The sequence below is a fragment of the Acomys minous genome, assembly GCF_964271855.1.
Source record: "Acomys minous genome assembly, chromosome: 12".
Taxonomy (NCBI): Eukaryota; Metazoa; Chordata; class Mammalia; order Rodentia; family Muridae; genus Acomys; species Acomys minous.
In genome coordinates this window covers 23568372-23638745 of record NC_140493.1, presented here as the reverse complement: position 1 = coordinate 23638745, position 70374 = coordinate 23568372, and the positions used below count along the sequence as shown (strand labels likewise).

Sequence of the window (70374 nt, the reverse complement as noted above, 5' to 3'; positions counted from 1 at the left end):
TACCCAAGCTCCAGAACACAGGCAGTGTTGGGGGCAGGAAAGAACCATGCAATTTGAGGGACACAGGCAAACCCTCATTATTTATTTGAAGTCTAATGGAGGCACGTTTCAGCTGTCCTGGGTTTTATTTGTTTTCTTTTTTCTTTTTTTGCTTGGTTTTTTGGTTTTTCAAGACAAGGGTTCTCTGTGCAGCCTTAGCTCTCCTGGACCAGGCTAGCCTCAAACTCATAGAGATCTGCCTGCCTCTGATGCCCCAAGTGCTAGGATTACAAGTGTGAGCCACTGAGCCGGGTTCTTTCATTGGCTTTTTTCCCCCCATTGGTTTTCTAGCCTGACCATCCTATGACTGTATCTTGGGTTTGCGTGAAGCCGGTTCTGGTCCCCCTAGCTCCGGGTGTCCAGACTTCAGTGGCTGGGTAGTGAAGAAGTTAGAGAGACAGCCACATGCCGGGGTTGGTCTACAGCCCTGAGCAACTACGATTTATTTCCTGGCCCAGCAATACTTCGGGATTTTTCACTCTGGCCTGGGAATCCACGATGCAATCCAGGCTGCCTTTGAACCAGTGGCCAGCTGCCTCAACCTCCCCAAGTGGTGGAATTACAGGCATGCACCACAATGCCTGAGTTCCGCAGTGCTGGGGATCAAACCTAGGGCTTTGTACATGTTAGGTAAGCACTCTGCTGACTGAACTCCATCCCCATACCAGAACTGTGATGTTTTAAGATCCTGTATAGGGCTGGAGAGTTGGCTCAGAGGTTAAGAGCACTGTCTGTTTTCCCAAAGGTCCTGAGTTCAATTCCCAGCAATCACATGGTGGTTCACAACCATCTATAATGAGATCTGGTGCCCTCTTCTGGTGTGCAGGTGTACATGCAGGCAAAGCACTGTGTACGTAATAAACAAATAAATCTTTAAAAAAAAAAAAAAGATCCTGTACAAATCCATGGTTGACACTAGGTGGCAGGGAGTTTGGTCACGGAGTCAGGAAAGCCCAGAGTGCCTCCTTGCCAAGCTAAGCCTCGATGACGGAGGCCCCCACCGCCCGTAAATCCTAGTATCGGCCCACCCCACCCCTACCTTCCCCCACCCACCCCCAGAGACCAACAGGCGCTGGAAGAGGAGGAAGGGACAGACCGTGCGGTTTTTTGATAGCACCTCAGAGGCGTGGATGGGCCGGTTCAGGCTGGGCTTGCCCACGTAGACATCACCATCCTGCGGGAATGTTCTCAGAAGCTGTAGCAGCGCCCTGGGGTTGACGTAGTTGTCGTCATCCACATGGCAGAACCAGCTGTGGGGACGGGGGCCACAGTGAACTCGTGGAAATGCTGTGTTCCTAGGTCCCCACAGTCAACAGCTAAAAGCTATGAGTCAGGTAGCAGCTGTTGGGGACTTCCCCACCCCACCCCCTCAAGCCTCAGGGCCCGCGGGGAAATGATGTGATCCGCCCCACGTGAAGAGCGAAACTTGGAGTCAGTCCTATCTTTTAGGTACTGGGTCAAAAACTTCCATAGACCTACTTCATGATTTATTCTTCTTACACATTGAAACATAGTAAAAAAATAAATAAATAAAAAATTGGAGTGTGGTTACCATGTGACAATTATTACAACAGAAACTCCCTAGCAAGGGGGCAAAGCTTCCCAGTAAGGAGGAATTCTATTGGTTGATAAACAGAGCTCTGGGATAGAGCCTAGAGGAAGGAGCCGGATAAGCGAAAGGCTGGATTCTGTTGGTGGAGGATGAAAATCACGTGGGTTCTCTTTCCTAGGCATTGGTTCTAGTCACTGAGAAACAAAGCCCAGGCACTAGAGCCTAAACAACGCTCGAAATACTGGGGGATTCAGGTGGAGCCTGGCTCCTAATAGAACAGCAAAGGGTCCCCTGGTTAATTGACCACTTTCGCTGGTAGTCCACGTGTCCTTCCGCTAAAGAAAATAAGCGCCCATGATTGTCAATCCTGATTTCTCCAACGCTTACTCTAAACCAGTGGTTCTCAAACTTCCTAATCCTGGGACCCTTTAATCCAGTTCCTCGTGTTGTGGTGACCTCCCTGCAACCACAAAATTACTTTCCTTGCGACTTCACAACTGTAATGTTGCGACTGTTACGAATGGTTATATAAGTGTCGGGTAAGCAGGATACGTGATATGCAAACCTTGGGAAAGGGGTGTGTTTAAAGGGGTCGCGACCCACAGATGGAGAACCTGTGCTCTAAGCTGTGCTTCCTATGGGCAGCTACAATGTAAACCCCGTGTTTAGGACCAGGGAGGATACTATGTACCCTCGAGGGAAGAGATAGCTACTGAATATACAAAGACAAAGACTTCAAAGCCACACTACTCCAGGTAGTATACCTCCCTGCTTGGGAGCAGGTGAGTCCCTAGGAGGACCTAGGACCCCCTCACTGGGCCCAGGTCCCTCCCTTTTGTCGGGGGAAGGGGTTCTGGGGTATGCATGTGTGTATGCATGCAGAGGCCAGAGGTCAACTCTGGGTGGTGTTCCATCCACCTTGCTTTTTGAGGCAGGGTCTCTCACTGGGACCATTGGCATAGGATATTAGCTAGCCAGCAAGCCCCAGGAACCTGCCTGTCTCCACCTCCTAGCCCCAGGGCTAGACGCATGAGCACATGGCTTTGGAGTAAGTATTGGGTATTGAACTCAGGTCCTTGGGTTTTCATAGCTAGTATCTTACCCACTGACCCATATCCCCAGGCCCACCACTCCACTTTTTTGGCCCAACCTTCAATTCAAACTCAGGAGGCAAAGGACCCCTGTCAGAAATACAATGGACAGATAGAACTAACTTCCAAAAGCTGTCCTCTAACCTTCACACAATGCCATGGCACACATATACCCACACGTGTATACAGACACATAAATAAATAAATGTAATTTTAAAAATAAGCCAGACATGGTGTCTCATGCCTTTAGTTCCAGCATTTGGGAGGCAGAGGCAGGCAGATCTCTGTGGGTTAAAGGTTAGCCTGGTCTACGCAGTACTACCAGGGCATTTGGAGCTACATAACAAAATCCCATCTGGGGTGGGGGAAGGGGGGATTGTTAAAGAGATGGCCTGAGGCAAAAGCCATTCCTGCCCCTGTGACATAACAACACTCACTCACCTGAGCCCACTGGCCAAGAAAGCATCGAACTCTGCAGCCATCTTGCAGGACAGAGCAGGATGGCTGTGTTCAGCGGAACAGTTGGTGACCACAAGGTGGGAGCCTGGAAGTGAGAAGCAGTCAGGGGACCGACCCAGCTCCTCTCACATAACACTGACCCCTAGGAACATAGCATGAGACCGGCCCTCGGAGAGCCTGGAGAGCTCACCCTCTCTCAAGGAAACTGAGGCAGCAGATTGAATGGGGGCCCACGTGTTCAGAACCTCATCCAGTGGCCTCTTATACACCTACTCTGTTCCGAGGCACAAGGTAGTCCCAATGCCAAAGGCCCTAACACAGGCACCCAGCTTTTCCTGCCAACAGTGGAGGAACACCACCCCAGCCAAGCCAAGCAGTTACCTAGTCTCTCCTGGAGGCTCTCATCTGGGCTGTCAGTAAAGACAAACGTCTGTGGAGAGAGAAAGAGGCATCAAGACAGGTTGACGGAGGGAAGCCCCCAATCCACAGCCCACCAAAGCCATGCCCCAGATTAAGCCACACCCAGGGGGACATGGACACTGCAGACTTCTGTCCTGACACACTCTCCTCATACACACATACAGCTAAGCTTTCAAGGACACACAACTCCAGGGTGCAGGAGCCTAGCTGCATCTGCGTTCTGGGGCCGCACACTCTAAGCTGACTCTTCCACACACAGTGTCACAGCCACACTTGGCCACTGTGCTGGTTACTTTTTGTCAACTTGACACAGGCTAGAGCCATCTGGTTAGGGGAACCTCAAATGGGAATATGCCTCCATCAGAATGGCCTGTAGGCAAGATTGTAAGGAATATATTTATTAAAAAAATTGAGGGCCTGGAGAGATGGCTCAGAGGTTCAGAGCACTGTCTGCTCTTCCAGAGGTCCTGAGTTCAATTCCCAGCAACCACACGGTGGCTCACAACCATCTGTACTGGGATCTGGTGCCCTCTTCTGGCATATAGACATACATGCAGTCAGAATACTGTTTTAAAAAAATAAATGAATAAATAAATAAATAAATCTTTTTTAAAAATTGATGTGGGGCCCAGTGTGGTGACACATGCCTGTAATCCCAGTACTTGAGGAGGCAGAGGCAGGCTGATCTCTGTGAGTTCAAGATTAGCCTGGTCTACAAAGCCGTGTCCAGGACAGCTACACAGAGAAACTCTGTCTCCAAAAACAAACAAAAAGAAATTGATGTGGGAGCGCCCAGCCCACTGTGAGTGGTGCCACCTCTAGGCAGATGGTCCTGGGTGTTATAAGAAAACAGGCTGAGCAGGCCGTGGGGAGCAAGCCAGTGAGCAGCACCCCTCCATGGCCTCTGCCTCAGCTCCCGCCTCCAGGTCCCTGTCTTGAGTTCCTGCCCTGACTTCCTTCATGAAGGACTGTAAACTGCAAGCTAAAATCAACACTTTTCTCCCACACTGCTCTTGGTCATTGTGTTCACTGTAGCATAGAAAGCAAAGACCCTCCAACTCTAATCCATAGGAGTGTGCAAACTGTAGGCCTTCCCCCACCCGAACCCTCAGATGCCACACCAAACCCTCATACAACTGCAGAAGCCCCTAAGCACCTCAGAAACCTCCCACACTACCATAATCCTGTTTTCTCAGATTGAGCGGGCACTGAAGGGTCACTTACACCTTTTCCCCACTGACTTTCTTTCTTTCTTTTTTTTTTTGGTTGTTGTTGTTGTTATGAGACAATGTTTTTCTGTGTAGTCTTGGCTGTCCTAGACTCGCTTTGTAGACCAGGCTGGTCTCAAACTCACAGCGATCTGCCTGCCGCTGCCTCCTGAGTGCTGAGATTAAAGGCGTGCACCACCATGCTTGGCTTTCTTTCTTTCTTTTTTGAGACAGGGTTTTTCTGTGTAGCACTGGCTATCCTGCGCTTGCTTTGTAGATGGGGCTGGCCTCAAACTCACAAGATCTACCTGCCTCTGCCTCTGGAGTGCTGGGATTACAGGTGTGTGCCTCCACGCCCAGCCCCCACTGACTTTCTAAAGATGGGGCTGAGCTGGGATTCCAACTCACAAACCTGGGCCGTTTCTTATTTTATTTGTTGAAACAAGATCTCACACTATAGATCAAGCTAGCCTGGAACCCCAAACTGGCTTGGAACTGGTGGCAACTCCCCTGCATTGGATTTTTGTGTGTTGGGATTATAGGTGTGATCTGACTTGACTGGGACATTTCTTGCCACCCCCAGGTGGATAAGGATCAGTCTCTTAATCATCCAAATACCAACTCCAAGCCAGGCAGCTTCAAACCCTCCAGAATCTGGCTGTGGGCAAGAGAGAGTCACAGCAGGAAGGCAACATGTCACCCCCACCCAGAGCTGGCACAGGACGTGCAGAATTCCCCAAATGCCTATGGTGGTTTGAATAGGAACAGCCCCCATAGATTCATGTGTTTAAATGCTTGACCCTTAGGGAGAGGCACTATTAGGAGGTACAGCCTTATTGGAGGAAGTGTGTCACTGTGGAGGCGGGCTTTGAGGTCTTATATGCTCAAGCTATGCCCAGTGTGACACGCAGTCTCCTGCTGCTGCCTGAGGATCAAGACGCAGAACTCTTGGCTCCTCTAGCACCATGTCTGCCTGCACGCTGCCGTGCTCCCCACCATGACAATAATGGACTAAACCTCTGAAACTGTAAGCCAGCCCTAATTCAATGTTTTTCTTTATAAGGGCTGCCTTGGTCATGTTCTCTTCATTTGGTCATGTGGTATGTCCACAGCAATAAAACCCTAAGACACAGCCGAAACGGCATACATCTCAAAGGTGTTCCCAGAACATCTTGGTAGTGTCCCTGACCCTTGGGCTGCTCTGCCATCCTTTGGAACCATGTTGAACCACTTCTAAGGGAGGGCTGAGGAAACAATGTCCCCCGTGCTCAAGGCCTCTGGAAACCCCATGCCCCACTGGACCCACACCTGTGTGAACCTCCTCTGTCATCCTTCCAAGACCACGGCTTCAGCCACAATGATCCTTGCTCATCCACAATATCTTCACACTACAAGCTAGCCAGCCCTCCCAAACCAAAACAGCCCGACCTGAGCCTCAGTTTACCCATCTGTAAAATAGGAGAGAACAACAGCTATATGAGTAAAATGATTTTCACCTAAGGTAAGGAAGAGAGGACAGAAAGGAAGGGTTGACAGGGAAGAAAGAGTATAGAGGGGAGCCGGGGGTGGTGGCGCACGCCTTTAATCCCAGCACTCGGGAAACAGAGGCAGGTGGATCGCTGTGAGTTCGAGGCCAGCCTGGTCTTCAAAGTGAGTCCAGGACAGGCAAGGCTAACACAGAGAAACCCTGTCTCAAAAAAACAAAAAACAACAAAACAAAAACAAAAGCAAAAAAGAGGATATAGCAGGCTGTACTTATATCTCACTAGGAACTGAGGTATAGAAGGCAGGAAGCCAGGGGTGGGGCATGAAGGAACCAGACCTCTCTCCCAAGGCCCAGACCACAAGCTCACTTCAGAGTCACTGTCGTTTCTCCCATAGACTGTTACAAGACTCTGCCTTGGTCCTCAGACCTACTCTTCTCTCAGGACCAGGTAGATAGAGAGCACCTGTGCCCACTTGTTAACACCATCCCTATCTCCCTTAGGATAAGTGTGGTCTGGACTGGAGAGATGGATTAGCAATTAAAGAGTACTGGCTGCTCATCCAGAGGACCCATGTTCAGTTGCCAGCACCCACATGGTGACTCAGCTTTGGTAACTCCCATCCCAGAGAGAATATAATGCCCTCTTCTGGCCTCCATGGGTATTGTATGCACATAGCGCACAGATATACAGTCCAGCAAAAACACCCATACACATAAACACTTTTTTAAAAAAGGTTAAGTGTGGTCAAAGAAGAGACACCTGACCCTTTCCACAAGATAGGACTGTAACTCAGCCCTCCCTGCCCCACCCCTGAGGCATCTCTACTCAGATTTCTTTCAGTTACCCCAACACATTAGATATACCCTCTGCATACACTGAGCTCTTTAAACCTCAAACGGCCAACTCTAGCACCTTCCCTGACACGTGTCAGCCACTCCAGAGGGCCCCAGTGCTCTTCTTCCATCCCACTTTCTCCTCAGCCCCTCCCACCAGAAGATAGCATCCTGTCTGTCCCCAGTGTCCCAGCACCTGGTTCTCTCAGGGAAAGTGGCCAGTGTATTTCTTCTGAGCCCTCTTCCTGGGGTCTGTTTCTGTTAGTCACCCTGAAGTAGCAAGCCCTGGATGTTCTAGGGAGGAGCAAGTGGCCTCGGCCTGGTGTCTTCCTCTTTACCCCTCCCCCACACACAAGGCATTACCACCTGGAGCCTGGAGCACCTCTCCTCACCTACTGCTGGGCCTCCTGTTAGGCCCCAGCCTCTCGAATCCCTGTCACCATAACTCCCGACCCCCACTCAGGGAACAGGGAGCATTAAGACTAAGCCCCTAAAAATACAAGCAAGGGCCAGCACCTGGCCTGTGGCATAGCACTTACCCAGCATGCCCAGCCCTTAAGTTCAATCTCAAACCCTGGCATAGGCAGAAAGACCACCCCCCTACACACACACACACCCCCGCAAAAAAAGGCAGCGCTAGAGCTCACTGATAGAGCACCTGCTCTTGCCCGTGTGAGGCCCTAAATTCCATGACCAGCCTCAAAATTGTGAGCCCCCTACCCTCCCTCTCCCACACAGCTGGGTCCGAGCCTTGGCGTCACCATGTCTCTCTTCTTTTTCCCTTGCACCCCATGTGGTCTGTCCACCCTCCACACTCTCCTGGCCTCTGTCTTTCTCTGCTCCAGAGGCCAGTGCTGGCCCAGCCCTTCTCCTGCGTCCCCAGGCTGTCTGCCATCGCCTCTTGCTCCATTCTGCCCTCACCCCACTTGCCTGTTTGCCACACGGCTCCCAGAGCGAGCTAGCCAACAAGTCAGGCCTTTCTTGCCTGACTGCCTGGCAATTGTTTGCCACCAAATGGCCGTGGGGTAACAGAAGTCACTCAAGTCCAGAGCAGGGGACAGACTAATGAGGATGTCACTGAAGTGGAGTAGGAGGTGAAGCAGCCCTAAAACCATTAAGCCCTATGGTTTTAGCTCTTGGGAGAGCAGGGTGGGTTCAAGCAGCAGGCTGCATTTGATTTACTTAAGCTAGAGACCCAGACAATAGTTACAGCTTCAGACGCTGGGAAACAAAGAGAGGGCCAGCCTGCTGGGGCAGGGAAGGGAGTGGCTGGGGAACCATCTGCTACTGTGGTGAAGGGGAGAGTTGGGCTGAGGCCGGCTCCCCCCCCCCCCCCCCCCGCCCAGCCTCCCCCACCCAGGAGGGGACTAGAGGGGAAAAGGCCCCTTCAAGCTCAAAGCACACAAAACAGCCTTCCCCGCCCACCCCCTCTGCCAGACAAAGGCCTTACATGAGTCTATCCCAGCACACTAGGCCACCTGTCACCCATCACCTTTAACCAGCCGGGTGCCTAGCGCTACAGTTAACCAACTAGGGCTGTTTCCAGACACACACTTGTATTGTGCAGATGTGGAAACTGAGGGCCCATAGGCAAGGTCGTGGAAAGAAAGGAGCCCAGGAGTAAGGAAGGGACCTCCCTGCCTCCCTCCTTCCCTCTGCACCTCACCATCCTTCCAGAACTTTTTCCTTAGTTAGGGTTCCAACGCCACTGCTATCTCCATCTTGCCTCGCTGTGGATAGGAAGTCAGTACCTACCACACAGGCGGTTGGCAGGGTTAAGGGGCTGGATGTCTGACTTCAGCCCCTTAGAGAAGCTGCCGGTACCCCCTTGACCTGAGTGCCTGATCAAGAGAACCCACTGGCCTCTCCTGCCAACCTTGCTCTGCCAGGCACCAACACCTCTCCTGGTGGCATAGGACCAGGGGCACTCCAGTAACCCAGACAGCTCTGATTTGGGGACATGGCACAAAAGATAGGGGCCCAGTTGAGAAGCAGAAGGGAGCCGCCCCGCCCCACCCCCCCACCCCTGTGTTTTGCCCCACAGGCACTGGCCAGCCTTTCTGGCCTTAGTTTCCTCATTCAGGGTAAGGGCACTATCACTGTGAGCAAGACAGGAAAGCGCCAGGGACCACGTGAGGTCTTGCTCCCTGGTACACACAGATGCAGCTCCATAAACAGGAAGGTCTGTGCGGAGGTCCGGCCCTGCTGGCTTCCGAAGAGGAACTATGCTCTCTTCAAGACAAAAACAAAACAAAACAAAACAAAATAATAACTATAAGGGGCTGTGAGGGTGCAGGGATCTCTACTGGGAAAGAACTCGTGTCTGTGCTGGATACTGTACCAGGAAACGGGGGTGGGGGGCGGGGGGCAAACATCCTCTTCAGGTAGTGCCACCTCTCCCTCACTGAACCACCTCCTCTCCTTGGCCTCCCCTCCAAGGGCTCAGTCACTTCCGCCCACAGAGCCAGCAGCCACATCAAGAACAGAGTGTGTGTGTGTACAAGTGCATGCAATCGCTTCTGCCTCTTGAGGTGGTCCCCAATGCCCTCCATCCCTGGCTTTGGTTGATGGGGTCTTGACTATGGGGGAGAAAGGCTCTTCTTTCAGGAACCACACTTAATAGCCACGCTTTCTTATTATTGTGTTTAGCATACCTAGCTCCGTGTGTGAGCACATGTATACACACACACACACACACACACACACACACACAGGTATTCCATATGCCTGGCAGATCTCCCCCTCTTGACCTCCTGCTCACTCAGCCTCGCCCACTGCCTCCCAATGGCAGCACAGGAAACCGGGAGGCTAGACACTGCCCTCACATCCTGGGCAGCACAGTGGAGCAGGAACTGAGAGGAAGCCCCCCCACCTCCATCAGGCCCCACCTCAATGTCTCCCCAGCATCCACACCACACCCCTGCCGCACACAGCCTCATCTATGCTCACAGCCGAGGTAGCCAACTACTTAGGCCTGGTGCCTCTCCGCTAGAGCTTCCTCCCAACTCTTCACACTATGACCCTGAGGCAAGCTGGGGCCAAGAATCTAGGAAACAAGGGGCCCCACACTAAATCCACCAGATGTAGACCTGTGAGTCTGAGGAAACCCTGGAGTGTGGGCATAGAGAAGGGAGGAGTGGTGAGATCCCCAGAAGGCTTCTCCCCAGACCACCAGGAAGACCCCCCTGTGAGCCCCTCAGTCGGAAGCTCTCTCAGGCCTCAAAGTGGCCTGCCTGTCACCTGTTGCCTGGTCCTGGAGACCCACGTGTCAAGTAGCAGGTCCAGGCGGGAGCGATGGAAGGCCCAGGTAGTCTTGACTGCAATGAAGATGTCCCTCAGCTGCAGCTCCAGGGGCCCTGGGTTCGGTTGGTTCAGCCTCAGCGTGCCCAGCATCATCCGCAGCGAACTTGACTGGTATCTTAGAGACAGGAGCCCCACACACAGGAGGGTAAAGAGGGCTCCTGCCAGGCCCCTAAAGGCCCGGCAGTACATTGGTACCGGGAACCCCCAGATAGTTCAGCCCCCAACTCCCCAATCAGTCTGGGGTTAGGAGGCTGGTCAGGCGGGGGCCCTGGTATAGGCAAAAGTCTAGCAGGCATCGGGGACAGGCACTGACCAGAAAGAAGGAAGCTGGGTCTCTAGACCCAGAGGCTGAGCCACTACAGTCCCGCCAGCCGGCAGAGGCCACCAGCCTGCCACCTGCTACTCAGCCCTCCTTCCAGGCTGGTCCGCTTAGCTCCTGACCCCGCCCCTGCCTCAGCCCGAGGGGCGGGGCTAGGCCTGGGAAGCCCCAGAGGCAGCAGCAGGGAGCCACCCACAGAAGGGGCACCGGGCCCTGCCAGCTGCTGAAGCCACACAAACCCTCCACGAGGTAAGAAGAAGCCGCTCCAGCCTTCCTAGGCGCCACAGCCCTGGCTCTGGCTCTTACAAAACCCATTATTTCACAGAGTCCTGGTCGATCAAGCCTTGGGTCCTGGCTCATTTTCCCTCCTGCTTGCCCTCCCCACCACCCACCATCCCTCAGGCCTATACCTACCACAGGACCATGCCCACTGTACCACACTCCCTAGAGATCTTGCTTTCTTTGCATCTTTATACAAACATTATTTCCACCATGAGGTTTTCCCAGTCTACTTTATTTAAACAGCCCTCCTTTCTAGCCCCCAAGCCTGGACCCATCTAGACTTTCTGTCACCCAGCTGCCACGGTGTAGTTTTACATATTTATTGTCTTACTAGTGACACTACCAGGACAGGGGGGGGGGGGGGGGCGGGGTTTCTTCTCTTTTGTTGACTATCCAGAGCCCAGTATGGTGGCTGGCACATACTAGGCACTCCATCAATACTTGTTAATTATGCTAATTAACCACGGAAAGTGCTTGGGGGCTGTGGATGGATCTAGGCCTGCTAAGACCCATGATGCACTAGGACTTTGAGGCATCAGCCCCACCACAACCCCCTCACTGCCCACCTCCTCAGAACAGTGCCACCAGGGTAAAGCCAAGGCTTGGTACTGGGTTCAGACCCCAGACAGGGCCACTCCCTGGCTGTGTGGCATTAGGTCAAGATACCGCTATCATCTTATCTTATGCGGAGAAGGCTTGCGAGGCGGTTCAGCAGGTAAGGGTGCTTGCCATCATGCCTGAGGACCCAAGCTCAACTCCCAGGTTGATGCCCACTCCTTGCAAGTTGTCCTCTGGCCTCCACAGGTGTGGGTCACCACAGCAAACTCCTTAAAGAAAGGGCTCTCAGGGCAGGTGAGAAGGCTCAGCAGGTATCTTGCTGACCAGCTGACAGGCCGAGTTCGATTCCCCAGGACCCACACAACGGACGGAGAGAACCGACTCCTGAGTTATACACACGCTGTGCATTCTTGCTCCCGTGCGCACACATAATAAACGGTTTTTTAAAAGTAAAATCCTCATCGCCAAAGGGCACCTCATCCAGTCGGTCAGGAGTGCCCCACCCCTGGAGGTGACTGACCATCCTCACTTGGGGGGCAGGGGTGCTCCCAGGAATATCCATACACCCCGAATTTGCTCTAGGTCGCTCCCTGAGTCACTCATGTCCTGCTGGCTTCAGCGACCTGCACCCGAGGGCACTCTGTTGATGGGGAAGGCAGGGCTGAGGGGCCCCCCACCTGGCACTGGGGCAAGTAAGGTGATGCCAGCACAGATGGCAGGCGTCTCTGGGAGGAGACAAGGGAAATGTGACCCTGTCCCCTATGAACTGAGCAAGCTGGCAGACACCTGGAAGGTGGAATCTGCCAGTGCTGGGGATGGGGACAGAGGAGAGCTGTGGAGCAGGGGCCCCAGGCCAGGGATGGAAGCAGGCATACATAAGGCCACCAACTTCTATGACAAACTTTAATGACTCATTATACGCAGCATGAGTGAAGGGGCCTGGGAGTTAGTTACCCACAAGCCCACCATTCGGATGGCCTAGCAGCACCGCCACTCTGCCTCCTAGAGGCAGGTGGGGAACAGAAAGCCAGCCAGGAGAACATGTCCCGGTATGCTGGGCAGAGCTCACATGTGTTAGTGCCCAGTGTCACAACGATGGTGTGATGTTTACACAGGAGAGATGATACACCCGAGCAGCCACAAGGGTGCGAGCTGACCAGGGCAGCCACGCTATCTGCATGACAGCACACATGAGAAATGCCAGTGAACTGTGGGAGGGTCACATGGTGCTGGGCAGAGCAGGCTGAGGACCCCAGAGACCTTGTGCACCCAGGTGGAGGGGCAGAACTGGAGCTCCATGGGGATAAGAGTGTGCAAAGTTGAACAGCGGTGTGAGAACTCTATTCCAGGGTGAGTGTGTAAGGAGAGGGCCCAGACGCACACGTAAGAACCACAAACAGAAACATGGGGGCATGGGAGCTAGTGAGGAAACCCAGAGCAGCAAGTCGGGGACAGGTGCAAGATCTGCCCCGGGGGCTCCCGCAAGTCTGTGCAGAGCCAATGACAGACTCTGGTGAGAGCCCAGAACCGAGGTCCCACATTGGAGTGTCCATGGGGAACAAAGAAGGCCCCAACCAAGGAAGGCCTGACTCCACTATAGACACAGGGTTTTGTCAGCTGGCACCCTCTCCCGCATAGGTGGCAGCCAAGGCATAAACAGAGTGTCCAGGCATCTGATGGAGGAAGCCAGACATCTGATGGAGGAAGCCAGGCAGCTGATGGAGGAGGCCAGGCATCTGATGGAGGAGGCCAGGCATTTGATGGAGGAGGCCAGGCATCTGATGGAGGAGGCCAGACATCTGATGGAGGAGGCCAGGCATTTGATGGAGGAGGCCAGGCATCTGATGGAGGAGGCCAGGCATCTGATGGAGGAAGCCAGGCATCTGATGGAGGAGGCCAAGCATCTGATGGAGGAGGTCTGGATAGTGGCTGGAAAAGGACTAGGTACAGGAGGGGTCCTCAGGCCTCACTGCTGCTGCCACTGCCTCCTCGGCTGCTGCCTCGCTCCACCCACACAAGGCGAGCCTGTTCCTGCAAGATACGGCCACGCACCACCTTGGCCAGCTCTTCTGCATGGCCCCATGCATGGGCAGGCACTTGCACCCAGGAACACGGCAGTCCCCAGAGCCACTGTTCTGAGCTCCGGCACTGACGGAGCAGCTCTGAATCCCGCCAGCCTGGCCGGCCCAGCAGGCCCCTGGAGAAGAGGGAGGTTATCAGAGCAGGCTGCGCACACATACGCACACACACATACATGTGCTATACACATGACACATGCACATGATACACATTATATGTATAGACATACATGACAGACAATACACATAACACACACCAATACATACTGATATACAATACACACATACAACACATGATACAACAAAAGCACGATATACATATGAAACATGATACATATATAATACATACTATGTATTGTATGAGGCATGCCTGATGTGCATAACAGAGACAAGATACACTTACAGTGCATGATATACAAACACATGATTGATACATGCATATCTATGAGACACATGGTATAAATGCCTATGATACATACATACACATGATATACAAAATATGGACCTAACCCTCTCTAAAGATACAAACTCATAATTCATACACACAATACAAACACACAGACAGGCAGCAGATGCAGAGACAGAGGCTTCCCCAGGGGGCGCCCACACATGGCCACCACTCACCTGATCTCACGGACGTTCTTTTCTGTCACCTCCACGTGGATGACTATGGGATAGACCTCACTGTGTACCAACTCCCGCACGCCCCGTGCACCCAGCTCCAAAAGACAGTGCTTCTTCTCGGAGGAACAGACAGACAGCTTACTCCTGGGCCTAACTCCCCCGCTGCCCCCATCCTGTCACCACCTCCCACGGGAAAAGTCCTGCTTCATGAGCAAAGAACCAAAGACTGGAGAACAAGGCTCATGAGTGACCTGGAGGAAGATCAGGTCCCAATTTCCCCACCAGCCACCTCCCTGTGGCTCTAGCCAGCAAGCAGGATAACAGAAGTTCAGAAATGAGGATGCTCAGGTAAGAAATACCAGCCCAAGGCGGGCATAGTGGTGCACCCCTTTAGTCCCAGCACACGGGAGGCAGAGGTAGGTGGATCTCTGTAAGTTTGAGGCCAGCCTGGTCTACAAAGTGAGTCCAGGACAGCCAAGGCTACACAGAGAAACTCTGTCTTGAAAAACAAGAAAAAGAAGGAGGAGGAGGAGGAGGAAGAAGAGGAAGAGGAGGAGGAGGAGGAGGAGGAGGAGGAGGAGGAGGAGGAGGAAGAAGAAGAAGAAGAAGAAGAAGAAGAAGAAGAAGAAGAAGAAGAAGAAGAAGAAGAAGAAGAAGAAGAAGAAGAAAGGAAGAAAGGAAGAAGAAGAAAATACCAGCCCACTCCTCAGGTGATTCCCAAGAGTTATTTTATGGTCCTGACCCAACTACCCCAGGGAGGTGGTGAGAAGCCCATCAGGACACCCAGATGCTGGCTCTGGGTCCCAAATGGCACCTACCTTCCCAACAGATTCCTGGATGGCACGGATCCTGCTGCCCAGCCCAGGAGTGGCAGGCCAGGCCTTTGGGGCTCCGGGAGCCGAGGGTGTGCACTGTTCCTCTCCAGAGAGGCTTTCTGTGGACATGCAGGACTCAGGGCCACAGGCTTGGCTACCCAGTGCCACCAACATGCACACCCCTTACCCCTTACCTCCCAGCCAATCCACTCACCCACCTAGATGGCAGGCTCACCTGCAGAGCACACTTGGAAGTCCAGCCTGGAGCTGGGCAGATCCAGCAGGTTGCGGATGAGCCGAGGAGCCAGGCACTCAGGCAGGAGGACCACGGGCCGCAGGGCAGATACCAATAGTGGTCGCACCAAGCTGTAGGGCTTGAGGCTTCGCTCCAACTCTACAGAGGAGAGGGTACGGAAGAGGCATGGGACACTTAAAGCCAACACCATCTTCTTTTCTTTCTTTCTTTCTCTCTCTCTCTCTCTCTCTCTCTCTCTCTCTCTCTCTCTCTCTCTCTCTCCCCTACCTCCCCCCCCCACCCTCTCTCACTCACAGGCACCCACGCAAGACCAGAAAAGAGCAGGGACTCTTGGCAGAAGGCATCTTTCTGATCCTGTCTCAGCTCTGCCCCCTACAGGCCACTCCCCCACATAGCACTTAGGGAGAGGCTTCCAATGATCTACCAAATCATGTGATTCGCTGCTTTCAATGTACCACTGACTTCCCAACATCCCAGGGCAAAGGCCACAGCCTCCCAGAGGTGAGAATACAGCCTCTGACTGTGCTCCTGCTTTAAGCTGCCTGCCTTGTGAGGGCTTCTGCCTGCAGCTCAAAGCCATGCATCTGCACCTGTCGGCCCAGGTAACTTCCACTAGCCATCCCAAGCTCAAGTCACACCTTCCTAGGTCCCTAGCACATGCTACATGGCTCCTCACTCTAACTACGCTCACTGTCTCACTACTAGAGAGGAAGCCCCTGAGCAAGGGGTTGCTGAGTGTCCTGGACTTCAGACCGTCTCTCCACACCCACTGCCCTCCAAAGCCACCACCCACACCACGTTCCTGTGACTGTACATGAACCACACCTCCTGTCAGTAGGCTCCTCTTCCTCTTTGGAGGCCCCAGTTGAAAGGGCCTCGCTCCCGAAACCTTCCCTAACCTCTACATGAATGGTACCCTCAGAAGTGCCACTTCCTCATCTGGCTCCTCCCCAGCCCCTTCCTCTCCTTGGTGTGGTGCCTGGTGCCGATGTCAACCCTCATACACGCATACACATACCATCACCTGCCAAAGGGCTATCTTCCATCCATCCCACCCTCAGGGAGCCTTGTCCATCCAGACTGTTCCCACTGCCAAGCCAGCGGCCACTCAAAAGGCACACTGGGCACCTGAGCAGTGAGCCGGCTCCCCTGCCCTCAGATTCACCTGAGCAGGGCTCTGCAGGTGGCTGGTCCGCTGAGTCTCCTGCAGTGCCCCCTGCAGGCTTGGGCCTCACCAGCCCCAGGGCTCGCTTCTTCAGCTGGGAACACAAGGAAGGAAGATCCGCTAAGCACAACCCATCCAGCCCAGGGAGTATCCTGCCATTGCTGCTGTCTGTGCTCAACACGTCCACATATAGCTCACCCACCCCCAACCCATCCCCCACCTACCCCTCCCTAGCCTAGCCCAGCCCACCCCCAGGCAATAAACTAGCATCAAAATCTTGAGTAGCCCAAGCCTGACTCCTACAACGCAAGCACAGGGGGCGAGCACTAGGCCCCAGACATGCATGGACTCATAGAAGCTGCTTGCTGTCCAAAAGGCAGGAGAACAACTTCCGGTAGCAGCAGAGACGCAAGCACAGCCACACGGCCGCAAGCTCATGGCAATCTGCCTGGAACACACACTCGCTGGCAACTCTCCAGCAACGGGGTCTCCCAGGGACCTTATCAGGGAACCTCACTTTACCAACTTTACAGTGGTGACCCAGCCCAGGGTCTGAAAAAGAGAATCTTCCTGTTCTCTGGCACATATTCCTGAGCACAAGGCCCATCCCATTCCATTCCATCTCTCAACCATCCTGCCCAGGAAAGCTCACGCTCTGTCTCCTAGGCACGCAGTAGATCCATTAAATCCACACACATTGTAAAGTAGGAACCCTCTTCTCTTTCCTCAAGGATGACAGAATACTCAGCCCGCCCCTCCGCCTGGACACCAGCCTGTTGGTGTGTCTCTGATGCCGCTCCTTTCCTGCCACCCCTGCTTACATTGCTTCGAGGACTTCGGTGCCTGCCGGATGGCAGCCATTTTTCCTGGACTTCTAGGAGCTGCTGAGCTCTGTGGGAAGAAGATGGGTCACACACTTGGAAGAAAAAAAAAGCAAGCCCGAATCTCTTCCCCTCCGACTCAATGTGTCCCAGAAGGCAGTGAGGGAATCCCGGAGAAAGAGAGCTACCCACAGGGCACCACACCCCCCACCCCCAGGCTTCCAGCATCACCTCTGATAATTGGGCACAGTGCCCCGGTCCAGGTCCCGTAAGGTGAGGGGGTCGACTCGTGTACAGAACCATTCCTGCCTCCGCTTGTATGCTGGGTCCACTAGCCGTAGGATCTCTTGGGCTTTCACACAAAGGGCGTGGGGATCCGCCCGCTCGGGGAGGGAGAGGTTGGCTCGGATGTAGAAGGGCTCGGCAGCCGGCCCTTTTGCCCAGGCATCCAGGGCCTCATGGAAGGACTGACAGGCTGGGTTTGGCAGGGTAAGGAGGACACAGGAGGCTAATGAGCCCAGGGATCAGCTTCAAGGGACCCTCTATAGGCCTGGGCTGCAAGGACCTTCTTCAAGTGAGGTACAGGACGAAGTCGGGATTTGCTTGAAGCTCCCTAGTCACTAACAAACAGCGCCAGGAGTCAAAGCCAGCTCTCTGGGCTCCTAATACAATGTTCCTTTCACAAATAGCCATTACTAAATCCAGAAAGAGGACGCATGCACCCACAAAAAAGAGGCCACAGCCCTGCAGGGCACTGGGACATGGGCTTCTACATCCGCTTCTGGGCCCTTCTATTCCTACCCATATCCAAAGCAGAAAGGAGCCCTGACTGGCTGGGTCTCTTGAGTTCTGCAGGTTCTCCCGTAGGCCAGACTCTCACCCTTTGAGTCCAGCAGGAAGGGACGTGTAGAGCCATGGTTCCAGGGCAAGGTCCTCTGCTGAGCCTCAGCTTCCAAGCCGGCCCCCTCCAGGCCACTGCCTTCTGCCCTTGGCTGAGTTAACCCAGGCAGACAGTGAATGATTTTAGGGATGTAGCTCTGTCATCCTGCTCCACCTCCCACTCCACCAAATCAAGATGATATTCACTGCAGGCTGAGGTCAGAGCGACTTCTACTTCAACCAATCGCCACCCTCCTCCCCCACCAAAAGCCCCGCCCACAGATGCTGCCCCCACCACCACACCCCAACCGATGTCCACCCTTGTTAAAGCAGAACTCTTTATCCTGAGATGGGGGTGGGGGGTGGGGAGTGGGGGTGTCTCACCTCTTTCTGTTCTGTCCTGGCTGACCCAGGCCCAGACAGCACCCTTCGTACCACGGCCCCAGACCATCTGTCCCCAAGCACAGGCAGGCTATCTGGACTCTTATCCTGGGGCTCCAGGCCCCCAGGAGGACTCCAGCCAGACACTCGGATGGCCAGAGACCTGAGAAAAAGAAGAGGGAGGCGGGAAGTCAGCACTGTGACGATGAACATGGAGAGCACCGTGATTCTGCCGCCTTCAGTCTCATCCAGGCCAGGCACTCGGAAGTACCCTTGTCCGCACTACCTGCTCCCCTGCCTGGTCACACTGCCGCTGCTTCAAAACTGAAGCCAGACACAGCCTCTTCCACCGCCTGCCCCCCAGCAGCACCTCCTGTGCCAGGTTTTGTCTTTCCTCTTCGGTTCTGCCCATTTCAAAGCCCTTCAGGCCCCCACATCTGTGAAATCCAGCCTGTACCCCCTGGTACAGTGTCTAACTAACACCAAAACCAGTGTCTAGCACACTGAGGAAGAACCACAGCCTGTCTAGCTCACAGGCCCTAGAGGGGGGCTCCCTTAGAATCTGGCCTGGATGGGGATGGGAGCAGAGGGTAGGGAAGATGCCCCTGGGCCACCTCACTGTAGGGAACAAAGGTGCTTTGTGCCAGTGGGCGGGGGCCTCAGGGGTGATGGGAAGGAAGCTTGTGGCACAGAGTACCAGACTGAAAGAAGGTTCGATACTAACAGTGGCAACAAAGGCAGCAAGAAACTCCAGGTGCCGCACGCCCATGCCCAACCCATGGCACACAGGCCACCATGGATAACAATCAGTGGAGCCCAATACACAAGATCTTAAGTTACTTTAAACATTATGAGATTTTTTTTTTTTTTTGTAACTCAGTTGCACAAAATATAAACTATGCAGATAACAACCTCATGTTGAAATGTTGTAGTGTGGACTCGCCTGCACTACACTCTATCTAAAGCATGCCCTGGACTCACAAACTGGCTGCCTGTCCATGAGATGAGGGTGACAACAGCAACCCTCTGGCCCTGTGAGCGGGAGGGTCAAATGAAAGAGGTGAGCAGGCATGCAGCCGTGGAATGCCACCAGGGCCCTGACTAATTCTCTTCTCAGCAGAATAGGATACAAAATGCAATCTTGTGGCGCACACCTTTAATTCCAGCACTCGGGAGGCAGAGGCAGGCATAGCTCTGTGAGTTCGAGGCCAGCCTGGTCTACAAAGTGAGTCCAGGAGAGCGAAGGCTACACAGTGAAACCCTGTCTCAAAACACAAAAACAAAACAACAAAAAAAAAAAAACCCAACATCAACAACAACAAAAATGCAATCATGATTCCTCTCCAGTAAACTGGACCACACTCCATCTCTTAATTAAGCTCTCAGGTACCCCAGGCTGGCTCTCTATGTAGCTGAGGATGACCTTGAACTTCTGATGCCTCTGCCTCCCAAGTGCTGGGATTACAAGTGTATATCAGCATGCCAGGTTCACATAGTACTGGGCTCTGTGCACTGTAAGCAAGTATTCTTGTCAACTGAGCCACATCCCCAAGCCTGGACCTTTGTCTCAGGAGCCTTTGGTTTCAAGATCTTCCAGGTTTTTCTTACCTAGATGTGAGGTCAGAAAAGCGGAGAGAGCAGAGTGGCATAGAGGGAAACAGCATCGTGGCCTGACTAACCACTGAGGCCGTGTCCCACCCCTCAGGCCCGGCTCATCCCAACCCATCCAGATGTGAGTGGAAATGTGGCATGCTTTCGGCACGATGCCCTCAAGGGAGGTGCTCGAGACCCTCTGGCCAGGCCGGAGAGATTGCTCAGCAGGTAAATGCCTCAAGCCTGGTGGTCAGAGTTACACATGATCGAAACGGAGAGCCAAATCCCACACGTTGTCCTCTGACCTTCACACTTACTCTATGGCGCACACGCCACACACTCACACCCATACCCACATTAAAGAAACAAAATATAATTGAAAAAAATAAAATCCACTCTGGCAATTTCCTGTTGTCATGTAGAACTGAGGACAATCCCATTGGTCCAGGTGCCCCAACTGTTGCAAACCCACAGACCATGGCTGTCATCCCTAAGTACCCAGACAGCTGCTCTCAGTTTCCTCCCACACTTCTGCTGACCCCACAACCTAAGGACTCAGCTCTGGCACACCTCCTCTGGAATATTGAGGACAACCACCCCTCCCAGGGTCCTCAAAAAACACCGTGACTTCCCTGAGCCACACAAGCACGCAGCCTGCCCTAAGCACTTGTCAGTGTCTGGGACCAGCCTGGGGCTGGGTGCCAATAGTGTGCAGAGATCCCCTCGTTTGGGACCTCGGCAGATTCAGAGGAGCGGGGAGCGTAGGGCACACTAGCTGATCCTGACCCTGTGTGAGACTAGGGCACTGGGGCCTGGGAAGGACAGGGGCTCTCCAACTCTGAGAGGGGATCCCAGCCCCTCCTCTGCTATGTCAGAGAACCTGCCACTTCTGCCAGCAGTGAGTGATGATGGCTCTGTGTCCTGGGAGCATCCTTGTCCCAGGGCACTGTGGGATGGTCTCCAGGGTGTACAGGGTCTGGTTTGTATCAGCCAGGGACTGGCTGCACAGACTAGGAGCATTAATGCTTCTGGTGACGATGCTACCATGTTGGTGATATGGGAAACTGAGGTACAAAGGAGTTATCATGCCGGGTGTAGTGGCAGCACATGTCTTTAATCCCAGAACTTGGGAGGCAGAGGCAGGTGGATCGCTGTGAGTACAAGGCCAGCCTGGTCTACAAAGTGAGTTCAGGACAGCCAAGGCTACACAGAGAAACCCTGTCTCGGGGGAAAAAAATAGGAGAAGAAGAAGTAGCTATCGTTTGCCAAGGGTGGCACAACCAGTGTGTAGGAGATCTGGACAAAGACTGTTAGAACTTTCTCTATATATGGTCAGAAGATTCTAGACTCTCTAAGACCATGTAAGGGTCCTGTAAGACAGGTGCAGGTCCCTGCTGATTTTCTAACTCTCTCTGGACCCAGTGCTTCACATCATTCTTAGCCTCCCTCATCACCTCCCCGACACAGTAATATGTCCAGTCATCTTCTAGCTCTCAGCCCTGTCCCCTAACACACACACACACACACACACACACACACACACACACACACACACACACACACCATCATGCAGGGAATTAAGATCAACAGTCATACAGGAAGTCACTAACCTCAACTCCAGCCTCCACACCTGTACACACACGCCGGCACACCTGCACACACCTGCTGGCACATCTGCACACACATACCAGCACACTTGCAGACATGGGCCAGCACACCTGTGCATGCATACACTCCCATGGTCTACTCCATTGACCATGTTTGCTTGCACACACACACACACACACACACACACACACACACACCCACCTAGATGGGTTCTGTACAGCCACTGTAGTAGCTAGAATACCCAAGAATGAGCCAGGTACTGCTTAATTCAGAAACCCTGAAGAAAAAGAAAAATAAAAAAGATCCCAGAGACAGACACTGTCATAGATCCGCATCACATAGCAGGAGACTGAGGCACTGGGAAATACACTGGCCTTCCCAAGCCCCCAGGGTAACAGTGAACAGTAAGATTTGAACTTAAGACACTGGATACTCCTATCTTGCCAGGGTCACCCTGACCTGCAGTTAAGTGAGGGCCTGTCCCCCTTTCTCCCTCAGCCACCAGAGCCCAGCCTGGTCTGTATTCTCCCGCCAATGCCCTCTTCCCCAGAACAGCAGCAGAAGTGGCCCTGGTGATCACAGCCCCAGAGCTGGGCCAGGCCTTCATTCCCAGTACTGCATCCTGGCGCCCCCTGGAAGGAAGCCAGCAGGCTGCTGCAAGCCAGGCTGGAGGAAGGGCCACGGCAGGCAGGAAGGGAGGCACCTCCGCCCCTTCCCCCTTCAGCACGTCCTGCACAGGCAGAGACAATGTCACCCTGGGCCCACTGCCGACATTGGGATTGCAACAGGAGCAGAGGGTGGAGGGAGGGTGGGTGGGTGGGTGGGTGGGGTGCTGGAGGCCTGGCCACGCTGCCTCTAGGAAGTCCTGCTCTGGTTGACATGACAATGCCCTACCCCAACCCCATCACACAGTGGCTAGCATTCCTAAGTGTGGCCTGGCCCCTGAAGACGGTCCTGGTACCTTTCAGCTGGGTGCCTTAAGCAAATTCATTAGTGTTTTGTAATTTATGAAACAGGGACAGTGAACACAACGCCTGGTCCCAGGAGTGAACCAGCTAGCGACTGCCCTGGCATAGAACTGCAGCATCCTCCTCCCAGTCATCTAATTTGCACAAGCCAAAATCTGCATGTCCTCGCCCGAGTCACAGAGCCCACTGGGACTCATATGACCTCAACTGTCATGTTCCATCTCTCCTTCTTCCCTCCTCACTGACTCCAGGCCATTTCCCGGCCAACCTTTCCTTTCTAAAGCAGCTCAGAGTTCAAAGGTCATGTGGAGGCAGCGGGGCAGGGAGGCTATCTTTCTCACCCACCCCACCACCACCACCTACAACCCCACCCCCGTGAACTGAGTGGGTCATTTTCAGGGCATCCTGCTCTAATTTTTGTAACTTCTGTTTGGGGTTTGTGGCCACAACGGCTACAGGGGCTCCTGCGGTGGCCCTTGCCATAGTCAGTAGCTCAGATCCTGCCCACAAAGAGCTCGGAGCAGAGAAGACTAGCTGAAAGGAAGCTGGAACGAGGGCAGCAGAAGCAGCTAATACTGGGCCTGGTAGAGCTGGACGCTTTGTTCACCCGAGCCAGAAATTTCTAGACACCCACGTGAAGAAAAAAAAAGTCACTGTTGCCTTTAGCCTAGGAGGAAACTGAGGCCCCAGGAGCTGGGAGCAGCCGGAGCTCACATAGCACAGACAATGGTAACAGGGTTTGAATCCAGGGGCTGGCACTGTCTGAAGACCTTAAAGTTCACAGATGCCTGGAACAGATGTGTGGCCCGCCGCCTCCCGGCTGAGTCCTCAACCCTACACAGCTGCAGGTGACACCCAAACCCTACCCCACCATCCTGGAGAACTGCATACCTATTGAGGAGGTCCAGGCCACAGCCCCGGGCCAGGAGGCCTTCCGGCTTTCCCAAAGGCCACACGCTGTCAGATGAGGATGATGAAGAAAGGCCAGGGGACCAGGGCTTAAGGGTCACGCTCCCTGGAGAGGAAGAGGAGGTCAGGAGTTTAGAAAACAGGGACAGCGACAGCTGAAGGCGATGAAAGGGGGTTTGGCAGGCTAGTGGCCCCAGGAGCACAGAGCTGGGCCAGGGCCACGGGGTGAGGCTCCAGTTTCCTAAAGGAGGAAGAGGTGGGCAGGAACTGAGGGGCCCCACGTGGCACACCCAAGAGCAGGTGTGAAAGCAAGACCCTGTTTCTCATGAGCTTCCCATGCAGCCTTCCAGATTGCTCAGGGGCACGGACAAGCCACAGGGAAGGGAAGACAGGCCAGAAGAGCAGACAGCACAGCCAGGCGTGGTGACGCACACCTCTAAATCCCAGAACTTGGGAGGCAGAGGCAGGTGGATCAATGTGAGTTCGAGGCCAGCCTGAGTCTAGGACAGCCAGGGCTACACAGAGAAACCCTGTCTCAAACATCCCCGCCCCCACCCGGCCACAAAAAAAAAAAAAAAAAAAAAAAGAGCAGACAGCACACAGGATCTAGGTCAGATGCAAGAAGATCCCCGAAGTGGGCCTCCCCCAGAGCCCTGGCAATTACCTGTGATATCCGACATGCTGCTAAAAGACCTAAATGGGGAGGAGACAGGGGTAGCCGATGAGACCTGTGACCCTTTGCCCCACCTCCTGCCTCAATCCTCCAGCAAACAATGACCAGGACCCAGGCCCAGGACACCCAAGACACCCAGCCCTCTAAAGCCACAAGGCAAGGAGTTAAGTGCTTTGATCCACAACTAGCTTGTCCTTCGATGCCACCTGCCCTGATCTCTCACTCCTTGGCTCCTTCTTGTACTTTCGGAGCTAGACCACCCTCCTCACCCCTGTAAGAGCACATCACTTCACAGCAAGCCTGTGGGCACCACAGCTTCCCCCAGCCCAGCCTCCCATCAGGAGGCCACTCAGAGGGGAAAGGCAATAATGGGAAGGACCAGGAGACAGGAAATCCCACATCCTGCTCTGGCCATTACGGATGTGGCTGGGTTTCTGACCTGCCTGCTGTGGCTGACAGAACCTGGGGCCTGGCTTTCTTGCCTTGGGTACCCTGCCCCTGGAAACTTTCTCTGTATCCCCAACCTGAAACAAACCAGGCTTCTGGGGGTTGAGAATTTGAGATCTCAAGCTGCCTCCCATGACTTTCCCACCCGAGTGCTGGACTCCAACTGCGCCCACTCTGCCCTTTGGCCTTAGCCTGACCCGACTTGGTTCCTCTTTGGACCTCACTATTTCTAGGGCTCTGACAGCTTCAGGGCAGCCAGGCGAGGGGACTACTGGTCCTGCCTGATTCTGGCAGCTAACTGGGGACCCTCACTGAGGAACTCCTGCTGCTGCCCACCCCCACCAGCAGGTTACCTCTTAGGGGGCTCTGGGTCCTCCTCACGCTGCCGGCGGAGAATGGAGCCGGCACTGGGCGGAAAGGGCAGGATGGAGAGCCGGTTAATCTCCTTCTCGCTGTCTGTGGCTTCCTCCTGTAACCCCCAGGATAAGGCACTGTCACACCAAACTCACCCACCCCAGCCCTCAGCTCACAGACAGGACCTGAGGCCCAGAAAAAAGGAAAGGTACACAAGCCCACAGTTGTACAAGGGCTCCCCACACCTGCGGGCCCTGGGAGACGCTCAGCCAGTGAAGTGCCTGCTGAGCAAGTATGAGAACCTGAGCTGGATCCCCAGCTCCCACACAAAAAAGCCTGGCATGGTGGTACGCATTGTAATCCCAGTGAGAAGTGACGGGGAGGCAGGGACAGGAGCATCCCTGTGGGTTGCTCGCCAGTCAGCATGGCCTACCCAAGAGCTTCAGATCCCAGCGAGAGATTCTGTCTCAAAAAGAGACGAAGTAAGGGCCGAAGAGATTGCCTCACTAAGAGCTTGTATTGCTCTCAGAGGACACAAGTTCCACTCCTAGCCCGACATCAGGCACTCACAACTACCTCTAATTCTAGCTCCAAGAGGACCAGACATCTCTGGCTTCTGAGGGTACCCACGCTCATGTGCACACACCCGCACATACCCACACACAGATGAGCACACATATGTATAATTAAAAATAAAATTAATAGCTGAGCATGATAGCACACTCCTGTAATCCCAGCACTCAGGGAGGCAGAGGCAGGTGGATCTCTGTGAGTTCGAGGCCAGCCTGGTCTACAAAGTGAGTCCAGGACAGCCAAGGCTACAGAGAGAAACCCTACCTGAAAAAAATTTTAAAAAAATAATAATTCAAAGAAGAAAAAAAAACAACTAGGTGGACCGATCCTGAAGAATGATGCCTAAGGCTGACCTCTGGTCTCCACATGCATACACACGTGTACCAGCACACATATGAACATGCAGAAACACCTGCACATACAAACACACATGGCTGGGGAGGGGCGTGATTCTCAACCTCCCTGGGCCTCACTGAGCTCGTCTGTGACATGCAATGGCTGACAAAATGAACACAAGACACGCTGGCAACACAGGAAAGTCCCAGGGTTCCCTGTGTTTGGTGTAGGTGATGTCTTACCGAGGTGTGGGGCTCAGATCCCACAGCTTCTCCTGTAGCTTCCGGGCCTCCCAGTGGGGAAGGAAACTCGCTGAGGCTCCAGGTGCTGCTGAGGTTGGAGCACAGGGAATGGGAGGAGGCACAGGCCTGCCAGAGGATGAGGAGAGGGAGGAAGGGTGAGCAGGCTCAACCCAGGCTGGCCACAGTCAGTACTGCACACCTGCCATGTGCCAGGCAGAGGGTGCCAGAGCCCATGCCTCAGAGGGGCACAGACTACAAGCCAGCAGAGGAACAAAATCACCCCAAAGGTGAGGGCAGCAGAAAGAATGTGTTCTGGGCACAGAGCACAACCGAGGCCTCACCCTGCCTGGCACTTCAGTGCTTTCCAGGCAAAGTGGGATTTGAACTGTAGACTCCAGGGTATTAAGTAGGTACAGTTGGGAAGGAAGATCTAGGCAGATGCACATACAAAGGTCCTGAGGCCGGACCACAACAGAGTCTAGGATTTGCAATACTGAGGCCCACAGAACCAGGCTAAGTGGGTGGAGAGGCCCTACTGGGCCCGGGTGGGGCAGATTTGGTCTGTCTTTACCTCAGAGCAAAAGCCAACGAGGTTCTGACACATAAGTGGTCACACACTCATGCTTCTTCCTCCTACTCCTCCAGGCCCACAAGTTCATCACAAGTGATGAAAAACAGGGAACAGCAGAGCTCCGGGCAGAGCCCAAGGACCACTGGTCTGATTTACCAGGGCTCCAGGCTCTGCGCCAGTACCGCCCGAATGTGTGACCTCCAGCAGACCCCCGACCCCCTCTGGGCTCCCTCACTATGAAAGGACAGGACCAGCTGTTCTCTTGTGGGACTTCGAGGCCTAGACTAGACTAGACTAGCTGCCTCTGAGAGTCCTTGGCAGCCAACCTTGCAGAGTTGTCTACAGTCAGCTCAAACCATCCTGCGTGCCAAAGCAGTCACAGAAACCCAGAGCCCACCCTACAACCTCTCAGCTGCAAGCTATTGTTCATCTCGACCACATTCCCGCCCAGCTGAGGTCCCTCAGTAAGGCCCACATGTTCCCAGCCCTGGCTGAGAGCTCACAGCGGAAGCCCAGCCTTAAACCCAGCATATTTTCTTCCCCCACAAAGCAAGGTTCCCCAAGTCCCCGGCACCCCAGTCCCAGGGTGTTATACTTCTGGCCCCACTCACCTTGAGACAGGAGCCCCCTTGCGTCCTCTGCAGCTGTGCCTCCAGCATGGCCTTGGTCCCCTCCAAGCTGGTGACTGTGGTGAGCAGCTCGTCGCGCTCTGCCTCTAGTCCCCGCACCTGCTTGCGGTACTGATCTTTCTCAATGAGGCTCTGGGAGTACTGCAACTGGATCCGGTCTCGGCTCTGGATTGCCTGGAGAGAGCAGGGTAGCCAGCCTCTGAGGGAGTCGCACTGGCTCAGTGGGCTGGATGGAACAAGGATGGTGCTGTCGCCTGTGGGGTGCTTTATGGGGGCCCTGGGTCTAGCATCAGCTCATTTCATCCATACATAGACAGACTAGGACCGTGTTTCTCAACCTGTGGGGTCGTAACCCCCTTGGCAAACCTCTATCTCCAAAAAAGTATTTGCATTATGATTCATAACAGTAACAAAAATTACAGTTATGAAGTACCAGTGAAAATAACTGTATGGTTGAGAGACTGTATAAAGGGTTGCAATGTTAGGAAGGCTAAGGGCCACTGAACGAAGAGGACTGACCGCTGGCCTCACTTGCAGGTGGAAAAGCAACACCACTAGGGCTACAGGTTGCCCTGGCTAGAAAGGCCAGAGTCCAAGAGCACTATACCCTAAACTTAAGATGCTTTCTAGCTGAGCATGGTGGTGCATGCCTTTAAACCCCAGCACTCAGGAAGCAGAGGCAGCCAGAGCTCTGAGTTCGAGGCCAGCCCAGTCTATAGGACGAGTTCCAGGACAGCCAGAGCTACACAGAGAAACCCTGACACAAAAACAAACAAAAAGACACTTTCAGGAGACTGGCTGTGCACCTAACTTTAATCACAATAATTGGGTCCCTACAGGTACCAGGAGTCCAACCCAGCCTGGTGCAGCCAATGCTCTTTACTCCCGTGAAGATGAAGTCCCTGAGAGCTAGGCCCAGGTCCAGACTTGCCCACACTGCATCTATGGGAGCTAGGATCAAAGGCCTGAGGGCTGGGAGTAGTCTGGTGGCCCCAAAGTACCAGAATCACAATGCCTGGGATAGCACCCCAAAGCTACATTCTAAAGGCCCCCAGGGGATCCAGAAGGCCATTCCAACATGTGTGGTAGGAACACAGCCTCCTGCCCTGCTGACCCCAGTGGACAGGGACATAAAGGAACTGGTCTGAGGTCCTCAGCCACCCTGCAGCCCTCCCAGGAACACAGGCCAAAACCGTTGAGAATTTCTCCTTCAGCAGGTCCCTCCGGCACGCTGAGAACTGGGATGCGGGAGGATGGGATGAAGGCAGGGGAGCTCAGACCTAAATCGGAACTCTGAAGTACTCAAAGAAAAAGGCAGAGCGCCTGATTGCAATCTGAGGACCGCTGTGTGCTTTACCAAGGGTCTGGGCCCTGCTGCAGTGCTGCCTGCCTGCCTGCCTGTGCGGTCACCAGCAAGGCTGACGCTCTCTGGGCCCTGTGCTATGAGAGGATTGGAGCAGAGTCTCTGGGAGACTGAAAGTCATCTTGGACCAGTGGGTAACTGAGGCCCGTGTTTCACAAGCCAGCATACTCGCAGGCTTGCCTGGGTATACGTGAAACGCTTACCCATCTCCCTAGCCTGCCAGCCAGCCTCACCTCAATTCACCAGCACACTTTTTCGTATATTTTTTAAAATTTAATTTTAATTTATGTACGTTGGTGTGAGGGTGTCAGAGATCTTGGAGTTACAGACAGTTGTGAGCTGCCATATGAGTGCTGGGAATTGAACCGGGGTCCTTTTGAAGAGCAGGCAGTGCTCTTAACCACTGAGCCACCTCTCCAGCCCTCACCAGCGCACTTTTAAAGTCTCTCAATCCTGCATCTGTGATGGGATGAGGGGGTGCCATGCAGCAGGCTGCAGCTCACCTGGTCCCGCTCCTTCTCAATCTCCTCCAGCTGGGCCAGCACAGTGGCCATGCGGTGCTTATAGAGGTCACAGTCCTTCAGCAGCGTCCGATGTTTGAGCCGCAGATCCTCCATCTCTTGCAGGTACTGTGGGCAGGGCAGGTGGGCCAGCCTCAGAACACCAAAAAACCCAGGAACTAGTACCCACCTCTCCCAGTAAGATTTCCTCAACCGTTACCTTTGTCCCACTGAGCTCAACTGCCTAAGCCGTAAAAACGGGCTTGATAGCTCCAACAGCACCCTCCGTGCTGACTTTGGTCCTCCCATGGAAACTTCAGGCTGGAGTCCCCTTTCTTTTCTCTACTCCTTCTCAGCACCACAGCCTACAGCTCTGTGAACTACGTTTGTGTGCACTCTATGTGCCCACCTGCTAGAAACACCCTCTCCAGGAGTGGAAGCCTTGGAGTTGAAGACTTATTTTTGTAATTTAATATTAAGGATGTGTATACGTGTGTGTGTGTGTGTGTGTGTGTGTGTGTGTGTGTGTGTGTGTGTGTGTGTTGGGACTCCTTTTATGGAGTCTTGGATGTGTTTATTAACCAATCCGCAATGCCCAAATAGGCCCACTGACAAACAAGGATGAATGAGTGTAGATGAATGAACCGAGTGCCTGCTGAAGACACCAATGGAAGGCTGCTGGGGTACACCGGCAATGCCGGACAGTGTCCCCCTCCTAGACCAGGGCATTTAGCAGAAGCCGGTGGATCGGAATGGGGTGGGGAGACAGGCAGTGGTCCCTACCTTGTCCCGCAGTTCCTCGGCCCACTGTAGCTCGCCCTGCACGGCGTGCAGCTTCTGACACAGCTCCTGTCTGCTGTCCTGCGCCTCCCTCCAGTCATGCTCCAGGATGTCCAATAGGATGCGTTCAGATCCTGCAGACCCTGGCCGGCTCATCTCCTGCAGGGTAAAGTGGGAGGCTACCTCAACCCCTAGCCCCTCCAACCCACCTTGGGCACATGGAGGAAAGGGAGACATATAGCTCTCAACTCTCAAAATTAGCCAAATGTCTATTATCCCAGGCTCGGTACCTGGGCCTCAGTCTCCCTATTTGGAGAGTGGCCGCTACAAAACAGATGCAGCTCAGGGAGGAAGTGGATGAAGGTGTGCTCTGAGCTCGGCCAGGACCGTGGTGGTGAACAAAACCCTAGCCCACTCCCACTTGGTCTGGCCACACACCTAGCACTCTTCCCAAGGCCTACCCCCACACCTCCAACTACAGGATTCAGCCGCTGGGCCCACATCTAATCAAGCACCCCAAACCCCACAAAATAAACAACGTTGTTCCTTCCACAACAGCAAGTCCACACTGCCATTGACTCAAGACAGGTCACCAAGAAAGTCCTAGAGCCACCAAGACAGACCTAGGGGTCCCTCAACTACTTCAGGGTCAGAGACTTTCTTCACAAATTCCAGAAAAACCAGGAGTGGTGACACAGGAGACAGGGACAGCACTCGGGAGACGGGGACGGGAGGACGGAGGAGTTCAAGGCCAGTCTGGGCTATATACTGAGACCCGTCTCAAGAAAACCTAAGTCTACCTACCAAGCACGGTGGCTCACACCTGTAATTCTAGCATTCGGGAGGTAGAGGCAGGAGGATTACCACAGATATGAGGCCAGTCTGTCTACATAACCAGCTCTAGATCAGCCAGGACTAGAGTGAGCCCAGGTCAAAACAAAATGACCACATCAGGAGAAACCAGGGCTGGGGTGTATGTAAGTCAGGGCCCTGGGCTTCATCTCTAACACCTCATTTTAGGAGATATCGGGACCCTTTCTCCAGGAAAATGCCCACATACACTCGGGGGTGCGGTTTTATAGGGTTCAGAGACTTCTGGGGGTTGGCTGCAGATCCCAGACTGAACCCCCAGGAAAAACAGGATGCTAAGGGCCCTCCACTGAGAGTTTCAGGTGAGAAGTGGGCCCCCGCTTGTGTCAGCCTCTGGTGCTGCCGTCCTTGGGCTCTGGTGTCAAAAGAGCAGTGAGCAGCAGAGGCAGGCTTCTGGCTAACCCCCAGCACCAGCACCAGCGTCCTACCTGCTGCAGACCTTCCTGGAGCTCCCCATCCCCAGCACCAGGGTCCTACCTGCTGCAGACCTTCCTGGAGCTCCCCATCCCCCACACCAGGGTCCTACCTGCTGCAGACCTTCCTGGAGCTCCCCATCCCCCACACCAGGGTCCTACCTGCTGCAGACCTTCCTGGAGCTCCCCATCCCCCACACCAGGGTCCTACCTGCTGCAGACCTTCCTGGAGCTCCCCATCCCCCACACCAGGGTCCTACCTGCTGCAGACCTTCCTGGAGCTCCTGCAGTGAAGCCATCAGCCGCTGGTTCTCTGCCCGAAGCTCAGAGAGAAGATCCGCACCATCGGGCTCCTTCTCCTTCTCTTCAGCCCCAGGCAGCAGCGGCCCCCGGGCCCTCCGCAGCAGCACACACTCTTCCTCCAGCCGGCTGGCTTTGAGCTTGAGCTGATCCACCTGAGGCCCAAGACACATGCATCAGCCTGGACGGGACCCATCAGAAGCCACCTCAAGGGGTCCCCAGGTCCCTGGACAGCCCAAGCAGGGGTTCCTATGAAGAGGAGCCAGGCTGGTCAAATATGCAAGTAACAGGGAAGAGAGAAAAGGGCCAAGCCAAGGCTAGCCTCCCAGGGACAGCCACGACAAGGCGCCCTACATATAACGCACAATTTGGCCAATGTCAATATGACAGAGAGGAGGGCTACTAGAGAACAGGCAGGGGCCCAGCTCTGCTGAGCTGAGGGAGGCCTTGAGCATGGCATGCCTCTGGCCACGCCTCTCTGGGGGTTCTTATCTAGACCAAAAGGAGGAGAGAGAAGTGATGAGCCTGACTGCCTCATCCAGCCATTAGCCGAGGACTGCCCTTCCAGCCCAGTAGTAGCTCACAAAGGAACTACGCCCATAATCTCAGCACTCAGGAGGCTGAAGCAGGAGGCCTGGCAAAAATTCACGGCCAGCCTGGGCTACATAGTGAGACCGTGTCTTTAAGCAAATGGAAGAGAAAAGAAAATCCTTATGGAGGTTTTCTCCAGAGGATTGGCTTGCTGGCTCGTGTGCAATACCCCTGTCCCCACCCCCCCACCCCCCACCCCCGATCCAGGTTTAGGCTTCAGTACTTATCTTCCGCCTGTTATCCCACCGCCCTAAACAAGCACCTCATCTCCTCTCAGCCTCAGTTTTATCATCAACCCCAGGGACCTGTCCCCTCCCCCTGCCTCCCAGAGCTCTTAAGAACTGAAGAAGACAATGACAGGACAAAGGCTGTGAGGCAACCACCAGTGAGATACAGCCACTGTGGGCCTTTAAAGTAAGCCCAGAGCCCTGGCCTGTCACCAGCTCAGTGTGGGAAGGCAGAGCCCAGCTCGGGAACTGGGGTAGGGGTGAGGCAGCCGGTGATAGCAACTTGGCCCAAAGTCCGACACGCATGGTCAGTTTGCTGGAGAACCAGTGCTCTTGGCCAGGGATGTTAGCCAAACGCATGTGGGATCTGGGGGTGGCCAGGCTGAGGGAAGAGGAGCAACAGGTGCAGGCCATCAGTGAGGTCACTGTGAGGGAAAGACCACAACAACCTCTGGTGTTCTAAGACTGTCCTGGTCTAAAGAACGAATGCCGGTCCTCCAGCTCCCAGATCAGGGCCCACATACACACACCCGGGTCTGAAGCTGGGTCAGCAGCTCCTCAAATTAACAGTCCACTCCTCCTCTTCCACAAAGACTCAGAAAGTCTTGACACCCCCGCACACACACACACACACACACACACACACCCCGCATTCCTTTCCACTCAACAAAACATGCTTTGTGACCCAGCGGAGAAAGACAGCTGGTTTCAAGGGCAGGTCTGGCCACACCCTTCACAGCAAACCGCAGCTGCACACCCAGGTTCCTGCCTGACCCTCAAGGCCAGCCGGCTTCCCCAGTGTGTGTGCGGTGCGGGCAGAAGACAGGTCCCCAGGCAAGCCCCAGGAAACTGAGATGCCTTTAATCCCAGTGTACAAACTCCCGGGCACAAAATTACAGTGTTCGCTCCTTAAATTTATGTTGCTTAGAAATAACAGCTCATTAACTTTGCACCCTATAAAACACGGTATTAAATCAGCCACCACAGACACCTGTCCACGGTGGGAGGAAACCAAGCTGCTGAGGCTGGCCCCGTTGGCTGTGCTGAGCGCCTCCACCTGCAAGGCTTCTTTAAACTTGAAGACAGGAAAAGCTCCGAGACGTGCAGGTGGATGTGGGGGGTTCCTCTGCTCATCTGATCTCCTCACTCTCTACCCATTAAAGGCAAGAGCAGCCACGGAAGCAGATGCTCCCATCCATGCGCACCACAGGTGGCAAAGAAACCTTCCCCTGCATCTTCTTCAGCTCCCAGGATTCCGGAACCCCAGCAGCCCCCACCCCAAGGACCCAACACACACAGGACATCTCCCAGTCACACGTGCACAGATCCAGCTCACAAAGAGGATGCCAGCACACAGCCTCTGGCAGCCCAGCTGGGACAGTGACCATCAGGCTGCCTTCTCTGAGGTGCAGGGGGACCCCTTCAGGGAAAGCCTGACAAAGCCCCCATGCCACTTTCAGAAAAAAGAGGAATAGCTCTGGGGAAGAAAGAAGACACCGCCACCCCCACCCCCCGCCACCCCCACCCCGTCCCGTCACCCCTCAGCAAGGCAGGCAGCAAAGCCTCTTCAATCTCCAGATGTCAGGAAAGAGCACTAAACAACCTTTCTGTGCCTCAGTTTCCTCCTCTGGCAGTGAAAGCCACAAGAGCAACCAACCCCAATGGGGAAGTGAAAAGTGTGCATAGAGCAAACACTCAGGACGGAGCCTAGAACTCTGGGTGCTTCACAATGTCAAACCGTCCTCATAGTGACTTGTTGCTTTAAGGATGAGGAAACTGAGGCACTGAGGATGAGGCCTGGCCCTATGTTAACACCGCAACTGAGAGCAATCTGAATCTCCACTTAGCACCAAACACGAAGCAGATGTTCACACAAAGAGGATGGCCAATAAACTCTTGACTGCTAACACACTACCAGCACCTCAAGTGGGATGTCAGCAATCTGAGTCCCTCCCTCTCCCCTCAAAACACTGGGCCAGCCAATATGAACAAACCCAGACAACGGTGCTCCAAAGACCCATAAGCTATCCATGACCCCTAGTACCTGTGTCATCACCACCAACACTAAAGCCAGGCTTATCAGGGAGGGCTCCAAATACCAAGGTCAGAATCCACAGTGAGCTCTTTCCTAGAGAGGGGCCTGCTGGGTGCCGCTGGCACAAGACCTCTGACCCACATAGCTTCTTGGTACTTGGGACAACACACAGTGGTCATCAAACGTGGCAGAAACTCCATTTGGAGTCCCAAGGAAAATGAAGGAGAGTGAGAGACCAGTTCCATCCCTCAGGCATTGAGAGACCCTCAGTCCTTGAAAAGCAACCTGGGGATCTGTTGGGAGAGGCATCAGTGGGACAGGAACAAGCAGAAAGGCATCCCAGGAGGAGGCCTGTTTGGGGACCAGGCAGGTGCAGTTCATACGTAGGCTCTGAGACCTTGAACAAGCCTCTTTACCAGTGTGGACCCCTGCATCTGTTCTGGGGAACGGACCTGAACAATGTGCCTGCATTGGTGAGGATGAAATGAGGCCACTCGAGAAACCTGCGCTGGGTAACTGTCATGGCTGAGAGAATGCAGGCTCGGAGCACGGCCTCTGCCAAACGCTCTGCACCTGACATTCCAAGCCCTGACCTCACTGAATCCTTACAGCTCAGAGTTTCATCACTTTGGCACTACTGACATTCAGAGCCTTGTAAATCTGTGGTGGGGCTATCCTTAGCATGGTAGGGCATGTGGCAGCATCCTTGGCCTCTACTTACTAAATGCTAATGTGATAACCAAAACTATTCCCAGAGGGTAGGGGTATGCCTCGGTACAGTACTAGCCTAGCACATACAAAGCCCTGGAGTTCCTAGCACTACATAGACTCCAGGAACTCCAGCATTTGGGAGGTGGGTCAGAAGTTCAAGGCTATCCTCAGTTACATCTCTAGCTTAAGGCCAACTGGGGATACTTCAGACTCCGTCTCAAAAAATAATAATAATAATAATAGTAACAAAATAAAACTATTCCCAGAACGGCCATGTGTAGGCATAATGTTATTCTGCAACACGCATTTTTAGAACTGCCACTAATACAAGGCACAGTGTGGTGCATGCCTTTAATCTAAGCACTTGGGAGGCAAAGTCTAGCAGATCTCTATGAGTTCAAGGCCAGCCTTGCTCTACAAAGCAAGTCCAGGGCAGCAAGGGCTATACAGAGAACCCCTGTCTTGGGGGGAGGGGTGGGAAAGAGCAAACAAACCTGTCACTAACAGCCATGTGCTTTGCGTGGGTGTCTGAGTACAGAACCAGTCATAACGTACAACGTACGTAATACAGTGTGAACACAGAGTGGTCCAGGACTGATGCTCAGTCAAAATCAGGTGAGTGATGACTCTGAAATTTGTACTGATGACCATGTTGCCCCACTGCCCGCCCCCTCTCCCTCTCTCTTTCTCCTCTCTCCCCCATCTCCTCCACCCTACCCCACCATCTCCCCATGGCTTACTGCAAGCTGCAGGTCTCGGCTACGCAGCACAGCTGAGTTCTTCTCCTCGCTGAGTTGAGCCAGGCGCATGGCAATCATGTAGTTCTCATCCTTGAGCCTCAGCAGCTCCAGGCTGCCCGCCTCCCAGTCCTCCCGCAGCCGCTGGCAGCGCTCCTGTGCCGCCTGCAGCTCCCGCAGCCGCTGCTCCAGCCCTGCCCGCTCCTCCTCCAGCGCCCGGCCTCGGGCCTGCAGTTGCTGTTCTCGCTGCAACTGGCTCTTCCGAGCTTCGCGAAGCCTCCGTACCTCAGTCATCAAGAACTGTGTCAGGCCCTCAGGCCCTTCCTCGTCTGCCAGGACAGGGGGAGGAAAAGAATACTCAGGAGGGTCAAATAAAATCCAGGGAGATGCTGGACTTCACAGAAAGATTCTAACCATAAAATCACTGGGGGAAAATTCTGGAAGATATTTTTGCTATTGTTGGATAGGAAAGGTCTTCCCAAACAAGGCATAAAATCCAGGAGTTATGAGAGGATAAAAAGTGAACAAATCTGTATTAAAATAAAGTTTAAAAAAAAAAACCCTCTGGCCAGCTAGCAGTGGTACACACCTTTAAACCCAGAACTGCTAAAGCAGAGGCAGGTGGGTCTCCAAATTCAAGGCCAGCCTAGTCTACAGAGTTCTAGGACAGCCAGGGCTACACAAATAACTCTTATCTCAAAGTTCCAAAACCAAAACACATCTCTGAAAAGTGAAAGAGATAACAATGTTAAAGAACAAGCCAAAAAGAAAAAGAAAGAAAAGACTATAGTGGGACTCAAACCCATAATACATAGAGTTCCTACAAAACAAGTGAAGCAAACTAAATAAAAACATAACAAAAAAAAACTAAACCGGTTTCAATCCACCAGTAGTAACAGTAGCACCAGTTTATTAGCTTCATTCTCTTTTTTTCTTTTCTTTTTTAAATTTTTTTAATCTTTTTTTTGGGGAGGGTTCTAGTTTTTTGAGACAGGGTTTCTCTATGTAGCCTTGGCTGTTCTGGACTCACTCTGTAGACCAAGCTGGCCTCGAACTCACAGCGATCCACCTGCCTCTGCCTCCCGAGTGCTGGGATTAAAGGCGTGCGCCACCACGACCGGCTAGCTTCATTCTTTATACTACACCGTGTATCAACTTAGTTAACTTTCTTGCACTATAAAAAATAAATACCACTGCTCTGCCCATCTTGTTTAACTACTGTTCACTAAATAGTAAACGATGAACTTCATCACTTAAGAAAATACAAACCTGGCTTGGCAGTGGTGGCGCACTCCTTTAATCCCAGCACTTGGGAGGCAGAGGCAGGTGGATCTCTGTGACTTCGAAGCCAGCCTGGTCTACAGAGTGAGTTTTAGGATGGCCAGGGCTACACAGAGAAACCCTGTCTCTAAAAAAATAAAAAAATAAAAAAACAACAACAACAACAACAAAAACATAGAAGATACAAATCTGAAACATGATTTTTACCTAACTGGCAAAAAAAAGTTTCAAAATCATGTTCAGGATCTATAAAGATACAGCAAAGAGGGCCTTCACACTCTGCTTGGTGGGGGGGCACTCTGATCATAAAACACTTAAAAGTCATACATTTTTTTTAGAAACTCCACTCCATAAACTCTGCCCAGCTCAGAGTAGAACTGCACAGGGCTGCCCATAGGAGGAGAAAACGTTACAGAACCGGAAACAACCGAGTTGTCCACCACCAAGGGATTCCACAAACAAGCAATGTCCCAGCATCACTCAGACACACGTCTAATGCTGTCACTTCAAACAAGGGGGAAGCAAGGTCCCAAGTAACTGCTCAGACAAGGAGCCTTGCCAACTGTCCCAGAAAAACCGAAAAAGACGCAAGGTCTAGATGTGTCATCAAAGCCGGCTTGCAGCTCACTACGTAACCTAGGCTGGCCTTAAATTTGGTCCCGCTTCTGCCTCCTGAGTGTTGTTACAGGTGAACACCACACACTAGGCTTGGATGTCTTATTACATCTGTTTTATTTGGGGGTGGGGGGTGGAAAGCTTGTATGTGAACGACAAGGCACAACTTTCAGTAGTTGGTTCTGGCCTTCTACTGTGTGGGTCGTGGGGGGATTGAACTCGGGTGATCAGGCTAGCCACGGAGCCATCTCCCTGACTCTTGCTTGTTTACATGAGACACTTGAAACTGCGAAACTGCGAGAGCAGCCATACCATTCGAAAAGATTCTTCAGGAGAAAGAGTGAGGCTAAGCACGTGGACTCTGAACTCTGGACCCAGCCTCCACCTGCGGTGGGGCTCTGGTTAAACTTCTGTGGTCTGTGCCTCGGTTTATCTGTCCAACAGGTATAATGAGAGACGGTCTCTGGTGCGGCTAGCGTAAGAAACCTCTGCCCTGGCAGTGAGGCCGGGGCACCCACTGAGATTGCTCACCCAGGATCATGGAGCAGCGTTGGGCGGGCTCCTGGCCGGTGAGCAGTGTGAAGTGTTCTGGGTAGTAGAATTCCAGCGCTTCCAGGAAGGCCTCGAAGCCCCTCTTGCCTCGGCAACGCAAAATATCTATGAGTCGCCCTGAGGGTAAAGGTTGCAGCAGGGGTCAGACTGAGGGCTTCCCCAGTGCCCCTGCTCTCCACCCCCACTGTGCTCCAGGGCGCACGTTCCCCAGATTTTTGGGCTGTGACACACACAGGGGCCTGTCCCAACACATCAGTGAGCAAAGCTCAGTCTGTCCTGGCTAGGAACACCAGACCCTTCCCACAGCACCTGCACTGCAGCAGGTCCACAGCACCCCATATACATACGTACACACACACCTGTGCCTTAGCCCAAGCAAAATACTCTCATTGGTTTAAGTCCCCTGCCTTAAAAACCGGTTCTCTAAGGGGTTCGCTGCCACACAAATGGGACAGGGAGAACCAGAGAGGTCAAAGATCGCAGGAAAGATCCCACAGGGCTCGCCATAGGCACCAGCAACCACATCCAGCTGTCTGCTCCAGAGTGGGCCCAGCAAGAACCCTGGCCATAGCGACTGCGGGCTCACCGGTGCGGTTAGCTCGGCACGGGAAACGGTAGGTGCTGAGCACCTCCTCTTCGTCCTGTTCGTCTAGGACACGGCACTGGCGCAGATACGGCGTGAGCTTGGCCGGGTTCAGGGCGCGCGTCAGCCGGTGGCGGACGCCCTCGATCCGCTCCCACAGGGCATCCTCTTCGGCCTCCGACCCCGAACCGGCCGCAGCCTCCTCGTCGGCCTCGCTGGCGTCCGCCCGGCCCTGCATGGCCCCGTCCTCGGAGTCTGCAGGCGACAGGCACGGTGGGCACGGAGCCGCGGCCATCGCACCTGGGCGTCGCCCGCGGGTCCCGGCGCTATCAAGCTCGATCCTCCCGTGTCTCCAGGCTGTTCTGTCTGCACCTTCCCAGATCTCCGCGCGATCCCGCCCAAGTCATCCCGGGTCCCAAGCTGCCTCAGAAACGTGCTTTCGGGTTCCCACAGTGCCCTTCCCGTGTCCGTGTCCCTCTGTATCCACGCTCCGTCCGGCCCTTGTCCTTCAGACCGCACTTACCACGGGCGCTGCAACTGCCCTGGGCTCCCTGCTCCGTGCTCTGCCGACGGCTTCGGCGGCGGGACGGGGCGGTGCCCTCGAGGTCATTGGCTCCGCCTCCAGCCCCGCGGCTGCCCCGGCCTCCCCACATCGCCGGCGCCCCGCCGCGCTCCGGGCCGTCCTCCCGGCGGCTCTCCCGGGCCGGCCGCGCCTCCCCACTCCCCCACCCCCGCTTCCTGTTTCCCGCCGCCTCTCCCGGCCAGTCCTGGCGGGGTCCGCACGGCCCGCCCACACCTGCCCGGCCCCCCGACGGGGCGGGGCTGCCACGCGCGCCGCCGCAGCACACCTTGTCCTGGCCACGAGCGCAACAGCTACCTGCACCTACCACAAGGTGCAGCCTGCTACCCTGAGTCCCGGATGCGACAAGTGTCCGCTGCTTTAGCCACCCATGCCCTGCAGCAAACAAGTCACACCAACTCAGCCGGCTCTGGGCTCGAACCTCACACACAGGCTCTCACCACACCCACTTCAACCTGAATAGTACACACACTCTGCCCAGAGCCACATACTTGGGCATAACACATGTCCATCTTTCAGGAAATAGCTGTAAAGTGTGGGACAGCGCCTCAGAAACTGGCAGAACTCACACACGTGTCCATCTTCTGGGATAATAGCTTTACAGTGTAGGGCAGGTCTTACACCCCACCTCTCAGATGCCTCTCTCTCCCCAGACACCCTGTGTGCAAGCACTTGGAAGACCCAAGTCTGCTGTGATCCTCTGTGGCTCAGTGTTGTAATTATTGCATCCTGTTCCCAACTAAAGCCTCTTATCTGCCAGTGACCTGGACAAGGGCCTGCCCCTCCCCAGTCTCAGTGTTCCCAAACACACTGCCAAGAGCTCGAATCTTCCACCAAGCTCAGGAGGACAGCCTGTGTGGGCAGCAAAAGGGAGGGCTCATGGGCACTTTTCCAATGAAGGGAGTCAGTCCTTTCAGACACCAGACTGCACCTCCCTTCATGGGTGAAGTTGATAGCACTTAGGGACCGGGATGCTTGCATTTCTGAATGGCTGTTCCTTTCCTTAAGAAAAGCAGCATCGAAACTCCCCTCCACCTTGGAGCCTAGTGCTGGCTCCCACAATAAGCTCTGTTAGCTCTCTAGGCACTAGAAAGTACCCTCAGGGTGGGGAGAGCTGAGTTAAGAGGACATGGAAAGATCTGCGAAGATGTGTGGGTCCCCAAAGCCACCCATACCTTCCGAATTAGGGGCATCACTCACCCAAGGAAACAAGGTTCAACCACAAACAGTCCTTAAGGAGAGACATTAGTTTACTTACAGAACCTAGTCCCTTCCCCAGCCTTAAGGAACCACAAATTGTTGCTGCCTGGGTTGCTTAGGGTATCACCTGTTCACCTGCAGAAGAAACGCCATGGAAAGGACTGAATTATAGTGCAAACCAACCCATTAACAAGGAGGAAACAGAGACCCAGAGAGGGCAAGAACATGCCACACAGTGAGGTAGTGCTGGATCCGGCCCTGGCCCCGCTCTCCTCCCCAGGCTCAGAGCCCAGGTTCACACTAGACTCCCTCTCCTCTCCTCGGCTGTCCATGGCCACCCTGACTTTATGACTCCCACAGTGAGAGCTGCTCCCTCCTCAAGGAGTGGCTCCTCCCCACAGCAGCCAGAAAGCATTTTTACTTGGCGGGGATAATGGGAAGGAAGCCTTGGAAAATGAGTCTTCGGTTAATTATTCTCTCATCAGAGGCAAAAGCAGGGCCAGGGATTAGGCACCGAAACAAGGAGTCTGCTTGTAAACTGGCAGGGTGATAGGATGGGGGGGGGCAGGATGCGGGGGGTCACTGCGTCCAAGCAAGCCCCAAAGCCTGGTCCTAAAGAAGCCGGAGAGGTCCCAAAACACCTCACATGTGCACACACAGGGCCACATACACACTCACAGGCACACACTCGGGTTCATAGACACACTCACGTGGGCACAGATACATTCACTATTCACAGACACACCAACATGCATACACAGGGCGACACACACATGCACGGGCATTTACGATGACACACTCACGAGGACACACATGGTCACACAGACACACTCGAAGCGCAAGCACAGTTTTACAAACACACACACCTAACAGATATACACACAGTTACAGACACACATGAATATATGGTTATGTGTAATCGTATGCACACAATTACATAGACACTTCAGTTGCACACTCACAATTGCATACACACACACACACACCCCTGTGTGGGTATGGAGCCCCGAAGCAGGCACTCAACACCACACCCATATCTCCATAGTCAGCAGATGCCCGCTCAGCCTGCTGTCCCCAGGTGTTCCCAGCATGGGATAGTGGGTATCATTAAGCATCCCTTCCAATCCTGTCTTCCTGTGGCTTCTGCTCCATTACTCTCCTCCCTGTCACCAAGCCAAGAAAGCAAAGCTTTTGCAGGGGACAGGGGCTGAGCCCCTGTGCCAACACCTCTGGGTCCCCTGCTCCTCCCTGAGGCTCCATTTCCCTGTCTGCAGATGACAAGAGGTGAGCAGTGCCAGCCACACTCAGGGAGGACAGGGGAAGAGCACACCTGGTCCCCTGGGGACTGGCACTGTCTTCTTGGACAAAGGCCCTCCCCTGGGAGAAATGGATGAGCGGACTGACATGCGCCCTCCCTGTGTGGGCATGTATGGCCCGTGTGAGCAGAGGAGCCTCCATCTTCAAAGTCATTTCTCTTTTCAACTCATCAAGAACACCCTCAGGTTTAAACCCCTCTGTGTCCTATCACCTCTACTCTCCCTACTCTGAGTTAGAGGGTCTTTTTTTTTTTAAGATTTATTTATTATTTACACAGTATTCTGCCCACATGGTGCCTGCCCACCACAAGAAGGCACCAGATCTCATTACAGGTGGTTGTGAGCCACCATGTGGGTGCTGGGACTTGAACTCGGGACCTTTGGAAGAGCAGATAGTGCTCCTAACCTCTGAGCCATCTCTTTAGCCCTGAATTACAGGGTCTTTACTGAGCAGCCAGAAGGGATGTTTTTGTTTTGTTGTTGGTTTGATTTGGTTTGGTTTTTTTTTTTTTCCTCTTTTGTTGCGCAGAGGAAATCTCACTAGAATGCTCACACTAGCCTTGAATCCCCTGGCTCAAGAAATCCTCCTGCCTCAGCCACCCAAGTAGCTGGGATTACAAACTCATAGCATCCCTGAGAGGTCATTTCCAAACAGACTTTGTTCAGGTTTAAGCCTTCCCAGTTAAAAAACAAAAACAAAAACAAAAACAAAAACAAAAACAAAAACAAAAACCCAGAAGACGCAAATGCCTGAGACCTGCCAGCTGTGCATGCTCCCCACTGGCCCAACTCACCCACTGGCCCTGATCTGCCCCTGTCAGCTGCCTCCACTTCTAGACTTTTTCCTTGTGTGTCCCTCTGTTCTTTGCCTCTGTCTTCCTTGTGCTATTCAGAGCTGAGATCAAAGGTCACCTTCTGGCAGGCAAAGACTCTGTTCTACCTCCCTTGCCACCCTGTTGCTCTCTCTGCACTCCCATCTCCCTTGAACTGCCCTGCTCACCTGCTAGTAGGCGTGAGCTAGAATGCTCCAAATTCAAGGATGAGGAATGGGACAGAAGGGAGAGGAAGTCAGAGAGGAGAAGAGTCGGGGACAGAGCACAGGCACCAGGAGCAGGTCAACCTTCACTTTTGTCAGGAGTGAAGCTGTGGTCAGCCGCTTCCCAAGCCAGCCACAGAGTGTACAGAGGCAGGGACCCCCCCTTTTCCTCCCCACCTTTCAGTGCTGCCTGGGTCCCAGCACCTTCTCTTTCTTTCAGAAGACCTCTAATGGCATCCCAGGAATTTGAGTCACCTGAAGAGCTGGGGACAGTCATAAGAGAGAAAGAGACAGACAGACAGACAGACGGAAGGAGAGGTGAGGGTGTGAGTGAGGTGACTCCATCCCAACCAGCCGCCCCCCTCCCTTCCCCCTAGTTGGCCATCCCCAGCAGCTTGGCAGCAGGAAACAGAAATAGTGACTCATCCTAGTTTCAGCCAATGACAGAAATCTGGGCCCACCTGGCCCTGGGTGGGGCGTGAGACCAGAGGTAAGGCTGAGCTGGAAAAGAGGAACAAATCGGGGAATGGAGTAAAACCAGAAAGAATAGATAAAGAGCTGTGAAGAGAAAGACACTGAGTCTGGGCTAGCCATCCCTTCCATAGGCTGTACCACCCAACTTTCTCGGGGGTCTTGTGTGTGCCTCCTCTTCTCCCAGGGTGGTTGGAAGAGGGGTTCAATGATGCTCAGTCCAGCAAACCTGCAGCAGAGAGAAGCCTGAAGACCCGAGGCCTCCCAGAGTAGCATCTCTAGGGAGGGTGTGCCCTGCCTACAAGAGGAGGTGGCCAAGAACGCTGCCTAGGGGCCAGAATTCCAGAGAAAGGCCCTGGACGGTCTGGCTGAGTCAGCTGAAAAGGGAGGGGTGGGAGAAAGGATGTGGGGACCTGCCTCTTGAGTCACTGCCCCCAGGGGCTGGCAGGGTTCCTGGTGTTGCCTGCCCCACCTGGTATCTCACGAAGGTCTGTATTTAAATCCCAGCCCCACCACCACCACCACCACAGCCACCTTGTGACCTGGGGCCGAACAATAGACAACAATGCATGTGTCTGGTGACTCTGAGTTTAGTGCTTAGCGCAAAGCCAGTGACAAACACAAACCACCGGAGAAGGACCTCCTGTCCCTTGCTGAGAAGGCACAAGTTTCCTGATGTCGCATGCACAGGGTGTTTGAGTTGTTAGTGTGTGGCTCTGACCTCTCCTCCTGTCTCACCTGTCTGTGACCCGACCCCATCCGAAGACCCTGAGAGAAAGGCCTTCCTCTTCAGCCGCTGCTGCAGAAACCCCTCACCAGGGATGTCAGAAAGGCCAGCTGAGGAGGGAGGTGCGAGGGAAGGGTGGAGCAGGCGGAAGGAACCAGCAGTGAAAAGTCCTGAGTTCTCACCTAATGCCTCCCAGAGGACCAGGCTTCCTGCTTGCTTTCCACCATCCCCTGCCCCTGAAAGAGATGAGGAGCTGAGAGAGAGCCACCCCTGCCAGGAAGGCTGATGAATAAGCTCCCCTGCTGTTCACAGGGAAAGTCACTTGAGGTTGTGTGACTGATACAGATGGGTAGAGCCGCTGACGCTGAGCCAGAATTCTCTATCTTAGGCCCCTGGAGGCAGGCCTGGTACTGGTCCAGGTAAGTAATAAGCCTAGGACAGAGCCATTCTCCCAGTCAGGGCCCAAGCTTCACTGCAACAGGCTCCTGGGAGACCGAGCATCCTCTACCTGGAAGAGAAAGGCTGGATTCAGACCCCCTTTCAGCCCTATGGGTGTTCCTGCACTAGGGTTCGGGGGGGGGGGGGTGCGGGGTGCGGGGGGGGGGGGATGGTGTTACTTCCCCTTTTGTGATCTCATCTTCCCTGCCTGGACCTGCAGCTATAGGCAATGGTGAGCCACCCAATTCGGGAGCTGGGAACGCAGCCTGGGTCCTCTGCAATAGCAGCCAGTGCTCTTAACCAGTGAATCATCTCTCCAGCCCTTTGTTTTGGTTTGGGGTTGGGATGGGGCGGGCGGGGGGGGGGGGGCGCCAGGAGAGGGTATGACTTGGAGACAAGGCTACCTTTACACTTACTGCAATTCTCCTGCCTCAGCCTCCCAAATGCTGAGATTAAATGTATGTATCATGATGCCCCAGAGGTTTTGGTTTGGGGCCTTTTTCCCCCCTGCTGAATATCTCCAATCTGAGATCAATTGAATTCATGGATTAGAACGCGGGAGATAGGAAAAGCTCGCTGTGTGGTGTTGTAACCTCCAAGTCCCTACCTGCTGGGACCACCAAGGGATCCTGGCATTGCAAATGGCCCCAGGCTTTACTCATCCACCCTTCCCCAGCACTACCCCTCCCCTCCCCCAACCTGCAGAACCCTCCAGCCACTCTGATTTCTGCCATGTTCCTCCCACCCCTCCCTCATCTCTGGCTCCCATGCACCCCCTCCTCAGTTCTCTTTGCAATCTGTCCCCTCCACCCATTGGAAAGGAGGGGGGGTACTCAATTATTTCTCCATGCGCACTCCTATTTCCTCTTTGGTGCTCTCCTCAAAGCCTGTTGGCTTTTCTGTATGCATCTGACACTTTCCTCAGAAAATGTAAGCCTCTGACAGCCAAGATGAGACCCACCCTCCCCATCACTACTTCCCTGCAGTGGGGCTCAGTACCAGGCACGCAGCTAGTCCCCAGCGATGTGAGCAATGGCCAATGGACTAGTAAAAGGATGAGTGAATGTGGCGGACTCCTGCTGGCCTCCGATCGAGCCCAGCTCACCATGTATAAAAAGAATGAGGGGCTCAGAGGTTAAGGGCACTGGCTGTTCCTCCAAAGGCACTGAGTTCAATTCCCAGCAACCACATGGTGGCTTATAACCATCTGTAATGAGATCTGGTGCCCTCTTCTGGTGTGTAGGCACACATGCAGGCAGAATACTGTATAAATAATAAATTTAAAAATAAAAAATAAAAAAGAATGAACAAGCCGGGCTCAGTGGCACACACCTGTAATCCCAGCACTTGGGGAGACAGAGACAGGTGGATTTCTGTGAGTTCGAGACCAGCCTAGTGTACAAAAGTCAGTGCAGGACAGCCTCGGCTACACAGAGAAAACCTGTCAGGGGTGTGGGGGGCCGGAATGAATACATGAGTGGATAACATCATTAAGTTACCAGTGAATGGGACTCTGGAGATCAGAGGACAAGCCCCGGAGACCTGGGACAAGAATAACTGCCAACATTCCAGAGGGCTCTTGTGGCTGGGACAGTTTGAGTATTTCCCGTAATGCGATCCTTTTAGTCTCCGTGTGAAACATCCACTGTGACTACCCAGACTGTAGCTAGGAATCTGAGGCTGAGTCACATACCCTGCCCAAGTACCCAACTGGGAAGTGGGTCGTCTGGGATTTGAACCTAGTCATGATCTGCCCCTGCCACTTGCTAGGCACTGCAAGTTGAAGGCTTCCCGGAGGAGGTACGCAACATCTGGCCTAGAAGAATGAGCCGACTGGCACAGCCCGGAAGGGAGGCATTTCTGCAATGGGGAAGTGAGCACACTTGTGTGCCTGGCAGGGTGGAGCTGACAGGACCCTGAGGAAGAAGGCAGCCAGGTGCTTCTGTTAAATATCTCTGTGCAGCAGCCCAGCCTAGGATGGAACAGCCTGAGGCAAGAAGGAGCACTCAGGAGACTGTGTGTGGCGTAGGTCCTGGCAGGTTGGTGAGCCGTAGAGGGTCACTGCTTGGGACATCTGGGGCTGCTCATTCTAAGGCCTTGCTGCTTCATCCCCATGGTAATGGTGGCACCAGGACCATCAGCTTCCTATATCACGGTTTCAAAAACATATGTCAGAGACACCCAGAGGAAGCCACCCCTTTCGTGAGCTACCCTTGGAAGTCAGCCAGTGTCACTTCCACAATGTGGCTCACAACAGTCACAAGGGAGCCTGGGCTTGGGGGTGGGGAAAACAGAGTGTCCAAGGTGCCCTCAACCTGTGGGTTGTGACCCCGTTGGCATTGGATATCAGATATTCACATTATGATTCACTGCTGTTATGAAGCAACAACAAAAATAATTGTATGCAGGTGGGCGTGGTGGTGCACGCCTTTAATCCCAGCACTCGGGAGGCATAGGCAGGCAGATCGCTGTGAGTTCGAGGCCAGCCTGGTCTACAAAGCGAGTGCAGGGACAGCCAAGATAGCATAGAGAAACCCTGTCTCGAAAAACCAAAAGAAAAAAGAAAAATAATAATTGTATGGTTGGGTGTCACCACAACATGAGAAGCTGTATTAAAGGGTCACGGTGTTAGGAAGGTTGAGAGCCACTGATGTTGGTAGAGAGGAGAGTCCTGGAGGGATGGAAGGTCAAGACACTAGGTCTGTTTTGGAAACTCATTCCACTGACGGAGATAAAGAACAGGACCAGTGTCAGCCAAAGACACTCTGATGCTGGCTTCCAGGGCTGCTTTGGGGAGAGGGTGCTTTTCTATCTGAGAGCTTTTTCTCTTCCCTTTTATTTAGATATAAAACACTGTAAATGAACCAATGAGATGTCCCAGTAGGTAAAGGCTCTTGTCACCAAGCCTAATGATCTGACTTCAATCCCCAGGGCTCACACCAGCAAAAGGAGAGAACCAACTCCCAAAATACACACACATGCACACGCACACACACATGCACACGCATGCACACAGATAAATGTAAAACACACATGGCCTGCAGTGGTAGCCCGAACCTGTCCTCCAGCACTTGGGAGGCTGAGGTAGGAGGATCACCACCCTGAGCTACAGCCTGAGGCAGGAACCAGTCAGTAAGCTCCACAGATCTTAAGGGTGTATTTATAAAACTCTGGGAAGTTTACTTGTGCTTATAGCAAGGTTTCCAGTTTCCAGTGATTTCCAACAGCTTCATACATGCCTTTCCCCCAGCCAGGTTGACCCCTAGAGGACTTGTTTTCTCTCCAAGGATCCATGCCACCTGTTTTCTTTTTTTTTTTTTTTTTTTAAGATTTATTTATTTATTATTGTGTATACAATGCTCTGCCTGCATGTACACTTGCAGGCCAGAAGAGTATCAGATCATATCATAGATGGTTGTGAGCCACCATGTGGTTGCTGGGAATTGACCTCATGACCTCTGGAAGAGCAGTCAGTGCTCTTAACCGCTGAGCCATCTCTCCAGCCCTTTTTTTTTTTTTTTTTTTTTTTTTTTGTCTTTTAAACGCACCTTTTAATAAAAATAGTCTGTCTGGGTTCCCAAAGGTCATGGAATCCGCCACCTGTTTTCTTCCTCCTGTGAATGCACTGAGTGCCGTGTGTGTGTGTGTGTGTGTGTGTGTGTGTGTGTGTGTGTGTGTGTTATCTTTTGCTATAGTCAGTAGCAAAGGGGAAATTTGCAGACCAGCCTTTCTCATTGCTGTCTAAGATCTTATGTGTTACCTGGGCCAGTCCTGCATGGAGACTCAAAAAAATACCTCTAACCCACATATGTTTCCTAGGTAGCCATAGGCAAAGACTGCTGTCTGCCTTCCCCAAAAGCAGACAGGACCACTTAGTCACCAGGGCAGGCTTATGTTCTATCAATCTGTGTTGTGACATCCTTGTGCCATTTGGCCCTCCCACCAGCAGTGTGTGAGCTCCAGTTGCCATCCCACCAATACCTGGGGCGTTGTGGTTTTGTTGTTGTTGTTAGTTTGTTTTTTTTTTTGTTGTTGTTTTGTTTTTTTGTTTTTTCCTTTGAAACGATACTTGGAGCAGTAGCAAGCACCTGTAATCCCAGCACTCAGTGAAGCAGAGGCAGACCAATCGCTGTGAGTTCAAGGCCAGCCTGGTCTACAAAGCCAGTCCAAGACAGCCAAGGCTACACAGAGAAACCCTGTCTCAAAAAAAAAAAAAAAAAAAAACCAGAGAGAGAGAGAGAGAGGAAAAGAAAAAGAAATAAGACTTGGCTGTGCAGCCCAGGTTGGTGGTGAGTGTGTGTTCCTCCTGCCTTGGTTTCTATTTTTGTGTGTCAGTCTCTTGAAGTTATGATGGGTAATGATGCTGACCAACCAGAGAGGCTCAGGAATCACCTGGGAAACAGACCCCAGGCACACCTGTAGTGACTAGTCTACATTACTTTAGCCTCTGGACACACCCATGAAGGATTAGCAAAACTGAGGTGGGATGAGGTGGGAAGACTACCCCTAAGCAGGGTGATGCTTCTCCCACAGCAGAGGTTCTGGGCTGCATGAGAAGGAGGAAGCAGGCATTTGTCTCCCTTTTCCCTGACTGTGGATGCCATGTGACCAGCTGCTTCAAGCTAGGGACATCAGGGCTTTCCCAAACATAATGGACTGTTAACATTCAAACTGTGGGCCAAGGTAAAGCCGCCCTTCCTTCCTTCCTTCCTTTATTCCTTCCTTCAAGTCGTTCTTATTTTTGTTGTTTGTTTTTGGTTTTTGAGACAGGGTTTTCGCTGTGTAGCCTTGACTGTCCTAAATTCACTTTACAGACCAGGCTGGCCTCGAACTCACATCGATCCGCCTGCCTCTGCCTTCCAAGTGCTGGGATTAAAGGCGTGCACCACCATGCCCTGCTCAAGTTGCTCTTTTAAGGTATTTTGTCATAGCAAGAGGAAAAGTAACTAAGACAGAAGTAAGATCAGGTGTTTGAAATTTCACACACGCACACACACACCCCGCCACCGCCGCCGCTGTCACCGCTGCCACCACCATGTGTAAGAAAGATCAAACGTTGAGTGACACCAGATACAATAGATAGTGTACGCCTATCAGTGGTGGCACATACCTTTAATCCCAGCCCTTGGGAGGCAGAGGCAGGTGGATCACTGTGAGTTCGAGGCCAGCCTGGTCTACAAAGCAAGTCCAGGACAGCCAAGGCTAACACAGAGAGATCCTGTCTCAGGGGGGAAAAAAAAATAGATAGTGTGGGTCCAAAGGACATCTTGCAGATTTAATTCTGCCTTACTTTATATCTTTTTGACCACATTGAAGTGGTTTTTGGATTATTAAATTAAAAGCAATAATAGGGGGAGCTGGATGGCTCAGTTGTTTAAAGCACTGGCTGTTCTTCCAGAGGAACTGGGTTTGATTCCCAAAACACAAAACTGTTTGATTCCCAAAGATCACAACTGTCTGTCACTCCACTCTCGGGTGATCCAATGCCCTCTTCTGGACTCCATGGATACAGGCATACACACAGGCAAAACACCATACACATAGAATAATAACTTTTTTTTTAAAGACAAGGTCTCTCTGTGTGATGGCCTTGACTGTTCTGGACTTGCTGACCTTGAACTCAGAGATCCATCTGCCTCTGCCTCCTGAGTGCTGGAATTAAAGGCATGTGCCACCATGCCCAGCAACAACATAATTTTAATAAGAGTAATAATAGGACTATGTACAAGCTTTTTTGGAAAACAAAAACAAAAACAAAAAAATGCTTGATAGTGACAAGAGACTAACAGAGAGACAGCTCTAAATATGGAACTTCATGCTAGGTGTGAGGGTGCGCACCTTTGTCCCAGCATTTAGGAGGCAGAGGCTTGTAGATCTCTGTGAGTTAGAAGCCAGTTTGATCCCCATAGTGAGTTTAAGGCCAGCCACAGCCACACAGTGAGATCCTGTCTCAAACACAAAGTCCAGCTGGCATGGTGGCGCAGGCCTTTAATCCAAGCACTCTGGGGGATAGAGGCAGGTGGATCTCTGAATTCGAGGCCAGCCTGGTCTACAAAGTAAGTTCAGGACAGGCAAAGGCTACACAGAGAAACCCTGCCTTAGAAAAACAAAACAAAACAAAACAAAAGACAAAACCAAAAAAGCAAACGAGCCCACAAAATCCAGAATTGGGGCTGGAGAAAGAGGTCAGGGGTTAAGACCAGCTGTGGTCTTGCAGAGTTGTCGGGTTTGGTTCCCAACACTCACAACTCTCTGTAACACCAGTTCTGAGGGTGCTGACATACTCTGGCCCTGCTGGGCACCTGCATGCAGCTAGTGTACATGAGCCCATGTGGACATAAGTAAAAATAAATAAAATTTTCTTCTTAAAAAACAAAAACAAAACAGAATCCAGCCAGGTGGTGATGGTGCATGCCTTTAATCCCAGCACTTGGGAGGCAGAGGCAGGCAGATCTTAGTGAGTTGAAGGCCAGCCTGGACTACAAAGCAAGTTCCAGGACAGCCAGACCTGTTACACAGAGAAACCCTGTCTCAGAAAACAAAAAAACAAGCAAACAAAAAAAGCCAGAATCCCAAAACATTGACAACACCAAATGTCATCAAATGAGGAATAACAGGAAATGGTGTCATTTCTGGCGAAAACACGGGACAGTTACTTGGGAGGATGATTTCATGAGATAGTTTGGGAACGGGTGTGTTCTGGACTTCATTTTTTGTTCGTTCTTAAGTGATTTGTTTTGGGTCTTTTGTAGTGTTTTGAGCAGGATGACTCTGGATGACTGACTACTGGCTATGTAGTTCCACCCCCATCCCCCCAACCCCCCACCCCCCGGTTACAGGCCTTGAACTTAAGGCAATCCTCTGCCAGAGCCTCTCAAGTACTGGCACCAGAGGCATGTGACACTTCACCTAGTTTATCATCATCATCATCATCATTATCAGACAGGGTCTCTCTACATAACCCTGGCTATTCAAGAACTCACTATGTAGATCAAGCTGGCCTTGAGCTCATGGAGATCCTCCTGCCTCCGCCTCCCAGGTGCTGCTGGCATTAAGGGAGAGTGAGTGCCACCACACTCAGACCAACTTAACTTCCAGTGAAAAGGAATGTTCTCTCACCATACCATGCAGCAGTCATGCACTCTGATGCTCACCCAGGATGAAAACATCCACACAAAATTCTGCACACTTGCGGCTTTCAGTCTCACTCATCATTGCTAACACTTGGAGGCGAGAGCACGGTGTCCTTCAGTAGATGAGTGGATAAACCAGGGTGTCTCCAGACAACGGGACATTATTCATTCCAGTGATTAAAAATGGAGCGAGTCAGCCAGGCTTGGTGATACTCGAAGCACTAGGAGGTAGAGGGTGAAAGAAAGAGGATCAGGAGTTCAAGGCCAGCCTTGGCTACATAGGGAGTTGGAGAGCAATGAGATACTGCCCCCCAAAAAAAGAAAGAAAGAAAGAAAGGAGCAATCAGGAAGGAGCCAGGTGCAGTGATGGACACCTGTAAACCCAGCACTTGGGAAGTAGAGCAGGAAGGTTAAGGAGATCTAAGCCAGCCTGTACTATGTAGTGAGACCTTGTGTCAAAAACAGGAGGGGAAAAGAGAGAGAAGGGAGGCAGAAGAGAGGAAACGGGAGAGAGGGGCTACTGAGCTGTGACAAGCCTCAGAGAACCCGAATTAAGTGAAACAACTGCTTTCAAGTCATTGCAAGTTATTGTCATGCCAACTCATGGCACCTGGAAGAGAGAAGACTCTAGGGACCATGGAGGTGAGAGGGCTGCCAGAGGACAGGGGAAGGGGAGTCAGGTGACTTTTGTTTGTTTGTTTGTTTGTTTTTGTTTTTTCAAGACAGGGTTTCTCTGTGTAGCCTTGGCTGTCCCGGACTCACTTTGTAGACCAGGCTGGCCTCGAACTCAGAGATCTACCTGCCTCTGTCTCCCAAGTGTTGGGATTAAAAGTGTGTGCCAGCACTGCCAGGCCTGCACTTGCTGTTCTTGCAGAAGACCCTAGTTCAGTTCCCAGAATGAAAGGTGGACAGTTTCACAACAGCCTGTAGCTCCAGCTCTGAGAGATCTGATGCCCTCTTCTGGCCTCTGAGATCATGCCACTCGACAGACATACACATAATAGAAATAATACAGATAAATAGAGATAATAATAAGTCTTTATTTATTTTGTTAATTATTTTTCTTTTTTTACATATACATTTATATTATTACACACATATATACAATAAACTACCTACAGCAAGAAGATAATAAGTCTTTTAAAAGAATCCTTAGAAAGAAAGAGAGAGGTCAGAGTTGTGTCTCAGTATGGAGCATCTACCTAGGCTTCATCCAACGTAGCAAGAATCAAAGAGTTATAGAAACAGAAACCTAGGCATGGTGGTCCATGCACTTCACCCCAGCACTCAGGAGGCAGAGGCAGGCAGATATGTCTGTGTGAGTTCGAGGCCAGCCTTGTCTGAATGATGAGTTCCAGGACATCCAAGGCTACATAGCTACATAGTAAGACGAGAGAGAGAGAGAGAGAGAGAGAGAGAGAGAGAGAGACAGACAGACAGACAGACAGACAGACAGACAGACAGACAGACACAGAGAGATAGAGGAGGAGGAGGTAAGAAAGAGAAAGAAAAGGGTAGGAAGAGTAGAAACATTTGCAAGAGGGGAAAAAAACTTTCTTAAGAATAAATCAATGCCGGGCATGGTGGCTCAGGCCTTTAATCCCAGCATTCAGGAGGCAAAGGCAGGTGGATCTCTGTGAGTTCAAGATTAGCCTGGTCTACAAAGCAACTCCAATACAACCAAGGCTACACAGAGAAACCCTGTCTCAGGGGAAAAAACAGAAAATACATAAATAAATACATAAATAAATAAATCAACAAGCTGGGCAGTGGTGGCTCATGCCTTCAATCCCAGCACTTGGGAGGCAGAGGCAGGTGGATCACTATGAGTTCGAGGCCAGCCTGGTCTACAAAGCATCTTGGACAAGCAAGGACAGAGAAACCCTGTCTCGAAAAAACAAAATAATAATAATAATAATAATAATAATAATAATAATTTTAAAAGAATAAATCAACAAAAGATGTGTAGAAACTTAACAGGTACATACAAAACAGTATCATGTGTGAGTCATTAGGAAAGAGCAACAGACCCACCACATTCAGCTCACACCACCGCATGGCTCTGTTCCCAATGAGAAACAAAGCCTGGATGAGGAAAAACCAGAACTTCTCACGATGGCAGGCAGGAACATAGGGTTTGTGGTTGCTTTGGAAAACGGTTTGGCAGGTCCCCCAAAACTTAAACACAGAATTACCTTACATCTCTTCAGTTCCCTAAGAGGTGATGCAGCTCAATGGAGAGTCCTCACACAGCATGAGGCCCCAGGTTCAAAGTTCCCAGGAGAACTGAGGATGCCCACACAAAGACTTCTCCATTGGTCACTGTCAACTTGACACAAACCAGAGTCACTTAAGAAGAGGGAGCCTCAATTGAGAAACTGCCTCCATCTTGTGGGCGTGTCCAACCCCTAATTGATGGGGGAGAGCCCAGCCCACTATGGGGTGGTACCGGTCCTGGGCAGGTGGACGCCCCCCCCCTCCCCCATAGGAAAGCAAGGCAGTAAGCGAGCTCCTCCATGGCCTCTGCTTAAGTTCCTGCCTCCAGGTTCCTGCTTTGACTTCCTGCCCTGACTTCCCTTGTTGATGGACTAAGATGTGAACCTGTCAGATAAGCCTTCCCTCCCCTAAGTGGCTTTTAGGCAATGTTTTATCCTAGCAACAGAGAGAAAACTAGGACATTGCTGGGCTCCTGGGCTGTAACTAATAGCAGATCCGCACGTCACTCAGCCGTAAAACAGAGGAGCTGGGGATGTGGAGTGTGGCTGGTGTAGTACCTGTCTACTCTGCGTGAAGCCCTACGTTCGATCCCTAGTTCGTCATGGTGGTACAGATAGAAACAGGAGGATCAGAAGTTCAAGGTCATCCTCAATGACATGTTAAGTTTGAAGCTCAGCTGGGTTGTATGAAAGACTATTTCAAAAATAAGTAAAGAGTGAAATTCAAATTCAACTACAACATGGAGATCGTGGGCTAACTGCAAACACTGCGCTAAGTGAGAGAAGTCAGTCCCAAAAGAACAGGCAGTGTGTGATTCCATCTATATGAAGGTTCCAGAACAGGCAGTGCCATTGTATACAGAAGCTGACTGAGAAAGTCTGGTAGTGATGATGCACACTTTTAATCCTAGGCCTTGGGGGTGGGGGGGGAAGAGGCAGGCAGACCTCTGAGTTTAAGGCCAGACTGGTCTACAGAGTGAGTTCCAGAACAGCCAGGGCTACACAGAGAAACCCTGTCTTTAAAAAAAAAAAAAAAGGCAGGGCGTGGGAGAGGAGCCTGGAGAGATGGCTCAGAGATTAAGCACTGCCTGTTCTTCCAAAGGTCTTGAGTTCAATTCCCAGCAACCACATAGTGTCTCACAGCCATCTATAATGAGATCTGTCTGGTGCCTTCTTCTGGCATACAGGTGCACATGCAGGCAAAACACTGTTATACTTAATAAATAAATATTTTTTAAAAGGGCGTGGTGTTGCACACCTTTAATCCCAGCACTTGGGAGGCAGAGGCAGGCAGATCACTATAATTTTGAGGCCAGCCTGGTCTACAAAGTGACTCCAGGACAGCCAAGGCTAACACAGAGAAATTCTGTCTTGAAAAACTTTAAAAAAAAAAAAAAGAGCTGGGCATGGTGGTGCATGCCTTTAATCCCAGCACTCAGGAGGCAGAGGCAGGCAGATCACTGTGAGTTCAAGGCCATCCTGGTCTACAAAGTGAGTCCAGGACAGCCAAGGCTACACAGAGAAACCCTGTCTTGGGCGAGGGGGAGGAATTGACTAAGGACTGAAAAGTGAGGAGAGAAAAGGGTGACTGCCAACACATATCAGCTTGATCAAGTGACATTTGAGAAAGAAACAAATATTCAGGAAATGAACAAATATTTGGCAATGAACATAAAATATAAGAATCCAGAGAAATGTCTACTTTGTTTTTATAAGTGCATTAATGAGGGTTTGGGAGATAGGATTTCTTGTTACCGAGGACTGGTCTCGAATTTACCAAGCAGCTAAGGGTGAGTTTGAACTGATCTTGCTGCCTCTGCCTCCAGGGCATTGAGATGACACGTACACACACACCACACCGGGTTTTATTTTATTTTATTTACTGTGGGGAAGGGATGACTGTGTGCCACATCAATTACCTGCGTGACGGAAGACAACTTTAGGGAGTCAGTTCTCCTCTTCCACCATGTGCTTCCAGGAACAGAGCTCAGGCCTGATAGCAAAACCCCTCACATGCTATGCCATCTCACTCACCCCAACTGTATGCTCTAAAGAGGTGGATGGGGCGGGGGGGAAGCGGGGAGCATGACTGATGCTGTAACCCATTAGTAGAGCATTGCCTAGCTTATCAGACTCCCCTGGGGTTAATCCCTGTGGGAAAAGGGGGGAAAAGAGTATGGGGTGGCAGAGGCAGACATTCGCTGTAAAATCCAGGTCTACAAAGTGAGTCCAGGACAGCCAAGGCTACACAGAGAAATCCTGCCTCAAAAATAAACAAAATAAATAAATAAATAAATAAATAAATAAATAAATAAATAATTTTGAAATATGGGGGATGAGTATAGTGAGATCCTATCTCAGTTAAATATGAGCACACACACAAATAAATAAATAAACATAAATCTGTATCTAGGCCCAAGTCAAGGCATCTGCAGGACCGCACTCCCTCTGCAGCTCCTGGGAAGAAGCCCTGGGCTGGCTGACCCAGCCCTGGCAGTGGGGTCTGCAGGTCTTCACAAGGCAAAGCTTTCAACCCCTCTAAAGACAAGAGCTTTGAGCCAGGTGTGGCAGTGCATCCTGTATCCTAGCACTGGGGAAGTGGAGGCAAGAGGCTCAAGGTGAGCTCCAGATCCTATCCCAAAATAAAAGGGGGGGGGAAGGACCCAGAGGGGGGAGTGTTTTCTATGTAGTCCAAGTTACTCATTATGTAGCCCAGGATAGCCCTGAACTTGCAGCATTGTCCTTGAACTGCCTCCACATGCAAGGTACTGAAATCATAGGTATTGAACATTACATCTAATTTCTCTGCTGTACCTTTATATACCCTCTCGTGTAAGCGTGAGTGTGTGTGCGTGTGCATGTGTGTGATTTTCCTTACCTCTCTTACCCATGGGACTGAATGTGAGCCCGTGTGGGGATAATCCAGGATCATCTCAAGAGTCTAAACGTAATCCTACCTGCAAAGACTTTGCACGGAAGCTGGCGTTCACAGGCTGGAGGCAATAAGGGATGCGTGCCTTGGCCGGTGGGGTGGGGGGGTCAGGTTTGCTAACTCAGGTCAAGGACAGAAATTCTGCACCAATTCTGAATACTGGAAGCAATAAAACCTTAGGATTCAAAGAAAGATGACTCATGACCTTGAAAGAGGTCATCATTTCCTTACGGAAGCCGGAAGGACCCATTGATGGTGATTGCCCATTCTCCAAGCCAAGCAACCGCCATTTTTGGGAATTCACTTTGCCCACTGCAAACGGATTAACCCAGCTGGCCTTGTTGACTGTCTATACCCCCTCATGGAGCAGAGTTGGGGTCCCATGACCCTCACCTGAGTAACCAGCTGCTCTGTATTGTATGCTACTCTGCCTTAATTGCATGTGGCCTGAGGAGGGGCTAGAGTGTATACACGCAGTGGGCGTGGGGGTGGAGGAGAGCTTGTCTTAATTAGGCTTTCCATCGCTGTGATGAAACACCATGACCAAAAGCAACTTGGAGAGGAAAGGGTTTATTTCAGCTTACAGTTTCACACTACAGTGTGGATCTCAGGCCAGAAACTCAAACAGGGAAGGAACCCGGAGGCAGAAGCTGATGCAGCGGCCCTGGAGGAGGAGTGCTGGTTTCGGTCTTGCTTCTCTGGCTTGCTCAGTGGAAGGACTCTTGGCAGCTTGAGCACGGCAAACACGGCTCTGGCAGGCCCTGCCCTTCTCCCCCATTCCCTCTACCTTGATGAAAATCCATTAGACTGCATCCCTAAAGCTAGCCACCAAGGTCTATTCCCTCACTGGACCAGTTCCTCCTCCTGAGGCTGACTACCAAGGTCGAGCAATGAGAAGACCCCATTGGCTCAGCTAATTAGCATGCTCAATTAAAATTAAACCGCCTCATCCTAACATGGAGTGTCCCCTTTTACCTCTATAAAGTGCCATTTGCTTATCCAGAAGCATCCTTTGTCCTCCCTTCTAGAACAATAGCCTTCCTCCTCGCTCATGTTCCCTTCCCCTCTCGCCTAGTCCTCGATCTTCTTTCTTTGTCTCTTATTCCCTACCCTTTGTCCTCTTGGACAAATACATCTCCTTTGTGCTGAGAACTTGGTTTTGGGGGTCCTGAGCCGATCCTTACACTCAGCCTGGTTTTGTTTCATTTTTTGTTTTTTGTTGTTGTTGTTGGGGTTTTTTGTTTGTTGGTTTGGTTTGATTTTTCGAGACAGGGTTTCTCTGTGTAGCCTTAGCTGTCCTGGACTCACTTTGTAGACCATCAGCCTGTGTTCTTACACCATCCGGGACCACCTTCCCAATAGTGACATCATGCGCCATGAGCCTGGCCCTCACACATCAGTCATCAATCACGGGAATGCACCACAGGCTTGCCTACAGAAACGCACCACAGGCTTGCCTACAGAAACGTACCACAGGCTTGCCTACAGAAACGCACCACAGGCTTGCCAATCTAGAGGGGCGTTTTTTTTTTCTTCTTCTTCTTCTTTTTTTTTCAAGACTAGGTTTCTCTTGGTAGCCTTAGCTGTCCTAGACTCACTTTGTAGTCCAGGCTGGCCTTGAACTCACAGAGATCCACCAGCCTCTGTCTTCCAAGTGCTAGGATTAAAGGCATGCGCCACCACCGCCCAGCCCTTTTTTTTTGTTTTTGAGACAGAGATTCTCTGTGTAGTCTTGACTGTCCTGGACTCACTTTGTAGATCAGGCTGGCTTCGAACTCACAGCAATCCACCTGCCTCTACCTCCCAAGCACTGGGATGAAGGGCATGTGCCACCACGCCTGCCTTTTTAGAGGGGTATTTTCTCAGCTGAAGTTCCCTCTTCCAAAATGACTTGTGTTGAAGTGACATAAAACTAATCAGCATAGGGCTCCATCTGTGCAGCTATGGGGTGGCCCTCACCCCAACAGGTAAGGGCTTTCTTTCCAAGTAAAGCATTTTGAGGGAGGATCACCCATACCCTTATAGATAACCCACTTTAAGGAAGCCCAATAAAGTCACTGGTTGCCTGAGTGACCTCTGATGGAACTGTGCCTCCATATGTCATTGAGACCTTTGGGGGGAGGGGTTGATGTTGTTTATTTCTCCCATGGAGGTGGAGTTTTCCCAACAGCTACTCTTCTCATGGCCATGATGAAACACAAGGCAAAGGCAACTTAAGGGTTGATCTTAAAATGAGAGCTGTGAAACCAAAAGCAAAACAAAACAAGCCTAGTGGTGGTGGCACAAGCCTCTAGTTCCAACACTTGGGAGGCAGAAGCAGGCGGATCTCTGAGTTCAAGACCAGCCTGGTCTACAAAGCAAGTTCCAGGACAGCTAAGACTACACAGAGAAACCCTGTCTCAAAAAAAGGACCAAAACAAAAACAAAAACAAAAACAAAAAACAGGGCTGGAGAGATGGCTCAGAGGTTAAGAGCACTGTCTGTTCTTCCAAAGGTCCCGAGTTCAATTCCCAGCAACCACATGGTAGCTCCCAACCATCTATAATGAGATCTGGTGCCCTCTTCTGGCCTGCTGGCTCACATGCAGGCAGAACATTGTATACATAATAAATAAATAAATCTTTAAAAACAAAAACACCAAAGCCGGGCGTGGTGGTGCATGCTTTTAATCCCAGCACTCTGGAGGCAGAGGCAGTCGGATCAATGTGAGTTTGAAGCCAGCCAGGTCTACAAAGGGATTCCAGGACAGCCAAGGCTACACAAAGAAACCCTGTCTTGGGGGGAAAAAAAAAAAACAAGATGAGAGATGTGTCTGTCAGTAGAGCTCCTGCCTGGCATCATGCATTCAAGCTCCAGAGCAGAACAAATAAGGTGCGGTTTCAAACACTCATAATCTCAGCACCCAGGAGGTAGAGGCAAGAGGATCAAAAGTTCAAAGTGGTTCTCAGCTACATAGACAGTTCAAGGCCAACCTGGGCTACATGAACCCTGCCTCAAAGACAAGAAGAAAAGGAGGAGGAGAAGAAGAAGAAAAAAAAAAGAAGGAGGAGGAAGAGAAGAAGAAGAAGAAGAAGAAAAGAAATAGAGATAGTGCTCAGTCATAAGGCAGTTGCTTTGCAAGCTAAGGACCTGAGTTCAATACCACAGAAGTCACACTTTTAAAAAGCCAGGTGTGGTTCTACATGTTTGTAACCCCAGCTATAGTGATGGGAGGCTGAGGCAGGGGGATGCCTGCTTGGTGAAGTCTCAGAACAATGGGAGACCTGTCTCAAACAGAAGTTGAATGCTGCCTGCATTCATGAAGCCTGCAGTTGTCCCCTGACCTACACACACACACACACACACACACACACACACACACACACACGAACCTGAACAAAACCACATGGACAGTAAGCTCCCATCACAGGAGCGTGAATTACCCACAGTGCAATTGCCATTTTATCCTCACCAAAAAACAACAACAACAACAAAAAAAAAAGAGTGAAAACTACCAAGAGCGTGGAACACTATTGGTGAAAACGCGTACCTAAACCTACCCTGAGAAAACCCTCTAGCGGGTTCTGCCAGCACAGGCCCTCCGTTCTCAGTCGGCCCAGCAACTCCACTTCTCCGCAGAACTGCAGCAGACACGTGCGCATGCGCTCCCCAAAGGGTGCAGCACCTCGCTGCCATACCTTGCTGCCGTCCAAATATCTACTAAGAGCGGACCTGATGAAAGAAAACCGGTAACTCTCACAATGTGAGCAAATACAGCCAGGCCAGTCAATGCTCACCGACGGCAACTCTGGAGAAGTCCTTCTAGATGGCCAAGGGCAAGACAGCAACCTGAACTAGAACGTGGCTCATGCCACAGAGAACAAAACTAGACTAAGGTCCCAGGGGTCAGGATCCTTGTTGAAGGCGTGGCTGCAAGGTGGCATTGGGGGCCTCGCGGGGGTTCCCCACACAGTCTATCTAAATACACACTCATATATGTGAATATGCACTGTGGAACCATAGTGGAACAAAGAATGGGTTAAGAGCTGCCTTCTGCAATACTCTAGGAGAGACACACGGTGGCGCCCGCAGGCCATAGGCACCGTCCGGGCGTCCAGGCAAGGGAGATGAAAGGGCTAGTTATTTTAACACTTCTCTGCTCCAGGAGTGGCCACGTGCATGAGGCCCACCCAGTTCGTGATCAGGAGGCTACACCAGAAGGACCAGGGGCCCTCATCGGGTGGAGCAGGGCAACAGAGGACAATGTGGGTTTGGGATACTGCCGCTCCCCCTTGAACCTGGAACCTGTGACTGTGACTTTAGGACCTAGGTACAACTTAACGTCCCATGACAAGTCTCCTTGGAACGAGAGAAAATCCAGGGAAGGTCACATGGAAGCAGCTTGGAGTCAGAGAAGGCAGGAAGAATCAATAGATCCTCTTGGAGCCTTTTAGGGCCCCTCACAAATTGATCTCAGTCTCCTGCCCTGAAGAGGCAGAAAGCATCCTTTCCGTTGCATTCAGCCACCAGCTTCGTGCTTTTTTGTTACAGTAGCTACAGGAAACTAGTATACATGTTGAAAATACGTTGAAAACCCCTGCCACTCAGCCTGCCTGCCAACACGTCCCTCAATTATCTGCGGGAAGCCGTCCAAGGCTCCCAACACTTGATCCCACAATTCGCCTGCTCAGGCTATCCCTCCTCCCCAGTGCTGTTTTTGGTGGTCTCTGTCCAGGGTAGTCTTAGTCTCTTTTTCCTCACTGGGCATCTGCACAACTCCTACCCACCCTTGGAGGCCCTTCCTTAACCGTCCCCCGCGAACAATTCACCACATTCCAGGCCCCTGGCTTTCTGTAAACCTGCGCTCACTCCATCTCCCCAGCCCCGCAGGATTCACTTGCTCATTGCCAGTGTCAGCTAAGCCCTGCGTGCTCCCCAGGAGTCCTGCCCCTGGCCTTTCCACTCTAGAACTACTGTCCTAGCTCAAGTCTCCCCATCTTTGTGCCTGTGTGTGCCGTGTGCGGGTGTCCATGTACGCATGCGTGGAGGTCAGAGGTGGACACTGTCTTCCTCTATCAATCTCCACATTATTCTTTTAAATTATTCATTTATTTATTTAGGTGGGGGGGGCACAGCTCTGCAAGTGTGGCATAGTGTATGCCTGGAGGCCCGGACACAGCTTTTTTTGTTTTGTTTTGTTTTTCGAGACACGGTTTCTCTATGATAGCCTTAGCTGTCCTGGACTCGCTTTGTAGACCAGACTGGCCTTAAACTTGCAGAGATCCACCTACCTACCTCTGCCTCCCGACTGCTGGGATTAAAGGCGTGCGCCACACTGCCCGGCTTCGGAGACAGCTTTTATTCACAAGGCCAGCTCCGTCAGCCCTTATTTTTTGAGACAGGGTCTCTCACTGAACCTGGAGCGCACCAACTGGCTAGACTGGCTGGCCAGCAAGCCCCCAGGATTCGCCTTTGCCTCCTTCCCCACACTGGAGTAACAGGTACATGGCCTCAGCTGGCTTCTCTCAGGAGCTCTCACAATCGCAACTCAGGCCTTCATGTTTAAGCAACAAGCCCTTTACCCACTGAACCATCTCTGTGGGGGAGGGAGGTTGGGGGGAAGGAGGGAAAGGGGAGCAGAGCTCCCCACCTTTCGCTAGGATCCCAGGGCTACCTCCTCCTCCCTTGTCTCTGTGCCTGGTCTGGCTGTCCAGGCAATCACCACTTCTCAGTCTTGGTGCTCGTATCTATCATCCGACCCTGTTCAAAAGTCTCCCCATGGCTCCCAGTTTCCCCCTAAGAGACTGGCCAAAGGGGAAGACGGTGCCTTCAAATCCCCCTTTCCCCTGAATTCCCTTCTAGTGCTCAACATGTCCCCTCTGGCCCTTTGTATAGACACTGCCCTTGAGCTGTGTGCTGTTGCTGGCTAGCACACTCGGTATTGTGGGGGTGTGCTCAGGACTAGTACTGGCCTTCTAGGTTGACACTAACCAAGCTAACACCTCACGGGGCTGACCACACTCCATGCGCTGTTTCAAGCATTTTCTGCACGTTATCACTTTGAGGTCTCATAATGACCCTAGTGAAAAGACTGTCTCCAGTGGTCTCCTTCCCAGGAAGTGTCTGGAAAGCCCCATTTGTCTAAGGCTCTGGTAATTGGCACAGGGGAGGGTGGAATGGATGAAGGATGGGGCGGTTGGCAGGGAAATGGAATCCTGGGGATTTCTCACCCTCCTCAAAGAAAAGAACAGATTATGCAAATTCTTGGGTCCAGGCCCCTGGGCATCTCCTCAGCTCCCCTCCTCGGCCTCTCCCTAGCTTCTGGGAGGGTGCAGGACTCAGCAGAAAGCGCCCGAGGCTCTCCAGCAGCGGCTTCCTGATTACAGACGAAACTGGGGCTCAGAGCTGGTGAATCACTGTGGCTCCCAGCCAGGGCACGCGGGGTGTCAGGTGGGGCAAGCAGGATGCCGACTAGTCGCTGGCCTTCCTCCCTTCTGCCATCCTCAGTGCCGCCTTCACAGCAAGCCTCATTGACACTATCCAGACAAGAGCCCAGCTCTGCCTACAGAGAAGTTCGAGCAGTCTCTCATGGCCCCACTTCCCCTTCCCCAGGCCAAAAACCCACGTGTCCCCAAGGAACCTACAGCCCAAGTGGTTCACAAACCACCTGCCTGTGTCTTGTGTAGGCAGAAGCGGCTATCTCTGGGGTCAAAGGTCTTAACACCTACGGGCGGTGGGGAAACCTCAAACCAAGGATCCATGTCTAGGCTCAAACCCAAATGTACTACTCACAGTCCATTGGGCTTATGACCTCTGACACTTTTCTTCGCTTCTGTGGGCCTCAGTTTCCTCCACAGGAAACTGGGAGAGAATGAGAAGCTGCAGCAGCGTGGGCTTGTTGCGGGACGAAGGCAGGGTGCACAGGAGCAAGGCTTCCAGAACCTCTGCATAAAAAGCTGCTTTAGAAAAGGAGGTATTGAGCCGGGCATGGTGGCACACGCCTTTAATCCCAGCACTCGGGAGGCAGAGGCAGGTGGAACACTGTGAGTTCCAGGCCAGTCTAGTCTACAAAGTGAGTCTAGGACAGCCTAGGCTACACAACACAGAGAGAAACCCTGTCTTTTTGTTTTGTTTTTCTTTTTAAGATTTATTTATTTATTTTATTAAGTATACTGTGTTCTGTCTGCAAGTACACATGCACACCAGAAGAGGGCACCAGATCTCATTATGGTTGTGAGCCACCATGTGGTTGCTGGGAATTGAACTCAGGACCTTTGGAAGAGCAGTCAGTGCTCTTAACCGCTGCGCCATCTCTCCAGCCCTTTTTTTTAGTTTTTTGAGACAGGGTTTCTCTATGTAGCCTTGGCTGTCCTGGACTCACTTTGTAGACCAGGCTGGCCTCGAACTCACACGATCCACCTGCCTCTGCTTTCCGAGTGCTGGGATTAAAGGTGTGCACCACCACCGCCCGGCTGAGAAACCCTGTCTTGAAAAACCAAAATAAAAAAGAAAGAAAGAAAAAAGAAAAGGAGGTATGTGCCTGCTGGAGAGATGGTTGCAGTGTTTGCTGCAGAGATGTGCATTCCAGAGTTCGGAATCTCCATTGCCTCTGTCAAAACACAGGCATTGCAAAAACAGCTTCTTCTTTGTTTGTTTGTTTTGTTTCATTTTTCTTCGCCCCCCTCCAGGGTTTCTCTGTGTAGTCTGGGCAGTCCTGGACTCTCTTTGTAGACCAGGCCGGCCTCAAACTCACAACGATCTGCTTGCCTCTGCCTCCCAAGTGCTGGGATTAAAGGCGTAGCCCAGTTTACAATACAGGTTCCTATAATCACAGACTCGTAGAGATAAAGGCAGGGGGACTCCTGGTGCCTGCTGGCCAATCACTGAGGCTCTCAAAATATAAGGCAGATGTGAGGTGTGCTGGCAAACGCCATTAATTCCTGCTCTCAGGAGGCAGAGGCAGGCAGATCTCAGATCTCAGTGAGTTGAAGCTCCAGCCTGGTCTATTCACAGGAACCCTATCTCAAAAAAAAAAAAAAAAAGGATTTGGAAAGAAATAGAAAAGTCACTGAGGAAGACATTCAGTATTGGCCTCTGTGTGTGTGTTCAAGTGTACGAGTGTGTGCGCACATAATAAGTACCATACATAATTAGATTAATAGATTAAAATAAGATACCTAAAAAAATGATCTCATAAGGAGATTCGTCAGAAGAGGTCCTTGCTGTCATGAGAGAAGAATTTGTCCCACGCCTGTCAGACAGAGCTGTCCTCCTGTGGCCTCTGCCTGTCTCTAGCCTATCATCAGAGGCAGCGTGGGTGCGTGCGTGCGTGTGTGCGTACGTGTGTGTGTGTGTGTGTGTGTGTGTGTGTGTGTGTGTAGCCTCCTTGGCTCTGCAAGCCTGGGAACCCCCACTGAGGGTCAGGTCTCTGCTGGAAGCTCTGGTTAATCACCTTCCACCCACCATGTCAGCATGTCTTTGGACCAGAACCAACTTTTCCTTCCCTGATAAAAATACTCACAAACCAGAACAGAGCATGGCGCAAGCACTCGGGCAAGCTGGTGCTAAACGGTTAGTTAATTGGCCTCGGAGGCAATTACTTTCAGCTTCATCTTACTGGGGAGAAACTGAAGCCAGGAAGGTTAATGACTTGCCCAGAGTCACCCAGCTGGATGCCATGTCGGCAGAGCCACGGCACAGCCTTTACAAACAGTCCCAGCGCTTGGACCACTCTCTCGGCCATAGCTGGCCGAGGGAGGCCACAGCTCCTCCCAGGACAAGTCACAGGTTAAAGGCCCCTCTGTTGCCACAGAACAGCCCCACCACCACCACCACCAAGTCCCTGACCTTTCCTTTATCAGGCTCCGCACTGCATTCCTGAGGGGGCAAAGAGGACATTCTACCGCGTGGGACGCTTACCTCAGAGGACTTCAACCCCCTCAACGTCCCCACCCCCATCCTTTTTCCTTCTCCTGGGCCTGTCTCTCCATTCTATCACACTGCTAAATTTCTCTAGAAATGCCGCACCTTCGGCCAGGCTGTTTCCTGGACTAGTGCGTTTGAGGAATCCGCCGGAGAGAAGCTGCGGCCTCCTGTGAGAAGCCCTCTGTGATTGCCTCCTGCTGCTGTCCGGGCTCCCTCCAGCATAGCTGCCTCAAAGGCCTACCAAGGGCTGGTCTCTGGGTACTCTGAGCTTGGGGGACTGAATTCTTTCCAGTTAGGTGAGGGGTGGTGATAGCACCAACTTCCTGCTGTCACAACTGGTCTTTTCTCACAGGGTCATGACCCTCAGGTCCTGGATCAATACCTGTTGGGTAACCACAGCGAACTGGCTGGGGTGACCTGCAGGGGAGTAAGGCAGTGTTGTTTTCTTCTGCACCCCTGGGCCCTGGGCCCTTGCTATGAAATATGATTACTGTCTGTCTCCCACAGGTCCTGGGTATTAGATAGCCAAGCCCATCCTCCAGAGCATGGAAGTCTCAAAGGAGTCAGAGGGAGTCTGAGCTACCCAAGAACTGGCCTTTACCTATGCTGAGAATAGGGGCACAGGTCCCCAGTTCCTGCGGACATACAGCTGGCTGAATCTGTGGTCCCTGTAGGCAGAAAGGATCTGTCCTTTAGTTCTCCCCTAAAGAAACTGTGAGGGGCCGGGCATGGTTGTACATGCCTTTAATAATCCCAGTACTCAGGAGGCAGAGGCAGGCGGATCGCTGTGAGTCGAGGCCAGCCTGGTCTACAGAGCAAGTCCAGGATTCCCAAGACTACACAGAGAAACCCTGTTTCGGGGGAAAAAAAGAAAAAGAAAGAAAGAAAGAAAAGAAAAGGGAGGGTACTTGGGAGAGCCCTGCCTACATGCCTGAACCCCCTCCCACACACACACACTACGTTACCCCAGATGCTTAGGCACTCAACTCCTCCAGCCAGCCTTCATTCCAAAGGCTCCTAACTTCCCATCCCATATGGGGTATGACCAGCTGGCTGCTGTCCTGGAGGCCCCTCCCAGGCAGCCAGAGTAGAGGGGCTGCCCCCAGGCCTGTCCCAAGCACCACCCCTGAGGGTCCTTGGGATTCATGTAAACAGGAAGCATCCCCCACCCCACCCCCAGACAGCTCCATGTTGTGTGGACACTGGGCTCTGAAAGCCCAGGACTCTTGACCTCTCTGGCTGTGTTTCCTGTTAGCTGGGCTGGAGGAGAGAGGGAGATTGAAATGGGTCTGGAGGGGGATGGGGAAAGAGAGGGTGACAGCTGAGGAGAGCCAGACCCAGAGATATCCAGAGCAGCAGTGCACACAGTAGGGATTCAGCAAAGTTTGGTAAAGAGCCAACAGCCCACCCACCCCTGCATCTCCTGGGCTCAAAAGAGCCGTAACTCTGGGCCACCCTGACCTGGCAGTCCTGGTGGCCAGCCCCAAGGCTCAGCATCCCCCCATTGTCCCTGTCTGGCCCCACCCCAGCTCTGACTGCCTGAGCCAGGCCACTGTCTCAAGGCCCTTTATTTTTAAAATCCCTGTGGTGTTCCTGCCTGAGCCTACGGAGCAATGCCAGCCACAGCGAGCCTGTGGCCTGGGCTTGGGCCCAGAGGCGCCGGGCGGGGCATCCGGCCATCCTGCAGCTGCTGGGCAATTCTGGGAGGGCTTCAGGGCCAGCTGGCCTGCTGAGCTGCTGAGGAAGCCCTGGAATGCCCAGACTGCAGGCCCGAGGCGAGGCGCTAACCCTTGTCTTTGGTGGAGGCACAGGGGCCCACTAGAGTGGGAACTAGACTGTGCATCAGATCCCGTGGCACGCTCAGCTACAAAGTGAGTCACTGTCTCCCCCATATCCAACCCAACAGAAGGGACACAGCATCTACTGAGACAAGAAAAGGGGCACATGTCCTCCCTGTGGAGAAGACAGCCATGAAGCTAACCCTCTTTGTTGGGGAGTCGAGGGGCCTACAGAGGAGGTGGTGGAAAGAGACTCAGACTAGAATCCAAGAAACCAGCCCAGTCCTAGCTCCATCTTTTTCCAGCTCCGGGCATTAGGGGATCACTGAGGCTTTGGGGGACTTGTGTTACTCCCCTGAAAAGGAAGAGAATAAAAGGCGTCACAGAAAGCTGTGGACAGCCCAGGAACAAGATTTTCACAGCCCCTTCCGTCTTGGAGCCAGGGGGAGACGGGCATTGGACAGTAGTCACTGTTTAGGGCAGGGCGTGAGTGAGAAGTTGCTGATGGGCTGTGGAGGGCCCACAGAGCTCTGAGTGGGCTGACGGCCCCTTCTGTTGTTGGGAAAGAGCGCTGTAGTCAGAAGGAATATGGCAGGTGCAAAGGTCCTGAGACAGAGGGATGTGGGAGGGGCCTACATCGAGGCCATGGAAGGCCTCTGACTCTTTCAGCGGCTGCGGACCTCTGAGGGTTTTATTATTATTATTATTATTATTATTATTATTATTATTATTATTATTATTATTATTATTACAGTTGTCATAGAGGAAGCTGGAGGAGGCTGAGTGTGTGCACACTCTCTGGGCTGCCCCTCCCCCCCCCCCCCATGTTCCTTCTCTTTCACGCACTGCATGAGGAATGCGAGGCCCGCCAGCCAGTGTGTGATGTTCCCTTGGTCTGCGCAGGGTGCTCACTCTGGCCCAATTTGTTTTTGCCTTTGGTCCTCCCAGAAGTGAGGCAAGGCAAGGAGGGTGTCTTACCATATGCTCATTTGATAAGTGGGGAAACTGAGGCAAATGGGGGCAGAACAATGATGTTGGCTTGCCCAGATCACCTCCTATTATGACCGAGGTCAGCCATGTGAGCAAGCAACTCAGGCCCCAGACTAACCCCATTTACTCCAGGCAGACCGACTTCTCCCGAGGTAACCCCTTGTGTACCCAGCTTTCCAGCTTTGACTCCCTGAAAAGCATCTCCCACCTCGTCCCACCCTTCACCCCAATATCTACAAACCCCTTAGCTCCTCCCCAGCACACAGGCTCCACCAGGAGGTGCCAGTCACTCTCCACCCCCTAGACAGGCAAAGAATGTGGCCTGAGCCTCCCTTGGGCTCCAGGGCTCTGGCCAGCAAGCCTTGGCAGGAGACCTCGCTGAGTCAACACAAGGCTGGCTGGAGTTCACACTGCCCACCAAGGCTGCATTAGAGACCCAGAAGGAAGGACTGCCTGCTCCCACCCGCTGTCCTTCCCTTCCCCACAGACTCCTCCTCCTGCTCTGGGTCCCAGTCAAGACACTGTTAACCCTTTAGGGCCTGCTGACAAGTCCATTGTCCATTGTCCAGCAGAGAGGTGCTGTGGGACCTCAGGCAAGTCACAGCACCACTCTGAGCCAATTTCCTGTCTTCCTCACCTGTGAGAGGTTCATCCTCGGAGTCTCTATGATTTAACAAAGGGTTCTCTACCACATAAAACTATAAGAGCTGCGCGTCCCCCTCTGCCAGGTGGGAGTGAGAATTCTGAGTTCAAAGGCAATGGCTTTGCTCAGTTGGACTCTCCTGACCTGGTGCTTAATGAGTCTGTTGTGATGTGATGTGAAGTCCATGACAGAACTCTAAGCCTGGGTAGCTGTGGTTACTATGATGCACACGCACCTGTGTTTATAAAACAGCTTTCCCAGGCCGCTTCTTTGATGGTAGGCATTATTCTTCCCATTTTACAGACAGACAAACTGAGGCAGGGAAGGAAAGAAGCTTGCCCAAGAGTCCCAGCAACGACTACCTGGAGCCAGCCAGGCCTTCTGACACTTGATTTTTGTTGTTGTTTTGTTTTGTTTTGAGACAGGGTCTCTGTGTGTAGCCTTGGCTGTCCTAGACTCTCTTTGTAGACCAGGCTGGCCTCAAATTCACAGTGATCTGCCTGCCTCTGCCTCCCCAGTGCTGGGATTAAAGGCATGCGCCACTTGAAAGGGAGAACTTCAGGGCTAGCTCTGTGTGTGGCAATGGAGGTGGAGGGAGGGACGCTGAGCAAAAGATAGAGAGGGGCGGGGTTGAATTCTGCTGTTTCAGGGAGACATGTTGCCTGACGGAGTTGCCTTCTCAGGATAGTGGTGAACTCCCCGCCACCTGAAGGATGTATGTGACAGCGTGACAGCAGACCCTCAGACATGCTCGGCGATTCCCCGACCCGGGAGGATGTGGGTACCACATGTGGGACACTGACACTTGACACTATGTGTTCTTGGAGCCTTTGCTGTGAGAGAGAGGCTGCAGAGCCATTCCCTGGGGTGACGTTCACAGTACCCAGTTACTTGAAGCTGAGAAGGAAGTGGCTCCGTCCCCTTGGCCCCGCGTCCTCTCTGGACAATGGGTCGTGAGGATGAGAAGGAAAAGAATTCA

General features: G+C 52.4%; 2 protein-coding genes across 4 annotated transcripts in view; both read right to left on the bottom strand.

The window, feature by feature from the left end:
- The window catches only part of MFNG (MFNG O-fucosylpeptide 3-beta-N-acetylglucosaminyltransferase), an 18354-nt gene extending 7531 nt beyond the window's left edge, over positions 1-10823 (bottom strand). The window contains exons 1-4 of one of the 2 annotated variants that reach the window (XM_084748648.1): positions 10330-10823; positions 3523-3571; positions 3124-3226; positions 1136-1289 (exon numbers count right to left, since the gene is read on the bottom strand). In XM_084748648.1, the coding sequence (XP_084604774.1) occupies positions 1136-1289; positions 3124-3226; positions 3523-3571; positions 10330-10581 (558 nt within the window). In that variant the 5' untranslated portion in view covers positions 10582-10823. The remainder of the gene's footprint in view (positions 1-1135; positions 1290-3123; positions 3227-3522; positions 3572-10329) is intronic. The other variant, XM_084748649.1, reaches the window with a different exon arrangement.
- A 1617-nt stretch (positions 10824-12440) lies between these two features.
- On the bottom strand, positions 12441-39741 carry CARD10 (caspase recruitment domain family member 10). 2 transcript variants are annotated; one of them, XM_084802967.1, is made up of 21 exons: positions 39555-39741; positions 39035-39286; positions 38428-38565; positions 36004-36329; positions 31660-31854; positions 30120-30275; positions 29340-29465; positions 27456-27647; positions 26274-26399; positions 25122-25237; positions 24313-24341; positions 23631-23754; positions 18574-18733; positions 18191-18302; positions 17542-17785; positions 17311-17380; positions 16490-16583; positions 15304-15462; positions 15072-15187; positions 14254-14369; positions 12441-13748 (listed from the first exon to the last, which is right to left on the bottom strand). In XM_084802967.1, exons 1-21 carry the CDS (start codon positions 39682-39684, stop codon positions 13511-13513), a joined length of 3219 nt encoding a protein of 1072 aa, XP_084659093.1. In that variant the 5' UTR covers positions 39685-39741; the 3' UTR covers positions 12441-13510. The 2 variants fall into 2 exon arrangements, with proteins under 2 accessions (XP_084659093.1, XP_084659094.1); XM_084802968.1 differs by having other exon boundaries at positions 14254-14366; positions 39555-39740.
- Positions 39742-70374: the final 30633 nt, after the last annotated feature.

Excerpts from the sequence above, each read along its gene's own strand:
- CARD10 (XM_084802967.1), bottom strand. The coding sequence starts at position 39,684 with ATGTGGGGAGGCCGGGGCAGCCGCGGGGCTGGAGGCGGAGCCAATGAC. Across the intron at positions 30,276-31,659 it reads TCCAGGAAGGTCTGCAGCAG|GAGATGAGCCGGCCAGGGTC; the intron begins GTAGGACCCTGG and ends TTTACCCTGCAG. Across the intron at positions 14,370-15,071 it reads TCCAGGAATCTGTTGGGAAG|AAGAAGCACTGTCTTTTGGA; the intron begins GTAGGTGCCATT and ends TGTTCCTCCGAG.